The 71,201-nt window shown below is 48.5% G+C and overlaps 1 long non-coding RNA gene across 1 annotated transcript; it reads left to right on the top strand.

The window, feature by feature from the left end:
* The first annotated feature begins 33,838 nt into the window (after positions 1-33,838).
* On the top strand, positions 33,839-47,876 carry LOC140469998 (uncharacterized). The gene is made up of 3 exons (XR_011956291.1): positions 33,839-33,920; positions 37,740-37,851; positions 47,752-47,876. It is a non-coding gene; the product is annotated as an uncharacterized lncRNA (long non-coding RNA).
* Positions 47,877-71,201: the final 23,325 nt, after the last annotated feature.

The raw sequence follows: 71,201 nt of genomic DNA, 5'->3' as shown, positions 1-71,201 counted from the left end.
TGTGCGTGTGTGTGTGTGTGTGTGTGTGTGTCCCACCCTTGCTGTGTATGAAGGTGTCCCTCCCTCGCTGTGTGTGTGCATGTCCTTCCCTTGCTGTGTTTGCGTGCCCCTCCCACGCTGTGTGTGCATGTCGTTCCCTCCCTCTCTCTGTGTGTGCGTGTGTCTGTGTATGTGCGTGCGTGCGCGCTCCTCCCTCGGTGTGTGTGTGTGCGTGTGTCCCTCCCTCGCTCGCTGCGTGTGTGTGTGTGTGTCCCTCCCTTGCTGTGTGTCTGCGGGTAACCCCCTCACTCTGTGTAGTGTGCATATTCCTCCCTCGCTATGTGTGTGTGTGTCTCTCCCTCACTCTGTGTGTGTGTGTGTGTGTGTGTGTGTGTGTGTCCCTCCCTTGCTGTGTGTCTGCGGGTAACCCCCTCACTGTGTGTGTTTGCGTATTGCTCCCTCGCTGTGTGTGCACGTGTCCCTCCCTTGCTCTGTGTGTGTGTGTGTGTGTATATCTGTGCGTATCCGTCCCTTGTGTGTGTGTATCTGTGCATGTCCTTCACTCGCTTTGCGTGTGTGTCCGTCCCTTGTGTGTGAGTGTGTGCCCACCTTGCTGTGTGCGTGTGTCCCACTCTTGCCATGTCTGTGTGTCCCCTCTCAATTCCTGTGCACATGCCCCCCTCCGCCTCGACGTGTGTGCTTGTCCCTCCTTCGCGGTGTGCGTTTGTCCCTCCTTCACAGTGTATGTGCATGTCCCTCCCTCACTGTGTGTCTGCGTGTATTCCCCTCACCATAGGTGTGTGTGCGCGTCTCTCCCTTGCTCTGTGTTTGTGTTTGTGTTTGTGTGTGTGTGTGTGCGTGTCCCTCCTTCGCTTTATGTGTGCGTGTCCCCGTCCCTCGCTGTGTGTATGTGCGCGTCCCTCCCTCGCTGTGTGTGTGTGTCCCCATCCCTCGCAGTGTGTGTGTGTCCCTCCCTCGCCGTGTGTCTGTCTGTATTCCCCTCACTGTGTGTGTTTGCGTGTCCCTCCTGTGCTTTGCGTGTGTGTGTCCCTGTCCCTCTCTGTGTGTGTCCCTCCCTCGCCGTGTGTCTGCGTGTATCCCCCTCACTGTGTGTATGTGCGTGTCCCTCCATCGCTGTGTGTGTGTGTGTGTGTGTGTGTGTGTGTGTGTGTGTATGTTTGTGCGTGTCCCTCCCTCTCAATTTGTGTGCACATGCCCTCCCCCTCGCAGTGTGTGTGTGCTTGTTCCTCCTTTGCTGTGTGTCCCTCCCTCGCTGTGTGTGTGTGTGTGTGTTTGTCCCTTCGCTGCGTGTCTATGTGTGTCCCTCCCTCGCTGTGTGTGTTTGTCTGTCCCTCCGTGTGTGTGCGTGTCTCTTCCTCGTTGTGTTTGTGTGCGCGGCCCCCCTTGCTGTGTGTGTGTGTCCCTTCCTTGCTGTGTGTGTGCGTGTCCCTTCCTCGCTGTGTGTGTGCGTGCATGTCCCTTCCTCGCTGTGTGTGTGCGTGTCACCCTCGCTCTGTTTGCTTGTCCCTCCCTTGCTGTGTGCATGTGTCCCTCCCTTGCTGTGTGCATGTGTCCCTCCCTCGCTGTGTGCGTGTGTCCCTCCCTCACTGTGTGTGTGCATGTCCTCCCCTCACTGTGTGTGTATGTCCTTCCATCGCTGTGTCTGTGTGTGTGTGCGGATGCATGTCCTCCCCCTTCGCTGTGTGTGTCAGTGTCCCTCCCTCGCTGTGTGTGTGTGTGTGTGTGTGTGTCCAAAATTTGCACCATCAGTGGATTGGCCATCATAAATTGACTGTGGTATTCAGGAATGTGTGGTTTAAGTAAGTTCACCACGAGAAATGCAGGGTTTAATGTATAGGTAGAGGGGTGGGTCTGGGTAGGATGCTCTTCAGAGTTTTGGAATGGACTGGTTGGGCCGAATGACCTGGTTGCACACGATGGCGATTCTATTCAGGTTATTGTCCAGCCTTGTCAACCATCCCCGTCTCTTACACCTGGCCTGATCCCCAATATTCTCCTTAACACTGTAATCTCCTCCAACTCTAAAACACTCCTTGCCTATGTAACCTTCTCCAGTCCTTGCAAAGATCGATATGTCTGTCACCTCTTCCTGCTTTTACGACCCTCCCTATAACTCTTACCATTTGGTACAGCACTCCCAATCATTGTTCCCCCTTGAAACTCCCATAAACATTTGTATCTCTGAAAACTCATCTGGACTGTCTCAACTTCCCTTTGACAGTTACATGCTGAGACCTGCTCTATATCAGTGAAGTAATTAAGTCTTGGCAACACTCACTGTTATAATCTCCCTCCAGCCTTCCGGCACCGAGGATCTGTAGAAGGTCTTTTCAACCCGACAGCCATCTCTGTGTCTGTAACCTCCTCCACTCCCCATAATACATTCTCTCTGAGCTCCTCTGTAGTCCACTAAACACTCCCTAACACTGTCTGTATCAGTATAACCTTCTCCAAAAACACAACCTTCCCTATCCGTGTAAATCCCTACACCAGTCCCTATCCCTCTCAGCTCCGTCTAACAATACAACCCTCCATGTCTGTGTATTCACCATCAGTCCCTACCCACCTCCCTATCTGTGTAACCTTCTCCATGCATTTTTGCTTCAGTCTCATCAACTGTCCCTGTCGGTGTAACCTCTTCCAGACGTGAAAACTCTCCTCTTTTTGACTTACTCAGACCACACAACCCTCACTATCTATAACCTCCTCCAGTCTGAGAAACCTACCTCTGCAAATTGCTCCAACTCTTCCACTCTCCATAAGCTCCTGCAGCTCTTACATCCCTCCCTATCTACCAAATCTCTTCCATTCCCTAAACACCAACAGTCTGTGGAGACCCGACCACCATCCCTATCAGCATAATCCTCTCAGGTCTCTGCAGTAACCCTGATCTGTCGAACTCACTCCATGCCTGTGCCTCTCCCAATCCAGTCCCTACAAAACCCACTATCTATTGAACACCCTCCTGTCACTATCACCCCCATGTCAATGTAAGCTCCTCCTGTGTCTCCACCATCTACCCATCTCCATAACATTGTCCAGCTCTTACACCACTATCTGTTTAAACGTCACCTACCTCTACAACTTCCTCCTGTTTGTGCTATGCTCCCTTATCTGTGAAACTGTTTCTGACCAAAATTGTTATCCCAGTCTCTGAAAAGCAATCCACATTCCACAATCACTATAACCCCCAGAACCAAAGCCTTCCTATGTCTATAAACATCTTCAGTCACGACTACCCTGCATATCTCTGTTTGTTCTTCCAGTCGATACAAACCTCTTTATCTCTGTAATCTGCTCAGCTCCCTAAAACACTCTCTGTCTGTGATCCAGCCCTGGCCTACAAACATCCTTATCCCTGTAAACTTCTCCATCCCTCCCAACATTCCCATCTCCATGAACCCCTGTCAGCCCTACAGCTCTCCACATTTCTGTAACCTCCTGTGGGTCTCTGGTCCTCCCTCCCTTTGAAAGCACCTCCAGTCCCCACCTCCCTTCCAATCTGGGTCCGCTGCTCCAGATCAGACCATTGCTGTCTCTGTAAACACCTGCCCTCCTGCCAACTCGTCCCATTTGTGTAACCTCGTTCAGGCCCCATACTCTCCAGCTTCCTGAATTCTCTTCCTGCATTGCAACCAAAACCACATGTTTATGTAATATCCCCCAGTGCTTACACCCTCCCCAACTCAGTAACCACTTACAGTCCTAACAAACCACCTAAACTGTGAAACCTCTCATTTCCCTACAGTCCTCCCTCCCTCCCTCCTCAAATGCCTTCATCACCATGAAACCTCACAATTACTGAAGCCACCTTTTGGCACTGCAAACCTCCTAATGTCTGCAAAATCCTCCTGTCCTGATATTCCTCTGTCTCTCTGTAACCCCCACCACCCTCCAGTGCCCTTCTGGGGAACATGGCAGAGGAGGGAAGACTTGGAAAGTCCGATTCATGTTACGGAGGTAGAATTCTGGGAACTACAGATTTGGTCTAATGTCTGTGGTGTGCAGATTATTGGCGAGGACTCTAAAGACAGGATTTATGACGACTTGGAAAACCATAGTTAAATTAGTGACAGTCAGTATGGGTTTGTGAGGGGCAGGTCATACCTCACAAACCTTACTGAATTCTTTCAGGATATGGCAGAATACGTTGATGGCTCATTCAGAAAAGAAGGATGATTGGGATACAGGGAAATCTGTCTGTCTGGATACAGAATTGGATGGCCCAGTGAAGACAGAGTATGGCGGCAGATGGACAGTATTGAGCCTGGAGCTCAGTGACCAGTGGGGTTCTGTAACAATCAGCTCCGGGACTCTGCTCTCTGTGATTTTTGTAAATGACTTGGATGTGGATGTTGGAGAGTGGGTTAGTAAGTTTGCCAATAACGTGAAGGTCGGTGGAGTGGTGGGGAATGTGGAGGGCTGTTGTAGGTTGCAATGGGACTTTGACAGGACGCAGAGCTGGGCTGGAAGTGCCAGATGGAGTTCAATCTGGAAAAGTGTGAAGTGATTCATTCTGGAAGGTCGAATTTGAATATAGAATACAGGGTGAAAGGCAGAATATGTGGCAGTGTGGAGGAACAGAGAGACCATGGGGTCCGTGTCCATAGCTCTCTCAAAATCGCCACACACGTTGGTAGGGTTGTTAAAAAGGCATATGTTGTGTTGGCTCTCCGTAGAAGGGGATTGACTGTAAGAGCCGTGAGGTTTTACTACATCTTTATAGCGTCCTGGTGAGACTACACCTGGAATATTGTGTTCAGTTTTGGTGCCCTGTTTACAGGAAGGGTGTGCAAGTTTTAGAGAGCGTACACAGGAGATTTACCAAGTTGCTGCCTGTAATGGAGGGCAGTTCTTACGGAGAAAGGTTGAGGGAGGTAAGGCTTTTTTCATTGGAGTGAATAAGGGGACGGGGCAACTTTGTGGAGGTGAACAAGATGATGAGAGGCACAGAGTGAGTGAATAGTCAGAGACTTTTCCTCCTATGGCATAAATGACTATTACAAGGCGGCATAATTTTAAGGTGATTGGTGGATGGATAAGAGGATAGAGGTAGGAATGGTACGTGGTAGAGGTAGGTAAGAGGTACGTGGTAGGAATGCACTGCCAATGGTGGTAGTAAAATTAGATACTTTCGGAACATTTAATAGACTCTTGGACAGACACATGGATGACAGTAAAATGAAGGGTATGTAGTTTATTTTGATCTTACAGTTGGATAAAAGGTTGGCATGAAATCATGTCCGAAGGGTCTTGGGCTGAACTGTTCTGTGTTGTGTGTTCTGTCTGGTAAACTGGGTAATAAGCTCAGATCAGTGTAAAAATTATATGGCATTCAGGAGGAGCTAGTGAACTGGATACAAAATTTGCTTGATGGTTGTAGACAGAGGGTGGTGGGAGACATATTGTTTTTCTGACTGGAGGCATGTAACCAGCGGTGGAGTGGGCCCACTGTTGTTTGTCATTTGGATAAATGGTTTGGATGGGAAAATTGGTTTCCTGGAAAGTAATTGTTTTGGGTGACACTGAAGTTGGTGGTAAAGCGGTCAGTGGAGAAGGTTATCTATGATACAACAGGATGAACAGTACTGCTGGGATAGTGGGCTGAAGAATAGCGGATGGAGTTTAATTAGATAAATGTGAAGTGTTCCATTTTGGAGAAATAAGCCAGGGTGGGACTTAACTAAACTCCTCTTCCAATATCAATGCTGTCCGTGTGATTGTCCCAGATTATACAAATATTGAAGTTTTCCAAAATTATCACAATGCCTTTGTTAAAAAATTCCAGTGAGTTCCTGGTAAATGCAGTGATGAGCAATGAAATGCTGTTCGGTGACTAAAACTGTTCTGCTGCTCGTGTCCTTGACAAGTAGTAGCCAGAATTTACATTCAGACTGACTCTACTTCATGATCTCCAGCCAAATGCTTTCTCTGTAATGTCTTTGTTATACATTATTGTTAGCGTTGCCCATTTTGCCTGAGTTTGCACAAATTGTGAACCACTGAATATTTTTGTTCACCCTATATCCATGTCTCGCTGGTGTCTAAATCTCTCTTATCTCTGTGTCACCAATCCATCGACCTTATTGCAGCAACGTTTGTCCATTCAAAAAAAAACATAATACACTCTCTTCCATAATTTTCTGTCACAAATCTATTTGCTGATGTACCGTTTTAGTTAAACTCTGTCCCATCCTGATCCTTTCTGCTTGTCTTCAGCCACATTCCCATGCTGTTCCATTGCTTTACCTTTTCCCTTTGGATTTGGAAAGCTCCTTTCACCTGAACCCTGTCCCAACATCCTCTCTGTCAGTTTAAAGCCCTGTCCATAAACCTACCGACATGATTGGCCAGGACACTGCTCCCAGCACAGTTCCAGGGGGACCATCCTAATAGATTTTTTTAAAATCAGGTGTGGGGTGTGTGAGTCTCTGACTGACCAGCCTTTCTTGCCCACTCCCAGAAGCCCTTGAACTGAGTGACTTGCTCAGCCATTTCAGAGGATAATTGAGAGGCAAACACTTTGCTGTGGGGATGTCGTGCAGATCACGTGAGGATAGGCAGATGTCCTTCTCTAAAGGATAAGTGTTTGGATTTGTTGTACATCAGTAATGGTTTCATACTTATTTGTGGATTGTTAATTATTATTTTTAAAATTATTGATTTCAAATGTCTCCTTTTCAGATGGTGGGATTCAATCCTGCCTCCCTTGAACATTAGCTGAGGTTTTGGATGCATTCTCTCGCAATAATACCACTCGGCCATTACTTCACCTGCTCACTGGGTGCTCATCCCTGAGCACTGATACCAGGGCATCATGAAGCTAAACCCATTCTTCCAACATGACTGTGTGATCCTGACATCTTCCAGCAATCTGGGACTATTACTTAATATCACTCCATTTTCCCGATATCTGTGGGACTCAGTGCCATTCTCCATGTGTAATCCTCACTGCATCTGTTTAATTTCCCATTCTGTCTGTTCCTCTCTCTCCTGTAGGTATTCAGGAAAGTCCTGACTCAATAGCGTTCCCAGCTGCTGGGTGGATCGTCCATCACCTCATTGAATGCAGTTGGTCTGCCAGAGAGAGACAAAGGGAAAGGAGATCTGGAGCCTTCAATAAATCCTGTAGTGAAGTAAGGTTACCCACAGTGCACAGAGCAAAGAACAATGAGAGGGCTCCAACCATTTGTGAACACAACATGACATCGATACAGTGCTGGAGCACAGTACACACACACACCCCAGGCTCAATCCCCACCCCAATGTAAGTTCTGTTATATTAAAACTCACTACTCTACAACAGTGTATCTATGGCATGCCTTGTGGTCCAGTGTCTTCAATAATTTTTAATTCCTATAACAGATCCTATCGCTGTAACCTCCTCTCTTCCGATAGTCCCTCCACATATTTGAAATGTACTGCATTCCAGACTACCATCCCTAACCCTGTAACTTGCTTCAGTGTCTACAACATGCCTTATCTCGGTAGTCTCCTCCTCCAATAAGGTAAAAACAAGGACTGCAGATGCTGGAAACCAGAGTCTAGATTAGAGTGGTGCTGGAAAAGCACGGCAGGTAAGGCAACATCCGAGGAACAGGAAATCGACGTTTTGGGCAAAAGCCCTTCACCAGGAACAGAGGCCGGGAGCCTGCAGAGTGAGGAGATAAATGAGAGGGGGGTGGGGATGGGAGAAAGTAACATAGAGTACAATAGGTGAATGGGATGGGGAAGGAGGTGATAGGTCAGAGTGGAGGATGGGGGAAGGTAGCAAAGAGTACAATGAGTGAATGGGGGTGGGGAAGAAGGTGATAGGTCAGAGTGGAAGATGTGGGAAGGGAGCAAAGAGTACAATGGGTGAATGGGGGTGGGGATGGGGTTGATAGGTCAGAGAGGAGCGTGGAATGGATAGGTGGGAAGGAAGATAGGCCAGTAGGACAGGTCATGAGGGCGGTGCTGAGCTGGAAGGCTGGAGGTGGGTGAGATGGGGGAAGGGGAAATGAGGAAACTGGTGAAGTCCACATTGATGCCCTGGGGTTGAAGTGTTCCGAGGCGGTAGGTGAGGCTTTCTTCCTCCAGGCGTCGGGTGGTGAGGAAGTGGCGGTGGAGGAAGCCCAGGACCTGCATGTCCTCAGCAGAGTGGAAGGGGGAGTTGAAATGTTGCTTCACAGGGCGGTGGGGTTGATTGGTGTGGGTGTACCAGAGATGTTCCCTAAAGTACTCTGCTAGGAGGTGTCCAGTTTCCCCAATGTAGAGGAGACCACATCGGGAGCAACGAATACAATAAATGATATTGGTGGATGTGCAGGTAATACTTTTGATGTGGAAGGCTCCTTTGGGGCCTTGGATGGTGGTCAGGGGAGAGGTGTGGGCGCAGGTTTTGCAATTCCTGCAGTGGCAGGAGAAGGTGCCAGGAAGGGAGGGTGGGTTTTTGGGAGGCAGGGAATTGACTAGGTGGTCACGGAGGGAATGGTCTTTGCGGAAAGTGGAGAGGGGTGGGGAGGGAAATATATCCCTGGTGGTGGGGTCCGTTTGGAGGTGGCAGAAATGGCGGTGGATGATTTGGATTATGCAAAGGTTGGTCGGGTGGAGGGTGAGCACCAGAGGTGTTCTATCCTTGTTACAGTTGGAGGGGTGGGGTCTGAGGGCGGAGTGGCGGGATGTGGACGAGATGCGTTGGAGGGCATCTTTTACCACGTGGGAAGGGAAATTCCCATCTCGATAGAAGGAGGCTTTTTTTTGTGTTCTGTGGTGGAACTGGCCCTCCTGGGAGCAGGTACGGCGGAGGCGGAGGAATTGGGAGTAGGGGTTGGGAAGTTTGCAGGTGGTAGGGTGGGAAGATGTGTAATCTAGGTAGCTGTGGGAGTCGGTAGGTTTGTAAAAAATGTCGGTGTCAAGTTGGTAGTCATTAATGAGGATTGAGAGGTCCAGGAAGGGGAGGGAGGTGTCTGAGATGCTCCAGGTAAATTTAAGGTCAGGGTGGAATGTGTTGGTGAAGTTGATGAATTGCTCAAACTCCTCGAGGGAGCACGAGGTGGCGCCAATGCAGTCATCAATGTTGCGGAGGAAGACATGGGGAGTGGTGCCAGTGTAACTACGGAAGATGGACTGTTCTACGTAGCCAACAAAGAGACAGGCAGAGCTGGGGCCCATACGGGTGCCCATGGCTACCCCTTTGGTCTGGAGGAAGTAGGACGATTTGAAGGAAAAATTGTTAAGGGTGAGGACAAGTTCAGCCAAACGAATGAGAGTGTCGGTGGAAGAGTACTGTTGTGGACGTCGGGAGATGAAGAAACGGAGGGCTTGGAGGCCCTGGTCATGGTGGATGGAGGTGTAGAGTGATTGGATATCCATTGTGAAGATGAGGCGTTAGGGGCTGGGGAAACGGAAGTCTTGGAGGAGTGGAGGGTGTGAGTGGTGTCTCGAATGAATGTGGGGAGTTCCTGGACTAGGGGGGATAGGACAATGTCGAGGTAGGTAGACATGAGTTCAGTGGGGTAGGAGCATGCTGAGACAATGGGTCGGCCAGGGTGGTCAGGCTTGTGGATCTTGGGAAGGAGGTAGAACCGGGCAGTGGGGGATCCCAGACAATGAGGTTGGAAGCTGTGGGTGGGAGATCTCCTGAGGTGATGAGTTTCTGTCTGCTCTGGGAGATGACGGTTTGGTGATGGGAGGTGGATCATGGTAGAGGGAGTGGTAGGAGGAGGTGTCTTTGAGTTGGCATCATGGCTTCAGCAGTGTAGAGGTCAGTGCACCAGATTCCCACTGCACCCCCTTAATCTGCTGGTTTGATGTTGAGGTCAGTATTGGAGCAGAGGAAGTGGAGGGCTGCACGTTGTGAGGGTGAGAGGTTGGAGTGGGGAAGGGGGTAGATAGGTTGAGGCGGTTAATGTCTCGGTAGAAGTTGGAAATGAAGAAATCGAAGACAGGTAAAAGGCCAGCGCGGGGTGTCCAGGTGGATGGAGTGTATTGGAGGGCGGCAAAGGGGTCCTCAGAAAATAGGCGGGAGTTTTCATTGTAAAAGTAAGCTCTGAGGCAGAGGCAGTGGAAGAAGTGTTTGATGTCACGGCATGTATTAAATTCATTGATGTGTGGATGGAGGGGGATAAAGGTGAGTCCTTTGCTGAGGACTGATCATTCGTCCTCAGTGAGGGGGAGGTCAGGGGAAATGGTGAAAACTCAGCAGGACTGGGAGCTGGGACGTGGCGTAGTTGTGGAGCTGGGGGAGGTGACGCAGCCTGTAACTGGAGTGGGTGTGGTGTTAGGGGGAATGGGGATGGAGTCATGAGCAGGGGTGGTGTTCCCCTCAGGGTTCTGGGGGCAGGGATGGTGACGGTGGGACCTGGGGGTGGTGTCAGCAGAATGCTGGTGAGTGGCGTTGGTGGGGGCGGAAGTGGTGGCAAACATGGCAGTGGGGGGGGGGGCGTGGAAGTCACTGAGTGTGTGTCATCAGCGATGATGTGAGGGGCGGAAGTGATGTTGCTTGTGGTGTATGAGGAATTGTGAGGGGCGGAAATGGCATTTACTTTATTTTAACCAATAATTTCCTGTCATAGATCAGTTTGATAATGTCGTATTTTAATTAAACTCAGTCCCTTAGTGTTTCTTTCTTTTGGTCTTCATTCATATCTCCATGGTGTTCCAATATTTCAACCTTTCTCTTTGGACTTGGGAATTTCCATTCACCTCAGACCTGTCCCCCTCCTCATCTGTGTCCGTTTATAGCACACTGCATAATCCTGGTACCAGAGGAGCCTATCCCAATAAAATAGCTCAGTCTTCCGAGAACTGGTAGCAGTGCTCACTGGTCAGAACCACTTCTGATAATATCATTGTGTGATCCTGATACATTCCTGCACTCTGCTGATATCACTGTCTCTCTCCATGTGGTATCCCTCACTGTGTGGGTCTAATTGCTGTCTCTGTCAGTATCTCTCGCTCTTGCAGCTACTCCAGATACTGAACCAGCAGCATTCTCCACTCCAGAGGGAAGCTACTGCACATGCCATGGATGGAGACGAGGAATTTCCATATATCTGTGGGACTCAGTGCCATTCTCCATGTGTAACCTTCATTGCATTAGTCTAATTTCCCATTCTGTCTACTTCTCTGTCTCCTGTAGGTATTCCTGATGTCCTTGACTCAGCAGAATTCCCAATTCCTGAATCGTCCATCACCACATTGAAGACAGTTGGTCAGCCAGAGAGAGATGGAGAGTGAGATCTGGAGCCTTCAGTAAATCCTGCAGCCGGTAAGGTCACTCACAGTAAACAGCACAGGGAGGAGTTAGTGGACTTTAATTCAGATCCTGAGAGTATGATGTAGGAACAATGCTGGGCAAGGAACATGAGAAAATTCTCAGACTTCATTATCACCATCTTGTCTGTAAATTCATCTGTTCCACAGAACCCTCCCTATGTCTGTCAGTTTCTCCATTGTCTGTTTCATTGATACCACTTCCCCTATCTCTATCAGCCCCTACAATCCTGCTTATCCCTGTAAGCTCCTCATATCAGTACAACTCTCCAAGTTTCTGCCTTTGCCTTTAATCCCGGGTTCTGTCACATCTCTCCTTAACTGAAGAAAAAACAACTCTTCAGTTCCTTAAGCCATCCTGGTCAGTGTAGTCCTTTCCAGACCTGAAACACCTCCCTGTCTTTGTGACTTTTTTGAACTCCTACTACCTTCATGATCTCTGTAACCTTCCCGTCACAACAACAAAAAATCTCTGTACCTTAGTAACCTCCTCCAGCTGTGAGACTCCTCCTTGTCTCTGGGCACAGTGCAGAGTGACCCTGCTTCTCTCATAAATTAGTTTCTGCATTTCTAATGATGACTATGAACTCTTCCTGTCTCTAAAACGCACTCAGTCTCTGTAAACTCTGCTGGTCCCGATTGATGTAATTTCCTTCGGTAATTAAAAGCCTTTATACCTTTATTTTCCTCCAGACGCGACCACACAGTTTATTTCTATAACCTCTATGAGTGATAGTGTCATAGAGATGTACAGCATGGAAACAGACCCTTCGGTCCAACCCCTCTCATGCCAACCAGATATCCCAACCCAATCTAGTCCCACCTGCCAGCACCCGGCCCATATCCCTTCCCATTCATATACCCATCCAAATGCCTCTTAACTGTTGCAATTGTACCATCCTCCACCACATCCTCTGGCAGCTCATTCCATACACGTACCACCCTCTGCATGAAAACGTTGCCCTTAGGTCTCTTTTATATATTTCCCCTCTCACCCTAAACCTATGCCCTTGAGTTCTGGACTCCCTGACCCCAGGGAAAAGACTTTGTCTGTTTATTCTATCCTATCCATGCCCCACATAATTTTATAAACCTCTATAAGGTCACCCCTCAGCCTCCGAAGTTCCAGGGAAAACCGCCCCAGCCTGTTCAGCATCTCCCTGTAGCTCAAATCCTCCAATCCTGGAAACATTCTTGTAAATCTTTTCTGAACCCTTTCAAGTTTCACAACAATTCTTCCGATAGGAAGGAGACCGGAATTGCATAAAATATTCCAACAGTGGCCAAACCAATGTCCTGTACAGCTGCAACATGACCTCCCATCTCCTGTACTGAATACTCTGACCAATAAAGGAAAGCATACCAAATGCCGCCTTCACTATCCTATCTACCTGCGACTCTACTTTCAAGGAGCTATGAACTTGCACTCCAATGTCTCTTTGGTCAGCAACGCTCCCTCGGACCTTACCATTACGTGTATAAGTCCTGCTAAGATTTGCTTTCCGAAAATGCAGCACATCGCATTTATCTGAATTAAACTCCATCTGCCAGTTAGTCCATTGGCCCATCTGGTCCAGATCCTGTTGTAACCCTCTTTGCTGTCCACTACACCTCCAATTTTGGTGTCATCTGTAAATTGACAATCCATACCGCTTATGCTCTCATCCAAATCATTTATGTAAATGACAAAAAGTAGAGGGCCCAGCACTGATCCCCGTGGCACTGCACTGGTCACAGGCCTCCAGTCTGAAAAACAGCCCTCCACCACCACTCTATCTTTTACCGTTGAGCCAGTTCTGTATCCAAATGGCTAGTTCTCCCTGTATTCCATGAGTTTTAACCTTGCTAATCAGTCTCCCACGGGGAACCTTGTCGAATGCCTCACTGAAATCCATATAGATCACATCTATCACTCTGCCCTCCTCAATCTTCTTTGTTACTTCCTTAAAAAACTCGATCAAGTTTGTGAGACATGATTTCCCACGCACAAAGCCATGTCGACTATTCCTAATCAGTCCTTGCCTTTCCAAATACATGTGCATCTTGTCCCTCAGGATTCGCTCCAACAACTTACCCACCGCCGAGGTCAGGCTCACCGGTCTATAGTTCCCTGGCTTGTCTTTACCACCCTTCTTAAACAGTGGCACCACGTTGGCCAACCTCCAGTCTTCAGCATCTCACCAGAGGGCACCTGTGACTATCGATAACACAAATATCTCAGCAAGAGACCCAGCAATCACTTCTCTAGCTTCCCACAGAGTTCTAGGGTACACCTGATCAGTTCCTGGGGGTTTGTCCACCTTTAACCGTTTCAAGACATCCAGCACTTACTCCTCTGTAATCTGGATGTTTTGCAAGATCTCGCCATCTATTTCCCTACAGTCTTTATCTTCCATATGCTTTTCTACAGTAAATACTGATGCAAAATATTCATTTAGTATCTCTACCACTTTCTGCGGCTCCACACAAAGGCTGCTTTGCTGATCTTTGTGGGGCCCTATTCTCTCCCTAGTTACCCTTTTTTCCTTAATATATTTGTAAAAACCCTTTGCATTCTCCTTAATTCTAGTTGTCAGACCTATCTCATGTCCGCGTTTTGCCCTCCTGATTTCCCTCTTAAGTGTACTCCTACATCCTTTATAATCTTCTAAGGATTCACTCGATCTATCCCGTCTATACCTGACATATGCTTCCTTCTTTTTCTGAGCCAAACACTCAATTTCTTTAGTCATCCAGAATTCCCAATACTTACCAGCCTTCCCTTTCACCCTGACAGGAATATACTTTCACTGGACTCTTGTTATCTCATTTATGAACGCTTGCCATTTTCCAGCCGTCCCTTTAGCTGTGAACATCTGCCTCCAATCAACATTCAAAAGTTCTTGCCTAATACCGTCAAAATTGGCCTTTCTCCAATTTAGGACTTCATATTTGGTCTATCCTTTTCCATCACTATTTTAAAACAAATAGAATTATGGTCGCTGGCCCCAAAGTGCTCCCCACTGACTCTCACTCACCTGCCCTGCCTTATTTCCTAAGAGTAGGTCAAGGTTTGCACCTTCTCTAGTAGGTACATCCACATAATGAATAAGAAATTTGTCTTGTACACACTTAAGAAATTCCTCTCCATCTAAACCTTTAACAATATGGCAGTCCCAGTCAATGTTTGGAAAATTAAAATCCCCTACCATACCTACACTATTATTCTTACAGATAGCTGAAATCTCCTTACAAGTTTGGTTCTCAATTTCCCTCTGACTATTGGGGGGTCTATAATACAATCCCAATAAGGTGATCATCCCGTTCTTATTTCTCAGTTCTACCCAAATAACCTCCCTGGATGTATTTCCAGAAATATCCTCCCTCAGCACAGCTGTAAACGCTATCCCTTATCAAAAATGTCACTCCCTCTCCTCTCTTGCCTCCCTTTGTACCCTTCCTGTAGCAGTTGTATCCTGGAACATTCAGCTGCCAGTCCTGCCCATCCCTGAGCCATGTTTCCGTAATTGCTACGAGATCCCAGTCCCATGTTCCTAACCATGCCCTGAGTTCTTCTGCCTTCCCTGTTAGACTCTTTGCATTGAAATAAATGCAGTTTAATTTATTAGTCCTACCTTGTCCCTGCCTGCCCTGACTGACTCACTTCTGTTCTCAGCTCAGATCGAGCTCCCAAAATCCTTCCTGTGATTGTTACCACATCCCATCCCTGCATTCCTCCAAAACCCCTGTAAAGTCCTCCCCTTCCTAAAACCCACCCAGGATCTGTGAACTGCCCCAGCTTCCACAACCCTCCCTATCTCTGTAAGACAGCCCCCACCCACTCCCGTCTGAGTTACTACAACCCGCTGTATCACTAAATGCCAGTAGTCACTATAATATCAGAGTAAAGTGTGAAAACAGGAATACTGTACTGGGTTAAATGATCAGTCGTGATCATTTTGAATGGTGGGACAGACTCTGTGGTCAAATTTTTGATACCTGCTCTTCTTTCCTGCGCTTCTCTATAAACTTACTATCCATATAACCTCCTTCAGTCCCCACAGCCCTCCCTATCTCCATAAACTCCTTCAGTCCCCACGACTCTTGCTATCCATATAACCTGAATCATTCCCCACAAACCTCCCTAACTCCATAACATCCAAAAGGCCCCACGACCCTCCCTATCTCCATAATCTCATCCAGACCCAACGACCCTCCCGTTCAGAGTAACCTCCTTCAATCCCCATGATCCTCCTGATCTGTGCAACCTCCTTCAGGCCCAACAGCCCTGCAGATCTTTTTGGCCCCTTTCAGGCCCCACATCACTCCCTGTCTCCATAATGTCCTTCAGTCCCCACGACCCTCCCTAATTCCAACACCTCTATTACCTGCTGACCCTGTGAGCCACCTTTTTCAGATTGATAAACACGAACTCCCACAACCCTTTCTGTTGCCAGTCTGAAACCAAACCGTGTTAGCCTGATAGTTGGTCGGGAGCTGAAATATGTTTGAAAGGATATGTCAATGAACAATAACTGGACCGTTACAAATGCTTTCAATAAAAGGACAATGTGTTTTTGAGCCTGTTGGATTTTCTTTTTGTTGATGAGAATATAAATGGCAGAGTAGATACGGGTGTAGGGGTGGTTGTACCGAGGATACGGTTTATTTGAATTTTCAGAAACCTTTACACAAGTTTCAATAAGGGCTAAGGAGTAACTTGGTAGAGAATAGGGCACCTTAACTGTCAGGAGATGGGTGAGATATTAGACAAAATAGCGTTGTCAGAATTTACTGTGGCGAAAGACATGGAAGCTCGGGAACTTGGGGAAATAAATAGTGATGTCTTGGAAAGATTCCTCACCAGAGAAGAGAAAGTGCTGGAATCTTAAAACAAATAAAGTTCGATCAATCCTTAGCAGCTCGTTAGGTCTATCCTTGAATATTATGGGAAGCTAGGGAAGAGATTGCAGTGTCCCTAACAGAGATATTTATTTTATCAATACACACAATGAGTTCCCGGAAGACTGGAGGGCGGCTAGTGCTATTTCATCACTTATGGCCTGCAGTGAGAAGCCAGGAAATCACAGCCCCGTGAGCCCAATGCTGGGTAAGTTGTTGGAGGAGATTCTGAGAGAATGGAGCTACATATATTTGGAAAGGCAAGGGCTAATTAGAGATAGTCAGCATGGCTTTGTGAGTGGTAAACCGTGTTTCACAAACCGGATTGACTCTTCGAGGAGTTGACCAAGAGATAGATGAAGGCAGTGCACTCAGCGTTGTCTACATGAACTTCAGCAAAGCATTTGATAAGGTTCCAAGGGATGTAGAACATCTAGTCAAGAGGAAGAAAGAAGCAAACTTAAGTTTGAGGAACCAAGGATCAGAAGCAGGGCTCTAGAGAGTTACATGGGGCAGCACGGTGGCTCAATGGTTAGCACTGCTGCCTCACAGCGATTTCAATTCCAGCCCCAGGCGACTGTCTGTGTGGAGTTTGCACATTCTCTCCAGGTCTGCGTGGGTTTCCGACAGGTGCGCCAGTTTCCACCCACAGCCCAAAGATGTGCAGGTTAGATGAATCAGCCATGCGTTGTTCAAGAAAGGGAATAGAGATAATCCTGGGAATCACAGACCCATCAGTCTTCTGTCTGTGATGTGCAGATTATTGGAGACTCTGAGATACAGGATTTATGATTCCTTGGAAACCCATAGTTTGATTAGAGGAAGTCATCATGACTTTGTAAGGGACAGGTCATGCCTCACAAATCTTATTGAATCCTTTGAGAATGTGACAAAACATATTTATGGCTCATTGAGAAAGTACAGAGCATGGGATACAGGGAAACCTGCCTGTTTGGATAGAGAATTCCTGGCCCATAGAAGACAGAGGATGATGACCGATGGAAATCATTCAGCCTGGAGCTCAGTGACCAGTGGTTTTCTGCAGGGGGAGGTAAAAAATCTCTGCTTTTTGTGATTTTATGAATGACTTGGATGTGTGAGTGGAAGAGTGCATAAGTAAGTTTGATCATGACACGAAGGTTGGTGGAATGGTGAATATTGTGGATGCCTGCTGGAGGTTGCAATGGGACATTGACAGGATGTAGAGCTGGGCTGAGAAGTGGCAGATCTGGAAAAGTGTGAAGTGATGCATTTTGGAAAGTGAGACTTGAATGCAGAATACAGGGGTAAAGGCAGAATACTGAATAGTGTGGAGGAACAGATGAATTTTAGATTTCATGACCAGAGTTCCATCAAATTTGCCACCAAGCCGATAGTGTTATTAAGAAAGAATATGTTGTATTGGCTTTCATTAGCTGGGGGATTGAGTTTTAAAGCCATGAGGTTATGCTGCAGCTCTATACAGTCCTGTTTAGATCCCAATCAGATTATTGTGTTCAGTTTTGATCCCTTCATTACAGGAAGGATGTGGAAGCTTTAGAGAGGGTAAAGAGGAGATTTACCAGGATGCCACCTGGACTGGAGAGCATGTCGTATGAAGAAAGGTTGAGGGAGCTAAGGCTTTTCTCATTGGAGTGAAGAAGAGTGTGGTGTGATATGGTAGAGGTGAACAAGATGGTATGAGGCAAAGATAGAATGAACAGTGAATGAACCTCTTTATCCCATGGCATACATGGTACAAGGGGGCATAATTGTAAGGTGATTGGAGGATGGGTAAGGGGATATTTCAGATGTAGGTTCTTTACACAGAGAGTGGTGGGTGATTGGAACGGGACACTTTAACAGACTCTTGGATAGGCAAAATTAAGGGTATGTAAATTAGTTTGATCTTACAGTCGGGTAAAAGATGGGCATGGCATCATGGCCGAAGGGTCTTGTGCTGTACTGTTCTGTGTTCTATGTTCTGTATGGTAAACTGGGTAATAAGCTCAGATCAATGTAAAAGGATATGTCATTCAGGAGGAGCTAGTCAACTGGTTACAAAATTGGGCTTGATGGTGGAGACAGAGGGTGATGGGAGACATGTTGACTTACTGACGGGAGACATGTGACCAGCGGTGAAGTGGGTCCCCTGTTGTTTGTCATTTGGATAAATGGTTTGGATGGGAATATTGGTTTTGTGGTAAGTTTTTTGAGTGATACTGAAATTGGTGGTAAAGTAGACAGTGAAGAGAGTTATCTATGATACAACAGGATGAACAGTACTGCTGGGATAGTGGGCTGAAGAATAGCAGATGGAATTTAATTAGATAAATGTGAGGTGTTCCATTTTGGTGAAACAAACCAGGGTGGGACTTGTACAGTTAATGTTTGGACCCTGGGTAGTGTTGTCAGTCAGAGACCTAGGGATGCAGGTAGACAGTTCTTTGTAAGTAGTGTCACAGGTAGACAGGTTGGTGAAGCAGGCGTTTGGGGTGGTTACCTTCTTTGGGCAGAGCATTGAGAGTAGAAGTTGGGATGTCATGTTGTGGCTGTACAGGACATTGGTGAGGCCACCATAAAAGCATTGTTGACCAGTAGGAAGTACTCATCTGGTTCACTTACGTCCTTTAGAGAAGAACATCTGACATTCTAACCTGGTCTGGCCTGCACGTGACACCAGACCCACAGCAATATGGCTGATTCTGTGCTATACTCTGGGTAATTAGCAGTGGGGTAAAGAATGTTGGTCCAATCAGCGACATCCTCATCCCATGAATGAATAAATAAATATATATATATATATCCCTCCCTACCTCTGCAAACCCCTCCAGTTGCAACAATCTGTACTGGCTTTGTAACAGCGTTCAGACCCTGACCCCTCTCTGTAACACTCTCCCCACCTCCAGCACCTTCAGCTCTCCCAGTTCCTTTTGTGACATAAAACCTTGACAATTTTTTCCTCTTCCATCTGACCACCTGCTGCGAGCAGACCCTTTGCAATCCCTTTAAAACTTACTCCTAAAACATTCTCTCTCTTCAGGATTTTAAGTACTTTTTGGTGATCCTCTAAGCCCGATAATCTAATATGATCTTTTTTACTTGAGTGAGGGACCGATGGGGATTTCTTGCTGAGGATTTGTCTGTTTCAATGGAATGTCCTTTTGTTGAGTGTTTTACACTGCTCCTTCTAATGTTCTCCACTGTTCATTTACAGGCACATATTTCAGTCTGTTTAGCCTGTTTACCTTGGTCAGTTCTCCTCTCAAACTCATGTCATTGGTTATTTTTGTTTCTAGTTGTAGCTTGTCCTTTCTGTGATTCACTTTAAAACTTTATATTTCTTTAAATTACACTTTATCACAATTTTGCAGAGGATCTCTCCAGGTGATATTACTCATTTACTAAGTTTCATCACACAATGGTCGCTCTGAGATAGTTATGTCCCTCGCCAGTTGCACAATTTGTTATTCAAAGAAACACTGAAAACTAATTTTCTGAACTCCTCTTCCAATATCACTCTTGTCAGTGTGACTGTCCCACATTTTGTGAATATTGATGTTTCCCAAAATTATCACAATGTGTTTGTTAAAAAATTTCCAATGAGTTCCTGTGGCTAAAACTGTTCTGCTGCTTATGTCCTTGGCAAGCAGTAGCCAGAATTTACATTCAGACTGATTCTACTTCATGATCTGAGACCAAATGCTTTCTCTGTGATGCCTTTGTTATCCATTATTGTTAGTGTTACCCATTTTGCCTGAGTTTCCGCAAGGTTGTGATCCATTGAATATTTATGTCCACCATTTGTTCACCCTGTAACCATGTCTCTCTGTTGTCTAAACCTCTTTTATCTCAGTGTCACAAATCCATCTACCTTATTGATAAGACTTCGTCCATTGAAAAAAAACATAATTTACTCTTTCCCACAATTTCCTGTCACAAACCTATTCACTGAAGTACAGTTTTAGTTAATCGCTGTCCCCATCCTGTTCCTTTTTGATTACCTTCAGCCACATCCACATACTGTTCCGATGCTTCACCTTTTCTCTTTGAATTTGGAAAGCTCCTTTCAGCTGAACCCTGTCCCTGCATCCTCTCTGTCAGTTTAAAGCCCTGTCCATAAACCTACTGTCATGATTGGCCAGGACACTGCTCCCAGCACAGTTCCAGTGGGACCATCCTATTGGATTTTTTTATAAATCAGGTATGGGATGTGGGTGTCTCTGTCTGACCAGCCTTTATTGCCCAGCCCTAGCTGCCCATGAGCTGAGTAGCTTGCTTGGCCATTTCAGAGGACCATTGAGAGGCAAACACTTTGCTGTGGGTATGTCGTGCAGACCACGTGAGGATGATCAGATCTCGTTGTTGAAGGGGCAAGTGGGCGGCAAGGTGGCTCAGTGATTAGCACTCCTGCCTCACATATCCAGGGTCCCAGGTTCGATTCCAGCCGCGGTCGACTGTGTGGAGTTTGCACCTTCTCCACTTGTCTGCGTGAATTGCCTCTGGATGCTCCGGTTTCCTCCCACAGTCCAAGGACGCGCAGGTCAGGCGAATTGGCCGTGCTAAATTGCCCATAATGTTAGGTGTATTAGGTCGAGGGAGATGGGTCTGAGTGGGTTACTCTTTGGAGGGATGGTGTGGACTAGTTGGGTCAAAAGGCCTGTTTCCACACTGTAGGGAATCAAATCTAAGGGATTGTGATTTTTGTACATCAGCAATGGTTTCATATTTGTTTATGGATTGTTAATTGCTATTCTTAAAATTATTTATTTTTAAATTCCACCATATCTTATGATGGGATTCAAACCTGCCTCTCCTGAACATTAGCTGAGGTTTTGGACAAATGCCCTAACAATAATGTTATTAGGCCATCACTTCACCTGCTCACTGGTTGCTCATCCCTGAGCACTGATACATGAAGCTAAACACATTCTTCCAACATGACTGTGTGATCCTGAAGTTTCCAGCACTCCAGTGATATCACTTAGTCTCTCTCCATGTGGTATCGCTCCCTGTGTGGGTCTAATTGCTGCCTCTGTCAGCGTCTCTCACTCTTGCAGCTACTCCAAATCCTGAGCTAACAGAATTCTCCACTCCAGAGAGACGCAACAGCACAGGCCAGGGATGGAGTTTGGGATTTTCCAGATATCTCTTTGGGCTCATTTCCATTCTCCTTGTGTAACCCACACTGCATCAGTCTAATTTCCCATTCTGTCTATCTCTGTCTCCTGTAGGTACTCAAGAGGTTGCTGACTCAGTAGACTTCCCAACTGCTGTGTGTCTCATCCATCACCTCATTGAAGATAGTTGGTCAGCCAGAGAGACGAAGGGAAGGGAGATCTGAAGCCTTCAATAAATCCTGCAGTGAGGTAAGATCACTCACAGTACACAGAGCAGGGAGCAATGAGAGGGCTCCAAACATTGGCTAACCAGACATGACATAGATACAGTGCTGGATGGGGAGCACAGTATAGACACACCCCATGCTCAATCACCACCTCTACTTTAACTTATGTCGCACTGAGACAGCATCGGGAGTTCATAGTTATCAATCCAGTCCTGTGCTGTCTTAGTGAGCATCAGTACAACAGAGGGGAGAGTAGGTCTCCGTCGAGAGGTTGTGAATGTTGCCTGGGATCTTTCTGTTCTGTGTTCTCCCTCCAACACTGTACTAAGACTCACTACTCTGCAACACTGTATCTGCGGCATGGCTTGTGCACCAGTGTCTTCAGTCATTTTTAACTCCGAAAATCGTCCCTGTCCGTGTAACCTCCTCCCTTCCCGATACTCCCTCCACATATTTGAAATGTACTGCATTACAGACTACCATCCCCATGGCTGTAACTTGCTTCAGTGTCTCCAACATGCCTTATTTTGGTACACTAATCCTCTTTAACTGGATACAGAGTAATACAGCACGGAAACAGAAACTGTGGTCCAACTCCTCAATACTGCCCATGTTACCTAAACTGAATGAGTCTCATTTGCCTGCATTTGGCCCTTATCTCTTCAAACCTTCTCCTCTCCATGTACCTGCCCAAATGTCTTTTCCATGCTGTAATTGTTCTTGTTTCTCCCATGTGCCTAAGGCAGTCTGTTCCGATATGCACCATCCTCTGTGGATAATGTTCCCCCTCAGTTCCCTCTTTAAATCCTTGCTCTCTCACCTCCCGTTTATACCCTCTAGTTTTGGACTCACCTACCCTTGTTTATTCACCATTCTTAGGGTCACCCCGTGGCCTCCTCTGCCCAAGTGAACTATTTAGGACAATGTTACAAATATCTCCAACGTATGAAACAAAGTGCTGGCCAATGTCGGCAAATGTGCCAAATATCGCTTTCCCCACCCTGTCCACGTGTGATGCCACTTCCGAGGAACAATGTAACTTGCACCCCCTGGTCTCTCTCTCTCTCTCTCTCTCTGTTTGACAACCCTGGCCAAAGCCCTTCCATTAACTGTGTTAGTCCTCCCTGGTTTGTCTTAACAAAATCTAACACCTGAATTAAACCCCATCTTTCATTCCTTGGCCCACTGGCCCAGTTGGTCAGTATCCCCTTTGATAACCGTATTTACTGCCCACTACACCATTCATTTGATCATCAACAAACTTTCGCATAATCACTCCTATATTTTCAACCAAATCCTTTATGTCGATGATGCCCATCAGTGGACCCAGCCCTGATCCTTTCTTCAATAATGGAATCAAACCATATTCTTGTCACAGACCCATACAGAATGGAAACTGATCCTTCAGTTGATACCCACCATCATCTCAAACTAAACTCTTCCCAGCTGCCTGCTGCTGGCCCATATCACTCCAACCCTTCCCTATTCACCTGTTTATCCAAATATCTTTTAAACATTGTAATTGTACCCGCACCAACCCCTTTCTCAGGAAGTTCATTCCACACTCAAACCACCCCCTGTGTAGCAAATTGCCCCATACCTTTTTTTGAACATCTCTCTGCTCTAACCTTAAAAATGTGGCCCCTCCTCTTGAGACTCCCCCATCCTGAGGAAAAGGCAACTACCATTAAATTGATCTATAAATCATTTTTTTTTTCATAAACCTTTATAGCATCATGTCCCAACCTCCAGGCTCCAGTGAAAAAAGACTCAGCCTATCCAGCCATTTTTCAGAACTCAAGCCTTCCATACCCAGCAATATCCTGGTAAATCTCTTCTGAATGTCCTGCAGATTAATAATATCCTCCCTGTTAACTGGGCGACCAGAACTGGACAGAGTATTGCAGAACAGGCCTCACAAATGTCTACGCAATCTCAACATGACGTCCCAAATCCTCCACTCAATGGACTGAGCAATAGTCAGGCATGCAAAGCACTGTCTTATCCATCCTGTGATGCAAACGTCAAGAATTATGTACCTGAACCCAGAGGTCCCTCTGCTCTAAAACACTAACAGAGGCCCTAACATTAATTGGATAAGCTATATCCTTGTTTGTTTTACAAAAAACATAACCTTGTATTTATTCCGATTGAATTCCATCTCTAGTTTTCCAGCCCATTCACTCCCTCCATCAAGATCCCTTTGTAATCTCAGAAAACCTCCTTCACTGTCCATGATGCCACCCTCCAGCCTGCCAGCCCATCACACATGGCTGTCTGTAGTACACATACCTTTGCTAGGGGCTCCACAATTTCTTCCCTAGCATCCCACAGTGTCCTGTGATACACTTAATCAGGTTCTGGGACTTGCAATAGCTTTGTGTTTTGAAACCTCCAGCACCACCTCTTTTATAACATGCACTCTTTTCAAGTCATAGAGATATACAGCACAGAAATAGAACCTTCGGTCCTCAACTCGTCCAGGCTTACCAGAAGATCTAAATAAATCCATTCCCTTTTCCAGCATTTGGCCCATATACGTCTACACCCTTACTATTCAGATGCCCATCCAGATACCTTTTAAATGTTGTCATTGTATCAGTCTCCATTACTTTCTTTCTCAGCTCATTCCATACACACATCACCATATGTGTGAAGAAGCTGTCCCTTCAGTCCCTCTGTAAACCATTCACCTATAACCTTAAACTTATGCCCTCTAGTTTTGGACTTCCCAACTTCTGGGAAAAGGCCTTGAATGCTTACCCTATCCATGCCGCTCATATTCATATAAACCTCTGTAAGGTCATCCCTCAGTCTCCGATTCTCCAGTGACAGTAACCCCAGCTTATTCAGCAACAACCCGGGCAATATCTTGGTAATCTTTTCTGAGCCCTTTCAAGTTTCACAACATCCTTCCTGTAGCAGAGAGACTGGAATTGCACAGAACTCCAATGGTGGTCTAACGTATTACTCTCATTCCCTGAGTTGCCCAGTCTTTCTCCACAATAAGTTCTGGAGTGAAAAAATTGTTTAGGATCTTCGCAAATATCCTGCAGTTCCACACATTGATGGCCTCATTGATCTTTAATGGACACTATTTTGTCCTGAGTTACTTATGCACTCTTAATATACTGATACAATCACTTTTGGATTCCCCTTTCCTTCTCTGCTGAGGCTATTTCGTTTAGCCTTTCTCCATTCCTGTTTTCTACTCAAAGTGTATTCCAACAGCCCCTGTATATCCTCAGTGATTCCCTTGATCCAGTTGGCTGTACATGACATATGCCCCCTTTTCCTTGGCCAGACCCTTAATAGACAGTCAGTGTTTCCGAATGCTGTCAGCATTGACCTGCACACAAACAGGAAAATGCTGGCGCTGATCACTTAATTTATCTCACTTTTAAAATATTCTCACTTGCCAAACTTCCCTTTCCCTGTAAATAATTCCCTTCCCCAATCACATTTTGAAAGTTCCTGCCTAATATGATCAAGATTGGTCAGGCTCCATTTTATAACTTGCACTTTTTCTGGAGCACAATTACCAAATTCCTCCCTTGCAAACACTGAACACTGGCAGTCCCAGTCTAGGTTTGGAAAGTTCAAAAACCCTACCATAACAGCCCTATTATTATGGTTGATATTTAAGATGTCCCGACATATTTGTTCCTCAGTCTGCCACAGATTATTCGGGGTCAGCAGTCCGATCGTATCAAAGTGATGACCCATTCTTATTTCTCAGTTCCACGAACATAGCTTCACTGGGCGATCCCACAGGAATATCCTCTCTAAGTACTGCTGTGATATTTCATGCAATCAAAACCCACTACCACACGTCGTCTCTTGCCTCCCCTTCCTGTAGCATCTCCACCTTGAAACAATGAACTGCCAGTCCTGCCCCTCCCTCAGCTGTGTTTCTGTAATAACTATAATATCCCAGTCCCATGTTCTAATCCATGCCTTGAGTTCATCTTCCTTAGCTGTCTGGCCCCTTGCATTGAAATAAATGCAGTTTACTCATCGGTTTTCCCCCATTCCCTGCTATGTTCTTGCCTGCCTTCTCTGCTGAAATTGCTGTCTTTTACTTGTGTACCAGCCTCAATCTTCTTACTGGCCTTACGTTTATTTAAGGTCCAACACCCTGCCAGACGAGGTTATATCCTCTCAAGCAGCTCGAGCAATTCGCCCCACCAGGATATTTGTCCCTCTCCCGCTCCCAGTTGAGGTGTCTTTCCCACCCTGTCTCCCTGTGCTGACACCTTCAGGGATCTATGGACTTGTCCACCAAGGTCCGTGTATTCCTCAGTACTCCGCAAGGACCTACCGTTTATTACGTCTGTACTTCGCTAATCGTACCTCCCACAGAATATTACCTCACTTCAATCAGAACTAAACTCTGCTTAGATTATCATCCGATCGACATCGGACTGCAGACAGAGACCATCCTCCTCACTGTGAACAACACCCTTATCTTTCATGTCATCTGCAAACCGACTAATGATACCTTCTGCTTTCACATCCGAGTTATTAATGTTCAATGGTTCCTGCACAGATCCCTGTGGTACACCCGCTGGTGAAAATATTCTATCCACCAATTTTGCATCCAATTTGCCAACTTGCCTTGGAACCCAGTCCTTTTGGACCAGCCTTCCATGTTGGATCTTGTTTAAGGACTTAGTCAATTCCATGTAAACCACATCATCTGCACAGCCCTCATCAATATACTTAAGCACCATTTCAAAAAAACTGAACTGAATTCCTCAGACAGTATCTCCCTCTGCCAAATCCATGATGACTAAACCGAGTTGATCCTTACCTTTGCAAGTGTTGATTCATCCTCACAGTAGTTCCCAATAATTTCCCTCCCCCTGCTGTCAGACTATCTGCTCTGTAATTACCTGGCCTATCCCTGCTGCCCTTCTTGAACAAAGGAACCACATTAGCGATCCTCCAGTCATTCAGCACTTCACCTGTGGCCAGCAAAGTATTATATTTATCCACCAGGGCCCCAACAATCTCTGGGTAATTAGCATGGGGTCAAAGAATGCTGGTCCAGGCAGTGACACTCTCATCCCATGAATGAATAAATAAAAATACATATGTCCCTCCCTACCTCTGCAAACCCCTCCAGCTGCAGCAATTCGTACTGGCTTTGTAACACCGTTCAGACCCTGACCACTCTCTGTAACACTCTCACCACCTCCAGCACCTTCACCTCTCCATGTTCGTATCGTGTCAATAAACCTTGACAACGATTCCCCTTCCCATTGCCCTCCTCCTGCTAGCAGACCCATTGCAATCCCTTTAAATCTTACTCTAAAACTCTCTCTCACTTCAGGTTTTTAAGTACTTTGTGGTGATCTTCTCAGCCTCATAATCTAATATGATCCATTTTGTCCTGAGTGAGGGACCGGTGGGGATTTCTTGCTGAGTTTTTGTGTGTTTCAGTGGAATGTCCTTTTGTTGAGTATTTTATACTGTTCCTTCAAATGTTTTCCACTGTTCATTTACAGACACATATTTCAGTCTGTTTAGCCTGTTTACCTTGGTCAGTTCTCCTCTCAATCTCATGTCATTGGCTATTTTTGTTTCTAGCTGTAGCTTGTCCTTTCTGTGATTCACTTTAAAACTTTATATTTCTTTAAACTGCACTTTCTCACAATTTCCCAGAGGATCTCTCCAGGTGACATTACTCATTCACTAAGTTTTATCACACAACAGTCTCTCTGAGACAGTTCCGTCCCTCGCCAGTTGCACAATGTGTTATTCTAAGAAACACTGAAAAAAATTCTCTGAACTCCTCTTCCAATATCACTGTTGTCAGTGTGATTGTCCCAGACTTTGCGAATATTGACGTTTCACTAAATGTTCACCATGCCTGTATTAAAAATTCCAATGAATTCCTATTTATTGCAGTGACGATCCATGAAATGCTGTTCGGTGGGTGGTCTAAAACTGTTCTGCTGTTTCTGTCCTTGGCAAGTAGTAGGCAGAATTTACATTCAGACTGACTCTACTTCATGATCTGATGCCAAATGCTTTCTCTGTAATGCCTTTCTTACCCATTATTATTAGCGCCGTCCATTTTGCCTGAATTTGCACAAGGTTGTGAACCATTGAATATTTCTGTTCCCCCTTTTGTTCACCCTGTAACCACGTCTCTCTGATGTCTAAATCTCTTTTATCTCTGTGTCACAAATCCATCTACCTTGTTGCAGAGACTTTGTCCATTAATAAAAAACATAATTTACTCGTTCCCACAATTTCCTGTCAAAAATGGATTTGCTGATCTACAGTTTTAGTTAAACTTTGTCCCACCCTGTTCCTTTCTGTTGTCTTCAGTCACATTCCCACGCTGCTCTGATGCTTCACCTTTTCTCTTTGGATTTGGAAAGCTCCTTTCACCTGAAGCCTGTCCCTGCATCCTCTCTGTCACTTTAAAGCCCTGTCCATAAATCTACCAACGTGATTAGCCAGGACATTGTTCCACTGGAACTGTGCTGGGACCAATCTGAATGGATCTTTTTAAAAAATCAGGTATGGGATGTGGGTGTATCTGGCTGAATAGCCTTTATTGCCCATCCCTTGCTGCCCTTGAGCTAAACAGCTGGCTCGCCCATTTCACAGGGTCATTGAGAGGCAAACACTTTGCTGTGGGTATGTCGTGCAGACCACGTGAGAGTGAACTGTTGTCTTTCTCTGAAGGTCAAGTGCTTGGATTTTTATCAATACTTATTTATGGATTGTTAATTCTAATTTTTAAAACATATATTCATTTAAAATTCCACATGGTTAGATGTTAGAAAGAAGAAGGGGGTGGTCACTTTATTGGAACTGTATTGTAGGCTGTTGTAGATACCAGAGGAGCAGCTGTGTAGAGAGATTGAGATAACTATAGGAATAATAGAGGAGTGCAGGCTGGAGAATTTAATATTCCCTGTACTGACTGGGTCACCTCGAGTATAAAAAGACCTGGACGGAGTGCAATTTTTCAAATGTGTCCAAGGAAGGTTCCTCAATCAATATGCAGAGGGGCCTACTCTACTCAGGCAGGTGCAACAGTGGACCTCCCCTCAGAAGACTAGGTCGGGCAAGTGACTGAAGTGTCATTCAGAGAGCACTTTGGGTCCAGTGCCCACAACTGTCTTCGTTTTAACATAGTTATGGAAAAAGATCAGCAGGTCCACAGATTGAAGAGGAAAACTGGAACAGGGCCAGGTTTGGGGCCATTCTGCAGGATCTGGCCAGCGTCAATGCTGTGAATTTAAAATTGCACAACGTCCAGTTATAATCCAACTCGCTTTGGAATCGCTTGTGATCACTGTAACAGATGAAAGGCTTAAACTAAATTTGTTTGATATTATATTCCATGACACTGCCATCCTGTTGCTATAAATTCTGCACCTTAGGATTGTGCTCCCCAACCACCTGATGAAGAAGCAGTGCTCTGAAAGCTTGTGCTTTCAAATAAACCGGTTGGACTGGAACCGAGTGTCGGGTGATTTTTAACTTAGTACACCCCCAGTCCGACACCAGCACCTCCACATTATGATTCTAATCGATTGGGTGAGTCTGTTTGAAGGAAAAGGAACAACTGGCAAATGGGAGGCTTTTCAAAGTGTGATCTCAAGAATCCAGGACCAGTATGACCCATTGGGGTAAAGGGAAAAGCTGGCAGGGTTAGGGATCCTTGGCTGATGAGGGATAATAAGGCTCTGGTCTTGAAATGAAGACTGCATACATTGGGTTTAAGATTTCCGTATCTACATGTTCTTAAAGACACGATCAATCTGTGGAGACCCTACAATCCTCTCAGTCCCTGTAACACTCCCAATCTGCAGAAGTCATTCCAATGTCTGTGACTCTTTCAATACAGTTCCTACAAGACCCACTATCGATGTGATATCTTTTCATTGCCAGCACCCACCCTGTCAATGTAAGCTCCTCCAGTGTCTCCATCCATCTGCTCATTTCCACAATCTTCTCCAGCTCTTACATGTGTAAGCATCACCCTCAAGGAGAAAGTGAGGACTGCAAATGCTGGAGATCAGAGCTGAAAATGTGTTGCTGGAAAAACGCAGCAGGTCAGGCAGCATCCAAGGAACAGGAGAACCAACTTTTCGGGCATGAGCCCTTCTTCAGGAATGAGGAAAGTGTGTCCAGCAGGCTAAGATAAAAGGTAGGGAGGAGGGACTTGGGGGAGGGGGTGATGGAAATCCGATGGGTGGAAGGAGGTCAAGGTGAGTGTGATAGGCCAGAGTGGGGTGGGGGCAGAGAGGTCAGGAAAAAGATTGCAGGTTAGGAAGGTAGAGCTGAGTTCGAGGGATTTGACTGAGACAAGGTGGGGGGAGGGGAAATGAGGAAAGTGGAGAAATCTGAGTTCATCCCTTGTGGTTGGAGGGTTCCTAGGTGGAAGATGAGGTGCTCTTCCTCCAACCGTCGTGTTGCTATGGTCTGGCGAAGGAGGAGTCCAAGGACCTGCATGTCCTTGGTGGAGTGGGAGGGGGAGTTGAAGTGTTGAGCCACAGGGTGGTTGGGTTGGTTGGTCTGGGTGTCCCAGAGGTGTTCTCTGAAACGTTCCACAAGTAGGCGGCCTGTCTCCCCAATATAGAGGAGACCACATCGTGTGCAGCGGATGCAATAAATGATGTGTGTGGAGGTGCAGGTGAATTTGTGGTGGATATGGAAGGATCCCTTGGGGCCTTGGATAGAAGTGAGGGGGGAGGTGTGGGCGCAAGTTTTGCATTTCTTGCGGTTCCAGAGGAAGGTGCCGGGAGTGGAGGTTGGGTTGGTGGGGGGGGGTGTGGACCTGACGAGGGAGTCCCGGAGGGAGTGGTCTTTTTGGAATGCTCTGATATCCTTCTGATATCGAAGCTAAACCTTCCGCCAATTACCTTAAACTTATGTCTCCTTGTGATAGCCATTTCACCGTGGGATGTAATCTCTGGTTATCCACTCTATCTATGCCTCTCATTCCCTTGTAAACCTCTATCATGTCACCATTCTTCCTCCTTCGCTTTGATCAGAAAAGCCCTAGCTTCCACAACCTACCTTCTATGGGCATGCCCTCCAGTCCAGGCAGCATCCTGCTAAATCTCCTCTGCACTGTCATTAAAGCTTCCACGTCCTCCCTATAATGAAGCAAACAGAACTGTTCACAATATTCGAAGTGTCTTCTAATTGGGGTTCAGTAGAGCTTCAGCAAAATCTCACACCTCTTAAATTCAATCCCCCTGCTAATGAAAGCCAACACACCATCCGCCGCCTTAACAGCCTGTCAACTTGGGTGGGAACCTGAGGGACACAGGATCCCTTTGTTCCTGCACGCTGCTAAGAATCCTGCCTTTAACCACGTAAAGGTTTTCTGCAGAATCCTCCAATCTAAAATTATCCCTATATTTGTAAGTTCCTCCAGTCCCTACAACACTCAGAAACTGTGAAACCTCCTCAAGTCCATATATTCCTAATGTCCGCAAAATCCTCCCGTCCTGATGTCCCTCCATATCTCTGTAACTCCCGGCATCCTCCAGTGCCCTTCTGGGGAACATTGCAGAGGAAGGAGGAGTTGGAGAGTCTGGGCCATGTTACGAGGTATGAAGGGCTACAGAACCTGGAGGATGGTACAAATGTCGGAAGGGACGTGGGACTTACAGAAGGTTAGAGGTTCCGGGATTCATTGAACCTGCAGGATGGGACAGGGGATGGCTTGTGTAAACTGGAGGATATTATGATTTGAACCACAGGTAATTTTTGATTGGACCATTCAGCCAATCTTCCAGTCATAGAGATGTACAGCATAGAAACAGACCCTTCATTCCAACCCAGCCATTCTGAGAGGATATTCCAACCCAATCTAGTCCCACCTGCCAGTACCTGGCCTATCTCCCTCCAAACCCTTTCTATTCATATATCCATCCAAATGCTTCTTAAATGTTGCAATTGTACCATCTGTAAGATTGGCTGAAAGATCCAATCAAACATTACCTGTGGTTCAAATCATAACATCCTCCAGGTTCCACAACCCATTCATGGTCCCATCCTGCAGATCAGATATCCCAACCCAATGTAGTCCCCCCTGCTAGCACCCAGCCCATCTCCCTCTAAACCCTTCCTATTCAGATACCCATCCAGATGCCTTTTAACTGTTGCAATTGTACAAGCTTCCACAACTTCCTCTGGCAGCTCATTCCATATATGTAGTATCCTCTGCGTGAAAAAGTTGCCCCTTAGTTCTCTTTTATATCTTTCTACTCTTCCCCTAAACCTTGCCCTATAATTCTGGACTCGCACACCCCAGGAGAAAGCCTTTGTCTATTTACCCTATCCATGCCCCTCTTGATTTTATAAACCTCTATAAGGTCACCCTCAGCCTCCGACTCTCCAGGAAAAACAACCATCACCTGTTCAAACTCTCCCTCTAGCTCATCCCTGGCAACGTTGTTGTAAACCTTTTCTGGACCCTTTCAAGTTTCACAACATCCTTCCGATATGAAGTAGAACAGAGTTGCATGCAGCATTCCAAAAGTGGCCTAACCACTGTCCTGTACAGCCACAACATGACCTCCCAACTCCTGGACTCAATACTCTGACCAATAAAGGAATGCATACCAAGCGCCTTCTTCTCTATCCTATCTACCTGTGACTCTACTGTCAAGGAACTCTGTATTTCATTTGAAAGATTACATAGACGGGTAGAGTGGCCCGAGGTCTTCTGGGTGATGCTAGTTCAGTCTAAGCTGGTAGGCGGAGCCAGTGAAATATTTGCAGCGCTGTCTGATGAATGGTCGAGAGATAATGCACATGTCAAACAGGCTATTTTAAGTGCTTATGAATTGCTTATGAAAGGGAAGCCACTACAATTCCCTTTACCATTCCATCGCTATCTGTCAAAGCTCTTTCAGGTCTATATCCTCCGAATTGTTGAAACCTGCTCTTACCTTTGCAACTCCCATTATATCCTAACATTGTTGAGTCTCTAAAACCATCCCTATCAGTTTAATCCCCTCCACTGCATACAACACGCCTAGTCTGTCTAATCTTTTCACATCCTTCAGTTCCTATATACCTACGTATTGGTGTGACTGCTTTGTGGCCATTGTATCCTCATTTATATCTGCAAAAGACTCCGCTCACTGCAACACATCCTAAGTTCATAAGTAAATCTGGTTTCTCACAAGCCTCTCTACAAGCTTCCCTATCCCTGTCGTATCTTGCAGCATGCACACCACTCTCTCTCTGACATACCTTCCAGTGCATAAAATCATCTCTCCTTCTAACTGTATCCAGTCTACAACTTCATCCCTGTCTGTGCAGCATTCTCCAGCTTATATCATCTTCCATGTGCTTACAACATTCTCCAGTCCATACCACCCTCCCTATCGCTGTGATATTCTCCAGATCCCACAACTGTTGTTAAATGTACGACATCCTGGAATCCTGTAAATGTTTCTGCACCCTGATCAACATAGACCATGTAACGATCCACAACCCTACACACATCCTACACACATTGGTGGGCAGCACGGTGCCACAGTGGTGAGCACTGCTGCCTCACAGCGCCAGAGACCCGGGTTCCATTCCCGCCTCAGGCGACTGACTGTGTGGAGTTTGCGCATTCTCCTCGTGTCTGCGTGGGTTTCCTCCGGGTGCTCCGGTTTCCACCCACAGTACAAAGATGTGCAGGTCAGGTGAATTGGCCATGCTAAATTGCCCGTAGTGTTAGGTAAGGGGTAAATGTAGGAGTATGGGTGAGTTACGCTTTGGCGGGGCGGTGTGGACTTGTTGGGCCGAAGGGCCTGTTTCCACACTGTAAGTAATCTAATCTAATCAATTACATCCCTATCTCTGAAGTCTAATCAAAGACACTTTATCTCTCTAACTTTCTCCAAACAATAAAAACTTTTCTCCTGCGGACATTCTGTAGCAACTGTAACTATGTACAACCCTGCAACATTGTCGCGCCCCCAAACATCTCTCCCACTCTATGACCTCTAACCATCCCTCAAAGGCCCTCTCTCGGTGACACATGCCATGCATTTTCAACAAGGCAGATGGAATGACAGCATTAACTGAAGATAACAGATATGATTGAACTGTTATTGAGGAGGTGTGGCTGCAGAATGATCATGACAGCAATGTGATTATTGAGGGATTGTAGGGATTTAGGCAGGATTAGCAGAAAACCAAACAAGGTCCTGTTTTGTTGTGAAGAAAGGACGCAGTCAGCGCATTAGTGAGACAGCCAATTTAATCTGTATTTAATCAAAATATAGAATCATTTTGAATGGACAGCTTCCAAATAGCAAGGGGGATCTGGATGATCAAATCACAATCCATGCTCGTTGTTAAGTTGGATGCAATATTTTCTTGGTGATAGTAGACAGAGGCATGTGGAGTGGTGAATTTCTGATTGGACGTCTGTGGCCAATGCTGTTTCACAAGGATCAGTGCTGCGATGTCTGTGAGTAATTTATATCTGTGATTCAGATGATAGGTGAGCAGTTTGATTAGTAATTTTGCAGACGACATTTGGAAAGGCACGTAATGATTAGAGATAGTTAGGGGAATTGTGGATAGTGAGGAAGAGTGTTAAAGGTTGCAGCAGTGTGTAGATCAGCTGGAACGCTGGGCAGAGATGTGGCAAATTGAATTTCATCGGGGCAGGTGTGAAGTGATGCATTTATGAAGTCAAATGGAAGAGAGAAGTACACTAATTGACTACTTGGAAACATTGGTAAACAGATGACCTTGGATGCAAATCCATAGCTCCCTCAAAATAACAACACAACAGGATGTGGTGGTAAAGGAGGAGTATGGTAGGTTTCCCTTCATTGGTCACAGTATTGAGTACAGACGTTTGCATGTCATGTTGTGACTGAATGAAACTTCATTCGGCCATGTTTGGAAGGTTGCGTGTCGTTCTCATCGACACACCACAGGAAGGATGTGGAGGTTTTGGGGAGCGTGCAACAGAGGGTTGGCAGAATGTTGCCTGGATGAGAATGTGTTTACTGTAAGGAGGTTGGACGCAGTTGGATTGTTTTGCGAGAGTATCGGACACTGAGGGGTGACCTGGTACATATAGCATTAGAAGAGGCGTGAATAGTGTGGATAGTTGGAATCCTCCTTCCAATGTAGAAATATCAAATACTAGGGTACCTCGGTTTAAGGGAGAGTGAGAAGTTTTAAGTGAGATGAATGAGACCAGTTGTCTTTACCGAGAGGGTAGAAGCTGCTCAGGAGGTGGGAGAGGTGGCAACGAGAGTAAAGTTTTGAAGGGCATTTAGACAGAAACATGAACAGGCCGAGAATAGAGGGATATCGCCCATGTGCAGGCAGATGGGATTAGTTTAGTATAGCACAATGGTCAGCACAGTCATGGTGGGCCGAAGGGCCTATTACTGTGCTGTACTGTTCTAGTTTCTAACTTCATGGCATCCACCCTGTCAAAGCCCCTCACAATCCTGGATGTTTCATTCAATTTCTCTCCCATTCTTCAAAATCCCAATAGGTTCAAGGTCAATCTACTCCACCTCTTCTCATTGGAAAATCCTGCCATCTCCAGGCTCAGCCGAGCGAACCTTCCCTGGCCTGCCTCTAATACAAGAATGTCTTTCCTTAGGGCACGCATACTGTTCAATATAATCTAGGTGTGGTCTGACTTGTACTTTGCATCGTTTTAGCAAGCCCTCCCTATATTTCAACTCCATTCCCTTTGCCTTCTCGATTACCTGCTGATCCTGTAAGCTCCCTTTTTCAGATTGATTCACAAGGATTCCCAAAATCCTTTGTGCAGTCAGTCTGAAACCAAACGGTGTTAGTTTGACAGTAAGTTGGGAACGTGCTGGAATGTGTTATAAAGGATATGACAATAAATGATAACTGGATGTTTAGAAACAATAGGAGATGTATGATTTTATAAAAGGGGAATATTTTTAAATCTGTTGTATTCTATATTTTGGTGTGACCATAAATGCAGAATAGATAAGGGTGGGGGAGGCTAGTTGCGGTGGAGGGATATTTGAAATTTCAGAAGCATTTTGACAAGTTTCAACAAGGGCTAAAACTTAGCTCGTGAGAGAATAGGGCCCCTGAAAGATCAATGAAGCTGTCTGTGTGGAATCACTGCTGATGGGTGAGATACTGAACAAATATTTTGCATTCGGATTTACTGTGGATAAAGACATGGAAGCTCGGGAACTTGGGAAATACATAGTGATGTCTTGGAAAGAGTGCACATCGGAGAACAGGAGGTGCTGGATGTCTTAAAATGCTAAAAGTTAGATAAAACCTTGGGACATGATCAGATGTATCCCAGCGCCTTGTGAGAAGCGAGGAAGGAAATTAGAGGGCCCCTCCCAGAGATATTTGCATCATCAACAGCCACTACAGACCAGTGAGACTGATGGCAAGGGTGGTAAGTTGTTGGAGGAGATTCTGAGAGAAACGATCATCGTGCATTTGGAAAGGTAAGGACAGATTAACGAACATCAGCATGGCTTTGTGCATGGGGAATCATGTTTCAAACCTGAGTGTGGAGGTAGACAAGTGAGAGGTCAAAGCAGAGCAGTTCATGATGTCCACATGAATTTTAGCAAGGCCTTTGACAAGTTTCTGCATGGCAGACTGGTTAGTAAGTTTAGATCAGACATAACCAGGGAGTGCTCACCAACTGGATACAAAACAGGATTGACGGTAGGAGACAGAACATGCTCATAGAGGGTTTCTGCTCAAACTGCAGGCTTTTGACCAACGGTGTGCGATAGGGTTCGGTGCTGGGTCACTGTTGTGCATCATTTATATAAACAATTTGGATGATAATATAGGAGTCATGGTTAGCAAGTTTGTGAGTGAGACTGAAATTGGTGATAAAGTGGACAGTGAAGAGGATTATCGAAGAGTACAATGGATCAAGAGTACTGTTGGACCAGTGAGGTTAGGAATAACAGGTGGAGAAATGCAAGATGTTGTAGTGTGGTAAAGCAGATCAGGCTGGACTTGTACAATTAATGTTCGGGCCCTGGGTACCATTGTCAATCAGTGACCCAGGGATGCAGGTACACAGTTTTTTGAAAGTAGCATCACGAGTAGACAGGCTGGTGAAGCAGGCGTTTGGGAGGGTTACCCTTCATTGGGCAGAGCATTGAGAGTAGGAGTTGGGATGTCATGGTGTATCTGTACAGGACATTAGTGAGGCCTCTGTATAAACATTGTGGATTATCTGGAAAAAATCAACTTGTTCACGTATGTCCTTTAGGGAGGGATATCTGACATTCTTACCTGGTCTGGCTCACATGTGACTCCAGTCCCACAGCAATATGGCTGACTCTGAGCTGCCTCTGGGCAATTAGCAGTAGTGTAATGTATGCTGGACCAACCGGTGACATCCTTAGGCCGTGAATGAATCAATGAAAAATACATATGTCTATCCCTACCTTTGCAAACAGCTCTGGCTGCAGCAATCCGTACTGGCTTTGTAACGTTGTTCAGGCCTTTGCCCCTCTCTGTAACACTCTCACCACCTCCAGCACCTTCAATTCTCCCTGTTCCGCTACTCTAATTAAACACTGACAATGTTTTCTCTTCCTCCTGCACTCCTCCACATTTCTAAATGTTGGTTACTTCAGAATTGATCGGTTCTTTTTCATCTCTTAATCAAATCGGCCAAGACCGTCTGAAGGGGGAAGGAGCATTGGGAAGGTGTCGAGCACCTCGAGACTTACTGTGGGGAAAACGGGAATCCAGGAGAAAACAGCACAAGGAGCGCGCTGTCATATCAACGCCTCACCAACCCCCTTTCAATGTCCACCTTCTGCCTCAAGTGTAACAGAGTCTGTGGAAGGCCACATCGGTCTGTACAGCCAACTCCAGACTCCCCCACCCCCACTGAGAGTGGGAGAGAGTCAGCCTCATCTGTTAACCACTGCCAAAGAGATGATGAGATAGGAAGGTTGAATCCCCTCACAATTATCCCAGTGTCTTTGTTACAAATTCAATCAATTCCCTGTTAATACAAAATCTAATCATGTGCTGTCACTCAGTACGTCTCCATGTGGTGCCCCTCGCTGTGTCGGTCTATTTACTGCCTCTGTCAGCATTTCTCCCTCTTAAAGATGGTCTGAGATCCTGAGTCAACAGAATTGTCCATTCCAGAGAGATGCAGCAGCACAGGCAAGGGATGGGATTATCGAGATCTCTGCTGGACTCAGCGCCATTCTGCATGTGTTATCCTCATTGCATCAGTCTACTTTCCCATTCTGTCTATTTCTGTCACATGCAGGTCCTCAAGATGTTCCTAACTCCTGTCTCATCCATCACCTCATTGAAACTGGTTGGTCAGCCAGACAGAGATGGAGAGGGAGATCTGGATCCTTCAGTAATTCCTGCAGCCGGTAAGATCGCTCACAGTAAACAGCACAGGGTGGAGGTAGTAGACTTCTATATTCAGACTTGGAAGACCGGACATAGATACAGAGCTGGTCAAGGAACAGCAACATTCTAGGCCTCATTTCCACCATCTTGTGAGGATCCTGCTTTCACCTCTGCTGTACTGCTCCTCAATGCGACAGCATAGCGGATTGCAGGCATCAAACCTGGCCCATGCTGTTTTAGTGATCTCTGTAATATTCTCCAGTCCCGATAATCCTTCCTCTGTTTGAAATCTCCTCTAGTCCACATCATTCTCTGTGTCTCTGTCTCTGTCTCTGTCTCTGTCAGGTTCTCCAGTCCCTAACACCCTAATCCCTAACCTTCTGCAGTAGATACTAAATTCCTTCATCCCTGTAAACCCTGACAGCCTTGTCTATCCCTCTGAGCTTTTCCCACCAATACCACCCTCCATGTCAATGTATTTGTCTTTAACCTCTCCATCCGTCCCTACCTATGTATTCTTCTCCTGCTCCTACAACCCTTCCTTAGCTGTGAAAAATTTGTAATCTCCTAATCCTTCTCCAATTCTTTGACCTTTATCTTGTTAAATTTCACCCTCATTCCCGACAGCATACCCCTCCCGACCACAGGGACCTCTTTCAGTTTGTGCAACCCTCCCCATCTGTGTAACTGTCTCCAACCAAGTAACCTGGCATTCTCCATTGCCTTCTGATCTCTGTAACCTTCAGAACCGAGAAGCCTTCTTATAACTGTAAACTTCTTCAGTCACGACAATCTTCCATATCTCTGTTAGTATTCACAATACACTTCTCCCGGAAACACTCCCCGTCTGTGCCTCTCAAACTGCCTGCCTCTCCCTACATCCACCCTTATCTCTATCTCCAGAATCTAATCCAGCTACATTATCTCTGTAAATGCCTCCAATCCTCAAACCCCTTTGTCCCATGAACATTCTTGACCAGATGTAACTTTGTTTAACTCTTAACATCCTCGAGCCCCTGTAAGCCTTCCTATCTCTGTAATCTCTACCCATCTGTTCAACCCCCCACTACTGAGGAATGACTCCCTGTATTCGCCATAAGGGAGAAGGAATGACAGTGATCAGATATGATGGAACTGTCATTTCGGAGATTTAGCTGCAGAATGACCATCACTGGGAAGTGAAAACTGAAGGGTTGTTGGGACAGAGTTATAGAGTCAGAGAGATGTGCAGCATGGAAACCGACCCTTAGGTCCAACCCATCCATGCTGACCAGCTATCCCAACCCAATCTAGTCCCAATAGGCAGACTAGGAAAAACGCCAACAACTTGTGAAGGAATGATGAGTTTAATGCATTGATGAGAAAGTAATGTGGATCTGAATATCAAAAGTGGAGCTGAGAATAAGCAAACAGCAGCAACCGTTAGCAGGAATTCTTTTGTAAGCACCAACCAGTGATGGGAATGTCAATATGGTTACAGTCAGGACACTGAATGTACTTATGGCAAGGGCAGTACAGTAACTGTGTGTGACAGTGGTCTCCATGCCGACTGATACAGCACTGACTATCAGTGCTGTGATGGATAGAATCCTGGATTGTATGTAAGATGGTTTTCTATAACATCATATCATATTTGTAGATCAAATGCTGTGTACTAATAAATATCCAATAATCCCATTATAACGGAGTTTTGTGAGCAGAGACCCATAATATTATGCAGGATATATTGAGTTTGTGCTCAGACCATGACATGTAAGAGGGGAATGAGGCCATTTGGCCCATTGAGTATGCTCTGTCCTTCAATCAGATCATGGCTGATCTGATACTGTTCAACTCTACTTTCCTGCCTTTTCCACAAAACCTTTGTTTCGCTGATTCATTAACATCCGCAGGAGGTAACAGAACAGTTGGAGAGATAGACAGAAATGGCAAATTGAGTTAATCTGGACAAGTGTGAGATGATGTCAAATTCAAAAAGATCATTAGTATACTGAGGGATATTGATACACAGAAGAATTTTGGTGCAAGTCAGTAACTCCCAGAAAATGGCAACAGAAGTGTTTCGGATGGGAAAGAAAGCAAATGGAGTACTAGCCTTCATCAGTCACAATGTTGAGTATAGTGGTTTGCATCTGATGCTGTATTTCTATAAAACATTTGTTTGGCCACAGTTGGAGTACTGTGTGCAGGTCTCATCTCCACATAATAGGGAGGATGGGGAGGCTTTGGAGAGGGTGCAAAAGGGTTTTATCAGCATGTTGCCAGTATTAGGGTTTTTAAGGGTGTGTTTGGTGTAAGAGCAAATTAAACAAAGTTGGATTGTTTTGTGAGACTATCAGAGGCTGACAGGTGACCAGGTACAGGAATATAACATTTGGAACAGGGATAAATAATGTAGACAGTCAGAATCTCTTTTCCAATGTGTAAGTTTCAAATACTGGAGCGCATATGTTAAAGGTGAGAAAGAGGAAGTTTAAATGAGATGTGTGAGACAAGTTTTTTTCACGTAGAGTGGATGTTACCGAGGGAGGTCGTAGAAGCAGAAATGTGAGTAAAGGTTTGAAGTGGGATTTAGACAGAAACATGAACAGGCAGAGAATAGAGGGATCTAGATCCATGTGCAAGCAGATGGTATGAGTTAGAATAGTACATTGGACAGCATTGACGTGGTGGGCCGAAGGGCCTGTTGCTGTGCTCTACTGTTCTATTTACTAACTTCCCAGCATCTGCCCGATCAGACTCCCTCAGAATCTTGGATGTTTCATTCCATTTCTCTCTCATTATCTAAACTTCAATGGGTTCAACCTCAACATACTCCACCTCTTCTCATTAGAAAATCCCTCCATTCCCAGGATCAGCCGAGTGAACCTTCTCTGGACTGCCTCCAATGCAACAATATCTTTCCTCCGGGCACTCACACTGTTCATAATATTCGAGGTGTGGTCTGACTTGTACCTTGCATAGTTTTAGCTAGACCTGCCTATTTTTAGACTCCATTCCCTCTGTAATAAATGTCAGCATTTGATTTGCCTTCTTTATTACCTGCTGACCCTGTGAGCTACCTTTTTCAGATTGATAAACAAGAACTCCCTCAACCCTTTCTGCTGTCAGTCTGAAACCAAATAGTGTTAGCCTAACAATAAGTCAGGAGCAAACTGAAATTGTTAGAAATGATATGTCAATATACAATAACTGGCCACTTAGAAAGCCAATTGATTTAAAGAGAATTTGTTTTTGAGCCTGTTGAATTTAATTTGTTGGTGTGAATTTGTGGCAGAATTGTAATGGCGTAGCAAGGTGTCGTGGTACGGGGGATATGATGTATTTCAATTCTCAGAAGCCTTTACGCAAGTTTCAATAAGGGCTAAAGAGTAACTTGGTAGAGAATAGAGCCTCTTAAAGATCCATAAGGTCGCCCATGTGTGGAACCAGAGGAGATGGGTGAGATATTAGACAAAATAATCTTTGTCAGTGTTTACTGTGGCGAAAGACATGGAAGCTCGGGAACTTGAGGAAGTAAATAGTGATGTCTTGGAAAGAATCCTCACCAGAGAAGAGAAAGTGCTGGAATCTTAAAACAAATAAAGGTAGATCAATCCTCAGCAGCTCATTAGGTCGATCCTAGAATATTGTGGGAAGCTAGGGAAGAGATTGCAGTGTCTCTAACAGAGATATTTATATGATCCACAGACACAATGAGGTGTTGGAAGACTGGAGGGCGGTGAATGCTGTTCCATCACTTAAGGGCTGCAGGGAAAAGCCAGGAAATTACATCCCAGTGAGCCCAGTGATGGGGAAGTTGTTGGAGGAGATTCTGAGAGAAAGGAGCTCCTTACATTTACAAAGGCAAGGGCTGATTTGAGATGGTCAGCAGGGCTTTGTGATTGGAAAATTACGTTTCACAAACCGGATTGACTCTTCGAGGAGGTGGCCAAAGATAGATGAAGGCAGAGCAGTCAACGTTGTCCACATGGACTTTAGCATCTAGTCAAGAGGAAGGAGAAAGTTTACTTAAGGTCGTGGAAGCAAGGATCAGACAGGGCTCCAGAGAGTTACAATGGGTGGCACGGTGTCTCAGTGGTTAGCACTGCGACCTCATAACACCACTGACTCCATTTCGATTCCAGCCTCAGGCGACTGTCTGTGGGGAGTTTGCACATTCTTCCCGTGTCTGCATGGTTTTTCCCCCAGGTGCTGTGGTTTCCCCCAACAGCCCAAAGATATGCAGATTATGTGACTCAGCCATGCTAAATTACCCATAGTGTTCACGGATGTGCAGGTGTGGCGCAGTAGTTAGGGCAAATGGAGAGTAATAGGGTGGGGGAATGGGGCTGGGTTGGATACTGTTTGGAAGGTTGGTATGGAGGTGTTGGGCCAAATGGCCCATTTCCACACAGTAGGGATTCTCTGAAGGTACCAAGAAGAAACCGTGGATTGGACTTAGGGCAACTAGAAGGGGACGTGATAAAGCATTGTTGGGAAGGATTAAGGAAAACCGTAAGGTATTCTCCACTTATGGGAGGAACAAGAGCAAGGCCAGAGTGAGGATAGGGCCGGTCAGGGACAGTGGAAGGAACTTGTGCCTGGAGTCACAGGAGGTAAGCAAGGTCCTTAATGAATACTATGCCTCAGTATTCACTGCTGAGAGGGACCTTGTCATTTGTTAGGACAGTGTGAAACAGGCTGATGTACGTGAACAGGTGGATGTTAAGGAGGATGTGCTGAGAATTTTGTAAAAGATAAGTCACTGAGCCAGACTGGATGCATCCAAAGTTACTATCCGAAGCGAGGGAATGGATTGCTGCGCACCTGGGTGATGACCTTTGCACCCTCACTGTCCACTGGAGTTGGACCAGACGATTGGAGGCAGGAAAATATTATTCCCTTGTTCAGGAAAGGGAATAGGGATAATCCTGGGAATTGCACACGTGTCAGTCTTATGTCTATGGTGTGCAGATTATTGGAGAAGACTCTGAGAGACAGGAAACCATAGATTGATCAGAGATAGTCAGCATGGTTTTGTAAGGGGCAGGTCATGCCTGACAATTCTTAATCAATCTTTTGAGAATGTGACGAAACACCTTTATGGCTCATTCAGAAAGTATGGAGGCATGGGATACAGGGAAACCTGTCTGTCTGGGTACAGGATTACTGGCCCACAGAAAACAGACGGTGATGATAAATGGACAGCATTCATCCTGGAGCTCAGTGCCCAGTGGTTTCCTGCAGGGAGAGGTTACAGGACCTCTGCTCTCTGTGATTTTATGAATAAGTTGGATGTGTGAGTGGAAGAGTTGGTTAGTAAGTTTCCCAATGACACAAAGGTTGGTGGAGTGGTTGATAGTGTGGGGGGCTGTTGTCGGTTGCAACGGGCCATTGACAAGATGCTGAGAAGTAGCAGATGGAGTTCAATCTGGAAAAGTGTGAAGTCATTCATTTTAGAAGATTGAATTTGAATGCAGAATTCCTGGTTGATGGTAGGATCCTTGGCAGTGTGGAGGAACAGATCCATAGATCCCTCAACGTTGCCACCCAAGCTGATCGGCTTGTTAAGAAGGAATATATTGTGTGGGATTTCATTAGTTTGGGAATTGAGTTTTAAAGCCGTGAGGTTATGTTGCAGTTCTATAGAGCCCTGCTTAGACCCCAGTTGGAATATTGTGTTCAGTTCTGGTCCCTTCATTACAGGAAGGATGTGGAAGTTTTAGAGAGGGTGAAGAGGAGATTTACCAGGATGCTGTCTGTACTGGAGAACATGTCTTATGAAGAAAGGTTGAGGGAGCTAAGGCTTTTCTCATTGGAGTGAAGAAGGGTGAGGGGTGACATGGCAGAGGTGAACAAGGTGATGAGAGTCATAGATGGTGAATAGAGAGAGATTTTTTTACCCTGTCATAAGTAGTTATTACAAGGGGTTATAATTTTCTGGCGATTAGCAGATGCTTAAGGGGAGATCTCAGAGGTAGGTTTGTTACATATAGAGTGGTGTATGTGGAGTGCACTGCCAGCGGTGGCAGTAAAATTAGATGCATTAGGGACATTTAATATACTTCTGGATAGGCACATGGATGATAATAAAATGAAGGGAATGGAAGTTAGAGTAATAGAGACGTACAGCATGGAAACAGACCCTTCGGTCCAACCCGTCCATGCTGATCAGATATCCCAACCCAATCTAGTCCCACCTGCCAGCACCTGGTCCATATCCTTCCAAACCCTTCATATTCATATACCCATCCAAATACCTCTTAAATGTTGCAATTGTACCAGCCTCCATTTCTTCTTCTGGCAGCTCATTCCATACACATACCACCCTCTATGTGAAAAAGTTGCCCCTTAGGTCTCTTTTATATCTTTCCCCTCTTATCCTAAACCTATGGACTTCCCAACCCCAGGGAAAAGACTTTGTCTATTTATCCTATCCATGCCCTTCATAATTTTGTAAACCTCTATAAGGTCACCCCTCAGCCTCCAACACTCCAATGAAAAAAGCCCCAGCCAGTTCAGCCTCTCCCTATAGCTCAAATCCTCCAACCCTGCCAACATACTTATAAATCTTTTCTGAACGCTTTCAAGTTTCCCAACATCTTTCCAATAGTAAGGAGACCAGAATTGCACGCAATATTCCAACAGTGGCCTAACTAATGTGCTGTACAGTCGCAACATGACCTCCCAACTCCTGTACTCAATAATCTGACCCATAAAGGAAAGCATACCAAACGCCTTCTTCACTATCCTATCTACCTGCGACTTCACTTTCAAGGAGCCATGAACCTGAACCTCAAGGTCTCTTGGTTCAGAAACACTCCCTCAAAACTTACCATTAAGTGTATAAGTCCTGCTAAGATTTGCTTTCCCAAAATGCAGCACCTCGCATTTATCTGAACTCAACTCTGTCTGCCACTTTTTTCTTATCTTACGGTCGGATAAAAGATTGGCATATCATCATGGCCGAAGGGTCTTGTTCTGTACTGTTCTGTGTTCTACGTGTCATATGGTAAACTGGGTAATAAGGTCAGATCAGTGTGAAAGGATATGGCATTCAGGAGGAGCTAGTCAACTGGACAGAAAATTGGTCTTGATGGTAGGAGACAGAGGGTGATGGGAGACATGTTGTTTTTCTGACTGGAGACATGTGAACAGCGGTGGAGTGGGCCCACTGTTGTTTGTCATTTGGATAAATGGTTTGGATGGGAATATTGGTAAGTAAATTAAATAAGTTTTTTGGGTGACACTGAAATTGGTGGTAAACTGGACAGGTCATCTGTGATACAACAGGATGAACAGTACTGCTGGGATAGTGGGCTGAAGTATAGCAGATAGAGTTTAATTAGATAAATGTGAATTGTGTCATTTTGGTGAAACACACCTGGGTGTTACTTTTCCAGTTAATGTTAGAGCCCTGGGTCGTGTTGTCAATCAGTGACCCAGGTACACAGTTCTTTAAAAGTGGTGGCACAGATAGACAGGCTGGTGAAGAAGGTGTTTGGGGTGGTTTCCTTCACTGGGCAGAGCATTAACAGTAGGAGTTGGGACGCCATGTTGTATCTGTACAAGACATTGGTCAGGCCACCATAAAACCATTGTTGATCAGTGGGAAGAACTCATCTGGTTCGCTGACCTCCTTTTGTGTAGAATATCTGACATTCTAACTTGGTCTGGCTAACATGTGACTCCAGACCCACGACAATATGGCTGACTCTGAGCTGTCCTCTGTGTAATTAGCAGTAACACCGACATCCCATGAATGAATAAAAATACATATGTCCCTCCCTACCTCTGCAAACCCCTCCAGCTGCAGAAATGCAGACTGGCTTTGTAACACCGTTCAGGTCCTGACCACTCTCTGTAACACTCTCACTATCTCCAGCACCTTCACCCCTCACTGTTCCTTTTGTGACATTAAACCCTTACACTGATTCCTCTTCCCACTGCCCAACCTTTGCGAGCAGACCCTTTGCAATCCCTTTAACACTTACTCCTAGAACATTCTCTCACTTCAGGATTTTAAGTACTTTTTGGTGATCTTCTAAGCCTCATAATGTAATATGATCCATTTTGTCCTGAATGAGGGGCTGGTGGGAATTTCTTGCTGAGATTTTGTCTGTTTCAATGGAATGGTCTTTTGTTGAGTGATTTACACTGTTCCTTCAAACTGTTCTTGTACAGGCACATATTTCAGTCTGTTTAGCCTGTTTACCTTGGTCGGTTCTCATCTCGAACCCATGTCATTGGCTGTTTTTGTTTCTAGTTGTAGCTTATCCTTTCTGTGGTTCACTTTAAAACTTTATATTTCTTTAAACTGCACTTTATTACAATTTCTCTGAGGATCTCTCCAGGTGACATTACTCATTCACTAAGTTTGATCACGCAACGGTCGCTCTGAGATAGTTATGTCCCTAGCCAGTTGCACAATTTGTTATTCAAAAAAAACACCGAAAAAAGTTTTTTCTGAACTCCTCTTCCAATATCACTGTTGTCAGTGTGACTGTCCCAGATTATGTGAATATTGAAGTTTCCCAAAATTATCACAATGTGTTTGTTAAAAAATTCCAATGAGTTCCTGTTTAATGCAGTGATGTGCAATGGAATGCAGTTCGGTGGCCAAAACTGTTCTGCTGCTTGTGTCCTTTGCAAGTAGTAACCCGAATTTACATTCAGACTGACTCTACTTCATGATCTGAGGTCAAATGCTTTCTCTGTAATGCCTTTGTTACCCATTATTGTTAGCGTTACCCATTTTGCCTGAGTTTGCACAAGGTTGTGAACCATTGAATATTTATGTCCACCTTTTGTTCGCCCTGTAACCACGTCTCTCTGGTGTCTAAATCTCTTTTATCTCTGTGTCACAAATCCATCTACCTTGTTGAAGAGACATTATCCCATTCCAAAAAAACATAATTTACTCTTTCCTAATATTTCCTGTCACAGACCTATTCCCTGATGTACATTCCCTGATGTAGTTAAACTCTGTCCCATCCTGTTCCTTTCTGTTTGTCTTCAGTCACATTCCCATGCAGCTCCCATACTTCACCTTTTCTCTTTGCATTTGGAAAGCTCGTTTCACCTGAACCCTGTCCAAGCATCCTCTGTGTCAGTTTAAAACCCTGTCACAGAAACCTACCGACATGATTGGCCAGGACACTGGTTCCGGTGCAGTTCCAGTGGGACCATCCTAATGGATTATTTATTAAATCGGGTATGGGATGTGGGTGTCTCTGGCTGGCCAGCCTTTCTTGCCCAGCCCTAGCTGCCTTCGAGCTAAGTAACTTGCTCGGCCATTTCAGCGGGTAATTGAGAGGCAAACACTTTGCTGTGGGTATGTCGTGTAGATCACGTGATGATGAGCAGATGTCCTTCTCGAAAGGAGAAGTATTTGGTATTTTTGTACATCAGCAATGGTTTCATATTTATTTATGGATTGTTAATTACTATTTTTAAAATTATTAATTTCAAACTCCACCATTTCTCATGGTGGGATTCAAACCCTCTTCCCCTGAACATTAGCTGAGGTTTTGGATACATACTCTAGCAATAATACCACTCGGCCATCACTTCGCCTGCTCACTGGCTGCTCATCCCTGAGCACTGATACCAGGGCATCATGAAGCTAAACCCGTTCTTCCAACATGATTGTGTGATCCTGAAGTCTTGCAGCACTCTGGTGATATCACTCAGTCTCTCTCCATGTGGTATCCCTGACTGTGTGAGTCTAATTGCTGCCGCTGTCAGCGCCTCCCACTCTTCCAGTTACTCCAGATCCTGAGCCAACAGAATTCTCCACTCCAGAGAAATGCAACAGCACAACCCAGGGATGGAGTGGGATTTTCCAGATATCTGTGGGGCTCATTTCCATTCTCTATGTGTAACCCTCACTGCATCAGTCTAATTTTCTATTCTGTCTATTTCTCTGTCTCCTTTAGGTATTTAGGAAGTTCCTGACTCAATAGACCTCCCAATTGCTGGGGGTCTCGTCCAATACCTCATTGAAGATGTTTGGTCAGCCAGAGAGACAAAGGGAAGGGAGATGTGGAGTCTTCAATAAATCCTGCCGTGAGGTAAAATCACTCAGAGTGCACAGAGCAGGGAGCAATGAGAGGGCTCCAAACATCGCTAACAGGACATGACACAGATACAGTGCTGGATGGGGAGCACAGTACAGTACAGACACACCCCAGACTCAATCACCACCTCTACTTTAATTTATGTTGCACTGAGACAGCATGGCGAGTTCAGAGTTATCAATCCAGGCCTGCGCTGTCTTAGTGAGCATCAGGACAACAAAGGGGAGAGTAGGCCTCCGTCGAGAGGTTGGAAATGCTGGCTGGGATCTTTCTGTTCTGTGTTCTCCCTCCATCACTGTGCTAAGACTCACTACTCTGCAACTTTGTGTCTATAGCATGGCTTGTGCACGGGTGTCTTCAGTCATTTTTAACTCCTATAATAGTTCCTGTCCCTGTAACTACCTCCCTTCCCGATAGTCCTCCACATATTTGAAATGTACTGCATTCCAGACTACCATCCTTATCACTGTAAATTGCTTCAGTGTCTACAACATGCTTTATTTTGGTACTGCAATCTTCTTTAACTGGATACAGAGTGATACAGCACGAAACAGAACCTGTGGTACAACTCATCAATGCTCTCCCTGTTTCCTATAATGAATGAGTCTCATTTGCTTGCGTTCGGCCCTTACCTCTTCAAATCTTCTCCTCTCCATGTATCTGCCCAAATGTCTTTTCCATGTTGTCATTGTTCTTGTTTCTCCCATGTTCCCCTGGCAGTCTGTGCACCATCCTCTGTGGATAATGTTGCCCCTCAGCTCCCTCTTCAATTCTTTGCTGTCTTACGTCCCATTTGTACTCTTGAGTTTTGGACTCCCTTATCCTTGGCTATTCACCATTCTTAGGCCCAATCCTTGTGGCACTCCACTTCCAGTCTGATAAGCAAACCTCCACCACCACCCTCTGTCTTCTACCTTTGAGCCAGTTCTGTATCCAAATTGCTAGTTCTCCCTGTATTCCGTGAAATCAAATCTTGCTCATCGGTCTCCCATGGGGATCCTTGTCGAACGCTTTACTGAAGTCCATATAGATCACATCCACCGCTGAGCCCTCTTCAATCTTCTTTGATACTTCTTCAAAATACTCATTCAAGTTTGTGAGACATGATCTCCCACACACAAATCTCTATCTCTAATCAGTCCTTGCTATTTCAAATACACGTACATCCTGTCCCTCAGGATTCCCTCCAACAACTTGCCCACCACCGACGTCAGGCTCACTGCTCCATAATTCCCTGGCTTGTCCTTACCACTCTTCTTAAACAGTGGCACCACGTTAGCCGACCTCCAGTCTTCCGGCACCTCACGTGTGACTATCAATGATACAAATATCTCAGCAAGAGGCCCAGCAATCACTTCTCTAGCTTCCCACAGAGTTCGAGGGTAGACCTGATCAGATCCTGGGAATTTATCCATCTTTATGCATTTCAAGACATCCAGCACTTGCTCCTCTGTAATATGGACATTTTGCAAGGTGTCACCATTTATTTCCCTACATTCTATATCTTCCATATCCTTTTCCACAGTAAAAACTGATGCAAAATATTCGTTTAGTATCTCTGTCTTTTAAACGTTGTAATTGTAACCACGTCCACCCTTCCTTAGGAAGTTCATTCCACAATCAAAACACCCTTTGTGTAACAATTTGCCCCCATGCCTTTTTTTTTGAACAAATCTCTCTTCTAACCTTAAAAATGTGGTCTCTCCTCTTGAGACTCCCCCATCCTACGGAAAAGGCAACTACCATTAAATCGATCTATATCTCATTTTTAAAAAATAAACTTTTATAACATGACATCTCAAACTCCAGGCTCCAGTGAAAAAAGACTCAGCCGATCCAGCCATTTTACAGAATTCAAGCCTTCCAGATCAAGCAATGTCCTGGTAAATCTCTGCTGGACACCCTGCAGCTTAATAATATCCTCCCTATAACTGGGCGACCAGAACTGGACAGAGGAGTGCAGAAGAGGCCTCCTAAATGTCTGCACAATCTCAACATGACGTCGCAAATCCACCACTCAATGGACTGAGCAATAGTCAGGCATGCCAAGCACTGTCTTATCCATCCTGTGATGCAAGCTTCAAGGATTATGTACCTGAACCCGGAGGTCCCTCTGCTCTAAAATACTAACCGAGGCCCGAACATTAATTGTACAAGCTCTACCCTTGTTTGTTTTACCAAGTGCACTACCTCGCATTTATTCAGATTGAATACCATCTACAGTTTTTCAGCCCATTCACCCATTTCATCAAGATCCCTTTGCAATCTCAAAAAACCTCCTTCACTGCCCACTATGCCACCCTCCAGCCTTTCCAGCCCATCACACATGGCTGTCAATTGTAGAAATATCTTTGCTCGCGGCTCTATAATTTCTTCCCTAGCATCGCACAATGTCCTGTGATACACTCAGGTCCTGGGTCTTTCCATTCCTTTGTGTTGTAAAATCTCCAGCACCAACTCTTCCATAACTTTTTAAGTCATAGAGAGGTACAGCATGGAAACAGACCCTTTGGTCCAACTCATCTATGCTGACCAGAAGATCTAAATAAATCCATCCCATTTACCAGCATTTGGCCCATGTACCTCTAAACCCTTATTATTCATATCCCCATCCAGATACCTTTTAAATGTTGTCATAGTATCAGTATCGTCTACATTCTCTCTCAGCTCATTCCATACATACATCACAATGTGCATAAGTGCCATTTAAACCTTTCTCCTTCAACCTTAAACCTATGCTCTCGAGGTTTGGACTCTCGAACCCCTGGGAAAAGACCTTGACTGTTTACCCAATCCATATCCCTCATGTTTATATAAACCTCTGTCAGGTCACCCCTCAATTTCCGATGCTCCAGGGAACATAACCCCAGCTTATTCAGCAACAATCCTGGCAACATCTTGTTAATCTTTTCTAAACACTTTCAACTTTCTCAACATCCTTCCTATAGCGGGGATACTGGAATTGCAGAGAACTGCGAATGTGGTCTAACGTATTACTCTTGTTCCCTGAGTTCCCCAGTCTTTGTCCACAGTAAGTTCTGGAGTAAAAAATGTGTTTACGTTCTGAGCCATATCCTGCGGTTCCACACACCAATGGTCTCATTGATCTTTAAGGGACACTATTTTGTCTCAAGTTACTCTTTTACTCTTAATATATTTCTACAATCACTTTTGGATTCTACTTATCATCCTCTGCTGAGGCCATTTCATGTACCCTTTCTGCATTCCTGATTTCTACTCAAAGTGTATTCCTTAAGTCCCTGTGATCCTCGGGGATTCCCTTGATCCAGCTGGCTATACCTGACATGTGCCCCCTTTTCCTTGACGAGACCCTCAATAGACAGCCAGTGTTTCCGAATGCTGTCAGCATTGACCTGCACACAAACAGGAACATGCTGGCGCTGATCGATCAGTTTATCTCACTTTTAAAATATTCTCACTTGCCAGACTTCCCTTTCCCTGCAAATAGACTCCCCAGTCACCTTTTGAGACTTCCTGGCTAATATTATCAAGATTAGTCTGGCCCCATTTTATAACTTGAACCTGTGGACCAGCCCTGTCCTTTTCCATCGCTATTTTCAAGCTAATAGACTTGAGTCACTTTGGCAAAATGCTTTCCCACTCACACCTCAGTCCCTTTTCCAACCTTGTTTCCCAAGGGGAGGTCAGGTTTTGCCCCTTTCTCTTTTCAGGCCATTTACATATTGATTGGGAGTCTTCTGGAACACAATTACCAAATTCCTCCCTTGCAAACATTGAACACTGGCAGTCCCAGTCTCGCTTTGGAAAGTTTAAAAACCCCAACCATAACAGCCCTATTATTCTGATTGATATTTGAGATCTCCTGATATGTTTGTTCCTCAGTCTGCCATTGATTATTCGGGGTCAGTAGGACAATCGTGTCAGAGTGATGACCCATTCTTATTTCTGTGTTCCACGAACATAGCGTCACTGGGTGATCCCACAGGAATATCCTCTCTAGGTACTGATGTAATGTTTCATGCAATCAAAACCCACCACCACGCGTCCTCTCTTGCCTCCCCTTCCTGTAGCATCTCCACCTTGAAACAATGAGCTGTCAGTCCTGTCCCTCCCTCAGCTTTGTTTCTGTTTTAACTATAATATCCCAGTCCCATGTTCCAATCCATGCCCTGAGTTCATCTTCCTTAGCTGTCAGGCCCCTTGCATTGAAATAAATGCAGTTTAATCATCAGTTCCCCCTCCCCCATTTCCTGCTATGGTCTTGCCTGCCTTGTCTGCTGAAATTGCTGTCTTTAACTTGTGCACCAACCTCAATCTTCTTTCTGGTCTTATGACTGTTTAAGGTGCAACACCCTGCCAGATTCGATTATATCCTCTCAAGCAGCTCTAACAATTCGCCCCATCAGGATGTGGGTCCCCCTCCTGCTCCCAGTTCAGGTGCCTTCCCCACCCTGTCAACCTGTGCTGCCACCTTCAGACATCCAGGGCCTTGCCCACCAAGGTCCCGGTGTTACTCAGTTCTCCAGGAGGACCTACCCTTCATGATGTATATCCTTCACTTATGAGACTTCCCACAGTGCATTACCTCACAGTGATCAGAAGTAAACTCCATCTGCCCTTACGCAGAGTGTGTACAACTCTGAGTATGACTAACTTCATCCAGTCTCCCCAACCGTCCCTACCTCTAATTGTCGAGAGAATGCACAACCCTCCCTATTGCGTTAACCTCCTCCAGTCCCTCTCATGGACACCATCTATCTAAGCTTCTCCTGTTCCTGACTATATTTTCCTCCTCTTCCAATAAACCCTTGTGAACTTTGTGACCTAGTCCAATCTCTGCAGTGCTCTGTATAATCAGCCTCACTGTGACTGGAATCTGGCTTCAATTCCAGCCTTGGCCGACTCTCTGTGTGGACTTTACATGTTCTCCCCCCGACTGTGTGGGTTTCTTCCGGGTGCTCTGGTTTCCTGCCATAGTCCAACATTTGCACGATACGTGATTGGCCATCATAAATTGACGGTAGTATTCAGGCAAGTGTTGTTTAGGTGAGTTCACCACGAGGTCTGCAGGGTTTATTGGACAGGGAGAGGGATGGGTCTGGTTAGGATGGTCTTTAGAGGGGTTGGTGTGGACTTGTTGGGCGGAATGGCCTGTTTCCACACTGTGGAGATTCCATTCAGGTTATTGTCCAGTCCTGTCAACTATCCCTGTCTCTTGAACCTTGCCTCATCTCCAATACTCTCCTTATATGTAATCTCCAACAGTCTCTAAAACACTCCTTGGCGATGTAAGCTTCTCCAGTCCTTAGCACGATCAATATGACTGTCACCTCTTCCGGCTTTTAGAACCCTCCCGATAACTGTTGACATTTGTTACAGCACTCCCAATCACTGTTCCATCCTGAAACCCCCAAAAACATTTATATCTCTGTAAACTCATCTGGACTGTCTATACTTCCATTTGACAATCCCGTTCTGAGACTTTCTCTATATCAAAAAAGTCCTGAAGTGTAGGTAACCCTTATTAATGTAACGTCCCTTCAGCCTTACAGCACTGAGAAGGTCTTTTCAACCCGACAGCCATCTCTGTGTCTGTAATCTCCGCCACTCACCAGAATTCATTCTCTCTGAGCTCTTCTGTAGCCCATTAAACGCTCCCTAACAATGTCTGTATCAGTGTAACCTTCTCCAAAAACACAACCTTCCCTATCTGTGTAAATCCCTACACCAGTCCCGATCCCTCTCAGCTCCGTCTAACAATACAACCCTCCATGTCTGTGTATTCACCTTCAGTCCCTACTCACCTCCCTATCTGTGTAACCTTCTCCATGCATTTTTGCTTCAGTCTCTTCAACTGTTCCTGTCAGTGTAATCTCTTCCGGACACGAAAGCTCTCCCTCTCTTTAACATTCTCAGGCTACACAGCCCTCACTATCTGTGACCTACTCCTGTTGGAGAACACTTCCTCTGTGAACTGCTCCAAATCTTCAACTCTCCATAATCTCCGGCAGTCTTACAGCCCTCCCTCTCTACATAACCTCTTCCAGTCCCTAAAACGCCATCAGTCTGTGGAGACCCTAACACCATCCCTATCTGTGTTATCCTCTCAGGTCCCTGCAACACTCCTGATCTGTCGATCCCACTCCAATGCCTGTGCCCCTCCCGATCCTGTTCCTACAAGACTCATTAAATATGTAACATCCTCCCGTCACTATCACCCACACTGTCAATTTAAGCTCCTTCTGTATCTTCATCCACCTCCCCATCTATATAACCTCCAGCTCTTCCCCCCCCATCTGTGTAAACATCACTCTCCACTTGAACCCTCCCGACCGCAGGAACTTCCTTCTGTTTGTGCTATGCTCCCTTATCTGTGAAACTGTCTCCAACCAAACTTGCTACCTCAATCTCTCAAAAACGAATCCAGATTTCACACCCTCCATGTCTAAATAACCCCCAGAACCTAAGCCTTCCTATATCTGTAAACATCTTCAGTCACGATGATCCTCCATATCTCTGTTTGTTCCGCCAGATGATACAAACCTCTTTATCTCTGTAATCTGCTCAGCTCCCTGAAACAGTCCCTGTCTGTGTAATCCAGCCCTGTCCTACAAACATCCTTATCCCTGTAAACCTCTCTATCCCTCCCAGCATTCCCAACTCCATGAACCTTCCTTTCCTCCTCTCCTTCCCTTCTCTCCTTCTCCCCTCTCACCTTCCCCCTCTCCTTCTCGCATCTTTCCTTCTCCCCTATCTCCTTCCCTCTTCCATTCCCTCTTTCCTTCTCCACTCTCTCCTTCCCCCTTCCTTCCCCTCTCTCCTTCTCCCTCTCCTCCCCCTCTTCTCCCCACTCTCCTTCTCCACTCTCTCCTTCCCCCTTCCTCCCCCACTCTCTCCTTCCCCCATCCTTCCCCTCTCCTTCCCCCTTCCTTCTCCCCTCTCCTTCTCCCCTCTCTCCTTCCCCCCTCTCTCCTTCCCCCTCTCTCCTTCTCCCCTCTTTCCTTCCCCCTTCCTTCCCCCCTCTCTCCTTCCCCCTTCCTTCTCCCCCCTCTCCTTCTCTCCTCTCTCCTTCCCCAGTTCTTCCCCTCTTTCCTTCCCCTCTCACTCCTTCCCCCCTCTCTTTTTCCTCACCTCTCCTTCCCCCTTCCTTCCCCTCTCTCCTTAACCCATCTCTCTTTCCCCCTGTCTCCTTCTCCTCTACCTCCTTCCCTTCGTTCTCCTCTCTCCTTCTCCCCTCTCTTTGACCCCCTTCCTTCCTCTCTCTCCTGCCCTCCTCTCTCCTTCACCCCTCTCTCCTTCCCCAGTTGTTCCCGTTTCCTTCCCCTCTCTCTCCTTCCCCCCTCTTTCTCCACCTCTCCTTCCCCCTTCCTTCCCCTCTCTCCTTCCCCCTTCTCCTTTTCCCCTCTCTCCTTCCCCCTTCCTTCCCCTCTCTCCTTCCCGCCTCTCTCCTTCCCCCTCTCTTTGTCCCCTCTCTTTCTCCTCCTTCCTTCCTCTCTCACTCCTTCCCTCCTCTCTCCTTCCCCCTCTCCTTCTCCCCTCTCTCCTTCTCCCTTCCTTTCCCCCTCTCCTTCTCCCCTCTCTCCTTCTCCCCGCTCACCTTCCCCCTCTCCTTCCCTCCTCTCCTTCTCGCCTCTTTCCTTCTCCCCTCTCTCCTTCTCCCCTCTGTCCTTCTCCCCTCTCTCCTTCCCCTCATTCCTCCTCCCCTCTCTCCTTCCGCTATCCTTCCCCTCTTTCCTACCCCCCTCTCTCTCCTTCTCCACATCTCCTTCCCCCTTCCATCCCCTCTCTCCTTCCCCATCTCTCCTTCCTCCCTCTCTCCCTGTCCACTCTTTCCTTCCCCCTCTCCGCCTCCCGTCTCTCCTTCTCCCCTTTCTCCTTCCCCCTTCCTTCCCCTCCCCTTCCTTCTCCAATCTCCTTCTCCCCTCTCTCTTTGCCCATTCCTTCCCCTCTCTCCTTCCCCCTTTTCTCCTTCCCCCCTGCCTTCCCCTCTCTCCTTGCCCCCCTCTCTCCTTCCTGCTCTCTTTATCCCCTCTCTCCTTCCCCCTTCCATCCCCTCTCTCCTACCCATGTCTCTGCTTCTCCCCCTCTCCTTTTCTCTTCCTTCCTCTCTCTCCTTCCCCCCTCTCTCCTACCCCCTTCCTTTCCCTCTCTCCTTCCCCCCTCTCTCCTTCCCCCTTCCTTTGCACCCCTCCTTCTCCCCTCTCTCCTTCTCCCTCTCCTTCCCCTCTCCTTCTACCCACTCTCCTTCTCCACTCTCTCCTTCCCCCCTCTCTCCTTCTCCCCTTTCTCCTTCCCTCTTTACTTCACCACTCTCTCCTTCTCCTCCTTTCCTTCTCCCTTCCTTCCCCCCTCTCCTTCTCCCCTCCCTCCACCCCCCTTCCTTCCCCTCTCTTCCTCTCCCCTTCTTTCCCCCTCTCCTTCCCCCTCTCCTCTCCCCTCTCCTTCTCCCCACTCTCCTTCTCCACTCTCTACTTCCCCCTTCCTTCCCCTCTCGCCTCCACCCTTCCTTCTCCTCTCTCCTTCTCCACTCTCTCCTTTCCCCTTCCTTCCCCTCTCTCCTTCTCCCTTCACTCCTTCTTCCCTCTCACCTTCCCCCTATCCTTCCCTCCTCTCCTTCTCGCCTCTCTCCTTCTCCCCTCTCTCCTTCCGTCTTCCACTCCCTCTTTCCTTCTCCCCCTCCCCTTCCGTCTTCCATTCCCTCTCTCCTTCTCCCTCTCTCCTTCCCCCTTCCTTCCCCACTCTCCTTCTCCCCTCTCCTTCCCCCTTCCTTCCCCTCTCTCCTTCTCTCTCTCCTTCCCCCTTCCTTCCCCTCTCTCCTTCCCCCTCTCTCCTTCTCCTTGTCTTCTTCCCCTCTCTCCTTTCCACTCCTCCTTCTCCCCTCTCTCCTTCCCCCTCTCGTTCTCCCCTCTCCTTCTCCACTCACTCCTTCCCCTTTCCTTCCACTCTCTCCTTCTCCCCTCTCTCCTTCTCCCACCTCCTGCCCCTCTCCTTCTCCCGTCTCTTCTTCTTCCCTCTCAATTTCCCCCTCTCCTTCCCTCCTCTCCTTCTCGCCTCTCTCCTTCTCCCCTCTCTCCTTCACACTTCCTTCCCCCTTCCTTTCCACTCCTCCTTCTCCCCCTCTCCTTCCTGCTCTCCCCCCCTCTCCTTCTCCCCCTCTCCTCACCCCTTCCTTCCCCTCTCTCATTCTCCCCTCCCTCATTCACCCTTCCTTCCCCTCTCTACTTCCCCCCCTCTCCTTCTGCCCGTCTCCTTCCCCCTTCCTTTCCAATCCTCCTTCTCCCCTCTCTCCTTCCCGCTCTCCTCCCCCTCTCTTCTTCTCCCCTTTCTTCTCCCCCCTTCCTCCTCCGCCTTCCTTCCCCTCTCTCCTTCTCCCCTCTCTCCTTCTCCCCCCTCTTTTTCTCCACTCTCTTCTTCTCCCCTCTCTTCTTCTTCCCCCTCGCCTTCCCCCTCTCCTTCCCTCCTCTCCTTCTCGCCTCTCTCCTACTCCCCTCTCTCCTTCGGTCTTCCATTCCCTCTCTCCTTCTCCCCTCTCTCCTTCCCCCTTCCTTCCCCTCTCTCCTTCTCCCCTCTCCTTTTCCCCTCTCTCCTACCCCCTTCCTTCCACTCTCTCCTTCCCCCTTCCTTCCCCTCTCTCTTTCTCCTCTCTCTCCTTCTCCCTTCCTTCCCCCTCTCCTTTTCCCTCTCCTTCCCCCTTCTTCCTTCTCCCCTCTCTCCTTCCCCCTTCCTTCCCCTCTCTCCTTCCCCCTTCCTTTCCCCCTCTCTTTTTCCACTGTCTTCTTCCCCCTTCCTTACCCTCCCTCCTTCTCACCTCACTCGTTTCCCCTAACTTCATCTCTCTCCTTCTCCCCTCTCCTTCCCCTCTCTCCTTCTCCCATCTCTACTCCCCCCTTCCTTTCCCTCTCTTCTCCCCTCTCTCCTTCCCCCTTCCTTCCCCTCTCTCCATTCCCCCTGTCTCCTACCCCCGTCTCCAACTCGCCTCTCTCCTTCCCCCTTCCTTCCCCCTTCCTTCCCCTCTCTCCATTCCCCGTCTCCTACCCCCGTCTCCTACTCGCCTCTCTCCTTCCCCCTTCCTTCCCCTCTCTCCATTCCCCGTCTCCTACCCCCGTCTCCTACTCGCCTCTCTCCTTCCCCCTTCCTTCCCCCTTCCTTCCCCTCTCTCCATTCCCCGTCTCCTACCCCCGTCTCCTACTCGCCTCTCTCCTTCCCCCTTCCTTCCCCCTCTCTCCTTCCCCCTTCCTTCCCTCCTCTCCTTCACCCCTCTCTCCTTCCCCCTTCCTTCCCCCTCTCTCCTTCCCCCTTCCTCCCATCTCTCCTTCCCCCCATCTCTCCTTCCCTTCTCTCCGTCTCCCCTCTCTCCTTCCCCCTTCCTCCCCCCTTCTCCTTCTCCCTTCTCTCCTTCCCCGGTCCTTCCCCTCATTCCTTCCCCTCTCTCTCCTCCCCCTCTCTCTTTCTCCACCTGTCTGCTCTTTCCCCCTGTCTGCTTCTCCTCTCCCTCCTTCCCACTTCCTTACCCCCTTCCCCCTTCCTTCCCCTCTCTCTTTCTCCCCTCTCTCCTCTTCCCCCTTCCTACCCTTCTGACCTTCTCCCCTCTCTCCTTCGCCCTTCGTTCCCCTTTCACCGTGCCCCCCTCTCCTTCACCCCTCTCTCCTCCTCCCATCTCTCCTTCCCCCTTCCTTCCCCTCTCTCCTTCTCCCCTGACTCCTTCCCCCTCTCTTTTTCACCAGTCTCCTCCTTCCCCCTTCCTTTCCCTCTCTCCTTCCCCTCTCTCTCCTTCCCCCTTCCTTCCCTCCTCTCCATCACCTCTCCATCCTCCCCCCTCTCCTTCCTTCCCTCTCTCTCCTTCCCCACATCTCCTTCTCCCTTCCTTCCGCTCTCTCCTTAACCTATCTCTCTTTCCCCCTCTCTCCTTCTCCTCTCTCTCCTTTCCCTTCCTTCCCTTCTCTCCTTCTCCCCTTCTCCCCTCTCTCCGTTGCCCTTCGTCCCCCTCTCTCCATGCTCCCCTCTCTCCCTCCCCCTCGTCCCCCTTCCTTTCCTCTATTCTTCTCCCCCTCTCTCCTTTGTCTACCTCTCTACTTCCCGCCTCTCTCCTTCTCCCCTCTCTTCTTCCCCCTTCCTTTCCCCTCTCTCCTTCCCCCCTCTCTCCTTCCCCCTCTCCTTCCTCCCGTCTCTCCTTCCCCCTTCCTTCCTTTCTCTCCTTCCCTTCTCTCCTTCTCCCCTCTCTCCTTCCCCCTTCTTTCCCCCTTCTCCTTCTCCCCCCTCCTCCCCCTCTCCTTCTTCCCTCTCTCCTTCTCCCCTCTCTCCTTCCCCAGCCCTTCCCCTCTCTCGCTCCTTCTCCCCTCTCTCTTTCTCCACCTCTCCTCCCGCCTTCCTTCACCTCTCTCCTTCCCCCTCTCTCTCTCTCCCTTCTCCTTCTCCCCTCTCTCCTTCTCTCCCCTCTCTCCTTCTCCCCACACCTCCCTCTCTCCTTCTTCCCTCTCTCCTGTCCCCAGCATTCCCCTCTATTCTTCTCCCCTCTCTCCTTCCCCCTTCCTTCCCCCTCTCTCCTTCCCCTTTCCTTCCCTCCTCTCCTTAACCCCTCTCTGCTTCCCCCTCACATTACCCCTCTCCTTCCTCCCATCTCCCCTTCCCCTTCCTTCCCTCCTCTCCTTCCATTCTCTCCTCCTCTCTCTCCTTTCACCTTCCTTCCACCTTCTCCTTCTCCCCTCTCTGCTTCTCCCCTCTCTCCTTCCCCAGTCCTTCCCCTCTTTCCTTCCCCTCTCTCTCCTTCCCCCTTCTCTCTTTCTCCACCTCTCCTTCCCCTCTCTCCTTAACCCATCTCTCTTTCCCCCTATCTCCTTCTCCTCTCCCTCCTTCCCCCTTCCTTCCCCCTTCTCCTTCCCCTTCCCCCTTCATTCTCCTCTCTCCTTCTCCCCTCTCTCCCCTTCACCCTTCCTACCCCCTCCTTCTCCCCCTCTTCTTCTCCCCTCTCACCTTTCCTCCTCTTTCCTTTCCCCTCTCCTTCTCACTCCCTCTTTCTCCCTCTCTCCTTCCCCTTCCTTCCCCTCTCTCATTCCCCTCTCTCCTTTTCCCCTCCTACCCGCTTCCGTCCACTCTCTCCTTCCCCCCTCCTTCTCCCCTCTCTCCTACCCCCTTCTTTTTCCTCTCTCCTCCCCCCTCTCCTTCTCCCCACTCTCCTTCTCCCCTCCCTCCTTATCCCTCTCCTATCCCCGCTCCTTCTCCCCTCTCTCTTTTCCCCTTCTTTCCCATCTCTCGTTATTCCTTCCTTCCCCCCCTCTCCTTCTCCACTCTTCTCCTTCCCCGTCTCTACACCCCACTTCTCCCCTCTCTCCTTCCCACTTCCATCCACCTTTCTTCCCCCCTCTCCTTCTCCCATCTCTCCTTCCCCCTTACTTCCCCTCTTTACATCACCACTCTCTCTTCCCCCTCTCTCTTTTCCACCTCTCCTTCCCCCTTCCTTCCCCTCCTTACCCCATCACTCTTCCCCCCGTTCTCCTCTCTCTCTCCTTCCCCCATCCTTCCCCTCTCTCCTTCTCCCCCCTCTCCTTCCCCCATCTCCTCCCCCCCTTCCTTCCCCTCTCTCCTTCTCGCCTCTCTCCTTCTCCCTTCCTTCCACTCTCTCCTTCTCCCCTCTCTCCTTCCCCGACTTTCCTTCTCTCCCTCCTTCCCCCCTCACCTTCATCACTCTCTCCTTCTCCCCTTTCTCCTTCCCCCTTCCTTACCCTCACTCCTTCCCCCACTCTCTCTCCTTCCCCCCTCTCCTTCCCTCTTCCTTCCCCCCTTCTCCCCTCTCTCCTTCTCCCCCTCTCCTTTCCCCTTCCTTCCCGTCTCTCATTATTCCTTCCTTCCCCCCGTCCTTCTCCACTCTCTCCTTCCCTCTCTCTTCCCCCCTCCCCTCTCTCCTTCCCACTTCCTACCCTCTTCCTTCCCCTCTCTCCTTCTCCCCTCTCTCCTTGCCCCTTATGTCCCCTCTTTACTTCACCACTCTCTCCTTCCCCCCTCTCTTTCTCCACCTCTCCTTCCCCCTTCCTTACCTCTCTCCTTACCCCATCTCTCTTTCCACCCCTTCTTCTCCTCTCTCTCCTTCCCCCTTCCTTCCCCTCTCTCCTTCTTCCCTCTCCTTCCCCGCTCTCCTTCTCGCCTTTCTTTCTCCCCTCTCTCCTTCCCTCTTCCTTCCCCTCTCTCCTCCTCTTTCCTTCCCCCTCTCTATTTCTCCCCTCTCTCCTTCACCCACTCCTTATCGCCTCTTTCCTTCTCCTCTCTCTCCTTCCCTCTCTCCTTCCCCCTTCCTTCCTTCCCCTCTCTCTTTCTCCCCTGTCTCCTTCCCTCTTCCACTCCCTCTCTCCTTCTCCCCTCTCTCCTTCCCCCTTCCTTCCCCCTCTCCTTCTCCTCTTTCCTTCCCCCTCTCTATTTCTCCCCTCTTTCCTTCCCCCCTCCTTCCCCAGTTCTTCCCCTCTTTCCTTCCCCTCGCTCTCCTTCCCATGACTTTTTTTCTCCACCTCTCCTTCCCCCTTCCTTCCCCTCTCTCCTTACCCCATCTCTCTTTTCCCCTCTCTCCTTCTCCCCCTTTCCTTCTCCCCTCTGTCCTTCCCTCTTCCATTCCCTCTCTCCTTCCCCCCTCTCTCCTTCCCCTTCCTACTCCCCTCTCCTTCTCCACTCTCTCCTTCCCCCTCTTCCCCCTTCTCTCCTCCCCCCTTCCTTCCTCTTTCTCCTTCCCTTCTCTCTCCTTTCCCCCTCTCTCCTTCTCCCCTCTCTCCTTCCACCTCTCATTACCCCTCTCCTTCCTCCCATCTCTCATTCCCCCTTCCTTCCCCCTTCTCCTTCTCCCCTCTCTCCTTCTCCCCCCTCCACCCCCTCTCTTTCTTCCCTCTCTCCTTTCCCGGTCCTTCCCCGCTTTCCTTCCCCTCTCTCTCCTTCCCCCTCACTCTTTCTCCATCTCTCCTTGACCCACCTCTCTTTCCCACGTCTCCTTCTCCTCTCCCTCCTTCCACTTCCTTCCCCCTTCCCCCTTCCTTCCCCTCTCTCTTTCTCCCCTCTCTCCTCTTTCCCCTTCCTACCTCTCTGTCCTTCTCCCCTCTCTCCTTTACCCTTCGTTCCCCTTTCACCGTGCCCCCCTCTCTCCTTCACCCCTCTCTCCTTCTCCCATCTCTCCTTCCCCCCTTCCTTCCCCTCTCTCCTTCTCCCCTCTCTCCTTCCCCTCCCTTCTTCACCCCTCTCTCCTTCCCCCTTCCTTCCCCTCTATCCTTCCCCTCTCTCTCCTTCCCCCTTCCTTCCCTCCTCTCCATCACCTCTCTATCCTCCCCTCTCTCCTTCCCCCCTCTCTCTTTCTCCACCTCTCCTCCCCTTCCTTCTGCGCTCTCCTTACCCTATCTCTCTTTCCTCCTCTCTCCTTCTCCTCTCTCTCCTTTCACCTTCCTTCCCTTCTCTCCTTCTCCCCTCTCTCATTTCTCCCCTCTCTCCTTTGCCCTTCGTTCCCCTCTCTCCATGCCCCCTCTCTCCTTCCCCCTCCCTCTCCCATCTCTCCTTCCCCCTTCCTTTCCCTCTCTTCTTCTCCCCCTCTCCTTTGTCTGCCGACCTACTTACCCCCTCTCTCCTTCTCCCCTCTCTCCTTCCCCCTTTCTTCCCCCTCTCTCCGACCCCCTCTCCTTCCTCCCGTCTCTCCTTCCCCCTTCCTTCCCTCCTCTCCTTCCCTTCTCTCCTTCTCCCCTCTCTCCTTCCCCCTTCTTTCCCCCTTCTCCTTCTCCCCTCTCTCCTTGTCCCCTCTCTCCTTCCCCCTTCTCCTTCTCCCCTCTCTCCTTCTCCCCCCTTCTCCCCCTCTCCTTCATCCCTCTCTCCTTCTCCCCCCTCTCCTTCCCCGGTCCTTCCCCTCTTTCCTTCCCCTCTCTCTCTCTCCTTCCCCCCTCTCTCTTTCTCCACCTCTCCTTCCCCCTTCCTTCCCCTCTCTCCTTAACCCATCTCTCTTTCTCCCTCTCTCCTTCCCCCTTCATTCCCCTTCTCCCCTCTCTCATTCCCCTTCTCCTTCTGCCCTCTCACCTTCCCCCTCTCCTTCTCGCCTCTTTCCCTCTCCCCTATGTCCGTCCCACTTCCATTCCCTCTTTCCTTCTCCCTTCTCGCCTTCCCCCTTCCTTCTCCTCTCTCTCCTTCCCGCTTCCTTTCACCCTCTCCTTTTCCACCGTCTCCTCCCCGCTTCCTTCACCTCTCTCCTTCCCCCTCTCTCCTTCTCCCTCTCCTATCCCCGCTCCTTCTCCCCTCTCTTTTCCCTTTCTTTCCCATCTCTCGTTATTCCTTCCTTCCCCCCCTCTCCTTCTCCACTCTCTCCTTCCCCCTCTCTACACCCCACTTCTCCCCTCTCTCCACCCCACTTCTCCCCTCTCTCCTTCCCACTTCCTTCCCCCTTCCTTCCCCCCTCTCCTTCTCCACTCTCTCCTTCCCCCTTCCTTCCCCTCTCTCCTTCTCCCCTCTCTCCTTCTCCCCTCTCCTTCTCCCCTCTCTCCTTCCCCCTTCCGTCCCCTCTCTCCATCCCCCCCTCTGCTTCCCCCTTCTTACCCCTCTCTCCTTCTCCCCTCTCTCCGTTCCCCTTCCTTCCCGTCTCTCGTTATTCCTTCCTTCCCCTCTCCTTCTCCCCCTCTCCTTCTCACTTCCTTCCACTTCTCCTTGACCCCTCTCTCCTTCCCACTTCCTCCCCCTCTCCTTCTCCCATCTCGCCTTCCTCCTTACTTCCCCTCTTTACTTCACCACTCTCTCTTTCCCCCTCCCTCTTTTCCACCTCTCCTTCCCCCTTCCTTCCCCTCTCACCTTTTCCCCTCTCTCCTTCCCCCATCCTTCCCCTCTCTCCTTCTCCCCCCTCTCCTTCCCCCATCTCCTCCACCCTTCCTTCCCCTCTCTCCTTCTCGCCTCTCTCCTTCTCCCTTCCTTCCACTCTCTCCTTCTCCCCGCTCTCCTTCCCTGTCTTTCCTTCTCTCCCTCCTTCCCCCCTCACCTTCATCACACTCTCCTTCTCCCCTCTCTCCTTCCCCCTTCCTTCCCCTCACTCATTCCCCCACTCTCTCTCCTTCCCCCCCCTTCCCTCTTCCTTCCCCCTTCCTTCCCCCCTTCTCCCGTCTCTCCTTCTCCCCCTCTCTCCTTCTCCCCCTCTCTCCTTCTCCCCTCTCTCCTTTCCCCTTTCTTCCCGTCTCTCATTATTCCTTCCTTGCCCCCGTCCTTCTCCACTCTCTCCTTCCCCCTCTCTTCCCCCCCTCCCCTCTCTCCTTCCCACTTCCTACCCTCTTCCTTCCCCTCTCCTTCTCCCCTCTCTCCTTGCCCCTTACGTCCCCTCTTTACTTCACCACTCTCTCCTTCCCCCCTCTCTCTTTCTCCACCTCTCCTTCCCCCTTCCTAACCCTCTCTCCTTACCCCATCTCTCTTTCCACCCCTTCTTCTCCTCTCTCTCCTCCCCCCTTCCTTCCCCTCTCTCCTTCTCCCCTCTCCTTCCCCCCTCTCCTTCTCGCCTCTTTCCTTCTCCCCTCTCTCCTTCCCTCTTCCTTTCCCTCTATCCTTCTCCCCTCTCTCTTTCCCTCTTCCATTCCCTCTCTCCTTCCCCCTTCCTTCCCGTCTCTCCTTCTCCTCTTTCCTTCCCCCTCTCTATGTCTCCCCTCTCTCCTTCACCCTCTCCTTATCGCCTCTTTCCTTCTCCTCTCTCTCCTTCCCTCTCTCCATCCCCCTTCCTTCCGCTCTCTTTCTCCCCTTTCTCCTTCCCTCTTCAATTCCCTCTCTCCTTCTCCCCTCTCTCCTTCCCTCATCCATTCCCTCTCTCCTTCCCCCTTCCTTCCCCTCTCTCTTTCCTTCCCTCTCTCTATTTCTCCCCTCTCTCTTTCTCCCCTCTTTCCTTCCCCCCTCTCTCCTACCCCAGTTCTTCCCCTCTTTCCTTCCCCTCGCTCTCCTTCCCCCGACTGTTTTTCTCCACCTCTCCTTCCCCCTTCCTTCCCCTCTCTCCTTACCCCATCTCTCTTTCTCCATCTCCTTCTCCCCTTTTTCCTTCTCCCCTCTCTCTTTCCCTCTTCCATTCCCTCTCTCCTTCTCCCCTCTCTCCATCCCCACTCTCTCCATCCCCATTCCTCCCCTCTCTCATTCTCCCATCTCTCCTTCCTCCTCTCCTTCCCCCCTCTCTCCTTCCCCCTTCCTACCCCCCTCTCCTTCTGCACTCACTCCTTCCCCCTTCCTTCGTCTTTCTCCTTCCCTCCTCTCTCCTTCCACCCCTCTCCTTCTCCCCTCTCTCCTTCCCCCTTCCTTCCCCTCTCTCCTTCCCCCTTCCTTTCCCCCTCTCTTTTTCCACTGTCTTCTTCACCCTTCCTTCCCCTCTCTCCTTCACCCCTCTCTCCTTCCCCCTTCCTTCCCCTCTCTCTTTCTCCTCTCTCTCCTTCTCCCTTCCTTCCCCCTCTCCTTTTCCCTCTCCTTCCCCCTTCTTCCTTCTCCCCTCTCTCCTTCCCCCTTCCTTCCCCTCTCTCCTTCCCCCTTCCTACCCCCCTCTCCTTCTGCACTCACTCCTTCCCCCTTCCTTCGTCTTTCTCCTTCCCTCCTCTCTCCTTCCACCCCTCTCCTTCTCCCCTCTGTCCTTCCCCCTTCCTTCCCCTCTCTCCTTCCCCCTTCCTTTCCCCCTCTCTTTTTCCACTGTCTTCTTCCCCCTTCCTTACCCTCCCTCCTTCTCACCTCACTCCTTTCCCCTAACTTCATCTCTCTCCTTCTCCCGTCTCCTTCCCCTCTCTCCTTCTCCCATCTCTACTCCCCCCTTCCTTTCCCTCTCTTCTCCTCTCTCTCCTTCCCCCTTCCTTCCCCTCTCTCCATTCCCCCTGTCTCCTACCCCCGTCTCCTACTCGCCTCTCTCCTTCCCCCTCTCTCCTTCCCCCTTCCTTCCCCTCTCTCCATTCCCCGTCTCCTACCCCCGTCTCCTACTCGCCTCTCTCCTTCCCCCTTCCTTCCCCCTCTCTCCTTCCCCCTTCCTTCCCTCCTCTCCTTCACCCCTCACTCCTTCCCCCTCTCATTACCCCTCTCCTTCCTCCCGTCTCTCCTTCCCTTCTCTCCTTCTCCCCTCTCTCCTTCCCCCTTCCTTCCCCCTTCTCCTTCTCCCCTCTCTCCTTCTCCCCCCTCCTCCCCCCTCTTTCTCCCCTCTCTCCTTCCCCAGTCCTTCCCCTCTTTCCTTCCCCTCTCTCTCCTTCCCCCTCTCTCTTTCTCCACCTCTCCTTGACCCATCTCTCTTTCCCCCTGTCTCCTTCTTCTTTGCCTCCTTCCCACTTCCTTACCCCCTTCCCCCTTCCTTCCCCTCTCTCTTTCTCCCCTCTCTCCTCTTCCCCCTTCCTACCCTTCTGACCTTCTTCCCTCTCTCCTTCGCCCTTCGTTCCCCTTTCACCGTGCCCCCCTCTCTCCTTCACCCCTCTCTCTTCCTCCCATCTCTCCTTCCCCCCTTCCTTCCCCTCTCTCCTTCTCCCCTGACTCTTTCCCCCTCTCTTTATCACCCCTCGCCGCCTTTCCCCTTCCTTCCCTCTCTCTCCTTCCCCACATCTCCTTCCCCCTTCCTTCCGCTCCTCCTTAACTTATCTCTCTTTCCCCCTCTCTCCTTCTCCTCTCTCTCCTTTCCCTTCCTTCCCTTCTCTCGTTCTCCCCTCTCTCCGTTGCCCTTCGTTCCCCTCTCTCCATGCTCCCCTCTCTCCCTCCCCCTCGTTCTCCCATCTCTCCTTCTCCCTTCCTTTCCTCTATTCTTCTCCCCCTCTCTCCTTTGTCTACCTCTCTACTTCCCGCCTCTCTCCTTCTCCCCTCTCTTCTTCCCCCTTCATTTCCCCTATCTCCTTCCCCCCTCTCTCCTTCCCCCTCTCCTTCCTCCCGTCTCTCCTTCCCCTTTCCTTCCTTCCTCTCCTTTCCTTCTCTCCTTCTCCCCTCTCTCCTTCCCCCTTCTTTCCCCCTTCTCCTTCTCCCCTCTCTCCTTCTCTCCCCTGTCTCCTTCTCCTCCCTCCTCCCCCTCTCCTTCTTCCCTCTCTCCTTCTCCCCTCTCTCCTTCCCCGGTCCTTCCCCTCTCTCTCTCCTTCTCCCCTCTCTGTTTCTCCACCTCTCCTCCCGCCTTCCTTCACCTCTCTCCTTCCCCCTCTCTCTTTCCCCCTTCTTTCCCCTCTCTCCTTCTCTCCCCTCTCTCCTTCTCCCCCTCTCCTTCTTCCCTCTCTCCTTCCCCGGTCCTTCCCCTCTCTCGCTCCTTCTCCCCTCTCTCTTTCTCCACCTCTTCTCCCGCCTTCCTTCACCTCTCTCCTTCCCCCTCTCTCCTTCACCCCTCTCTCCTACCCCTCTCTCTCCTTCTCCCCTCTCTCCTGTCCCCAGCATTCCCCTCTATCCTTCTCCCCTCTCTCCTTCTCCCCTCTCTCCTTCTCCCCTCTCTCCTTCCCCTCTCCTTCTCCCCTCTCTCCTTCCCCCTTCTTCCCCCTCTCTCCTTCCCCTTCCTTCCCTCCTCTCCTTAACCCCTCTCTCCTTCCCCCTCTCATTACCCCTCTCCTTCCTCCCGTCTCCCCTTCCCCCTTCCTTCCCTCCTCTCCTTCCATTCTCTCCTTCTCCTCTCTCTCCTTCCACCTTCCTTCCACCTTCTCCTTCTCCCCTCTCTGCTTCTCCCCTCTCTCCTTCCCCGGTCTATCCCCTCTTTCCTTCCCCTGTCTCTCCTTCCCCCTTCTCTCTTTCTCCACCTCTCCTTCCCCACTCTCCTTAACCCATCTCTCTTTCCCCCATCTCCTTCTCCTCTCCCTCCTTCCCCCTTCTCCTTCCCCCTTCTTTCTCCTCTCTCCTTCTCCCCTCTCTCCCCTTCCCCCTTCCTACCCCCCTTCTTCTCCCCCCTCCTTCTCCACTCTTTCCTCCTCTCTCCTTTCCCCTCTCCTTCCCACTCTCTCCTCCTCCCTCTCTCCTTCCCCTTCCTTCCCCTCTCTCAGTCCCCTCTTTCCTTTTCCCCTCCTACCCGCTTCCGTCCACTCTCTCCTTCCCCCTCCTTCTCCCCTTTTCTCCTTCCCCCTTCCTTTCAACCCCTCCTTCTCCCCTCTCTCCCTCCCCCTCTCCTCCCCCTCTCCTTCTCCCCACTCTCCTTCTCCCCTCCCTCCTTCTCCCTCTCCTATCCCCGCTCCTTCTCCCCTCTCTCTTTTCCCCTTCTTTCCCATCTCTCGTTATTCCTTCCTTCCCCCTCCTCTCCTTCTCCACTCTCTCCTTCCCCGTCTCTACACCCCACTTCTCCCCTCTCTCCTTCCCACTTCCTTCCACCTTTCTTACCCTCTCTTCTTCTCCCTTCCTTCTCCCCTCTCCTTCTCCCCCTCTCCTTCCCCCTTCCTTCCCCTCTCTCCATCCCCCCTCTCTGCTTCCCCCTTCTTACCCCTCTCTCCTTCTCCCCCTCTCCTTTCTCTTCCTTCCCGTCTCTCGTTATTCCTTCCTTTCCCCCCTCCTTCTCCCCCTCTCCATATCACTTCCTTCCCCTCTCCTTCTCCCCTCTCTCCTTGCCCCTTACGTCCCCTCTTTACTTCACCACTCCCTCCTTCCCCCCTCTCTCTTTCTCCACCTCTCCTTCCCCCTTCCTTACCCTCTTTCCTTACCCCCTCTCTCTTTCTCCACTTCTCCTTCCCCCTTCCTTACCCTCTCTCCTTATCCTATCTCTCTTTCCACCCCTTCTTCTCCTCTCTCTCCTTCCCCCTTCCTTCCCCTCTCTCCTTCTCCCCTCTCCTTCCCCCCTCTCCTTCTCGCCTCTTTCCTTCTCCCCTTTCTCCTTCCCTCTTCCAGTCCCTCTCTCCTTCTCCCCTCTCTCCTTCCCTCTTCCATTCCCTCTCTCCTTCCCCTCTCTCCTTCTCCTCTTTCCTTCCCTCTCTCTATTTCTCCCCTCTCTCCTTCCCCCCTCTCTTTCTCCCCTCTTTCCTTCCCCAGTTCTTCCCCTCTTTCCTTCCCCTCGCTCTCCTTCCCCTGACTGTTTTTCTCCATCTCTCCTTCACCCATCCTTCCCCTCTCTCATTCACCCTTCCTTTCCCTCTCTCCTTCTCCTCTCTCACCTTCTCCCTTCCTTCCACCCCTCCTTCTCCCCTCTCACCTTACCTCATTCCTCCCCTCTCTCCATCTCCCTTCTCTCCTTCCTCCTTCCTCCCCTGCTCTCTTTCTCCCCTCCGTCCTTCCCCTTCCGTCCCACTCATTCTCTCCTCTCTCATTTCCCCACTCCTTCGCCCCTCTCCTTCTCCCCTCTCTCCTTTCCTCTTCCTTTCCCCCCTCCTTCTCCCCTCTCTCCTACCCACTTACTTCCCCCTCTCCTTCTCCCCTCTCTCCTTCTCCCTGTCTCCTTCTCCCCTCTCTTCTTTCCCCTCTCTCCTTCCCCTTCCCTCCTCCTCCCTCTCTCCTTCCACACCACCTTCCCCCCTCTCCGTCTCCCCTCTCTCCTTCCCCTCTATCCTTCCCCACTCTCTCCTTCCCCCTCTCTCCTTCCTCATCTCTCCTTTCCCCATCTCTCCTTCTCCCCTCACTCCTTCCCCCCTTCCCCCCTCTCTCGTTCCCCCCTCCTTCCCCACTCTCTCCTTCCCCCCTCTATCTGTCCCCCCTCTCCTTCCCCCCTCTCTTTCTCCCCTCTCTCCTTGTCCCCTCTCTCCTTCCTCCCCTCTCTCCTTCATCCCTCTCGCCTTCTCCCCTCTCTCCTTCCACCTTCCTTCCGCTCTCTCCTTCCCCCCTCCTTACCTCCTCTCTCCTCCTCCACTCTCTTTCCCCATTCCTTCTCCTCGCTCCTTCCCCCCCTCTCCTTCCCCTTCTCCCCTCTCTCCTTCCCCCTTCTTTCCCCTCTCTCCTTCTCCCCTCTCTCCTTCCCCCTTCCTTCCCTCTCTACTTCCCACTCTCTCCTTCTCCCCTCTCTCCTCCCCCTTCCTTCCCCTCTCTCCTTCTCCCCTCCCTCCATCCCCCTCCTTCTCCCCTCTTTCCTTCCCCCTTCCTTCCCCCCTCCCTCTCCCCTCTCTCCTTTCCCCTTCCTTCCCTCTCTACTTCCCACTCTCTCCTTCTCCCCTCTCTCCTCCCCCCTTCCTTCCCCTCTCCCCTTCTCCCCTCCCTCCATCCCCTCTCTCCTTCTCCCCTCTTTACTTCCCCCTTCCTTCCCCTCGCTACTTCTCCTCCCCTCCTTCTCCCCTCTCCCCGTCCCCTTCCTTCCCCTCTCTCATTCTCCCCCTCTCCTTCTCCATTCCTTACCCTCTCTCTTTCACCCCTCTTTCCTTCCCCCCTCTCTCGTTCTACCCTCTCTCCTCTCCTCTCTCCCCTTCCTTCTCCCTCCTCTCCGTCTCCCCTCTCTCCTTCCCCTCTATCCTTGAAGGGCGGCACGGTGGCACAGTGGTTAGCACTGCTGCCTCACAGTGCTGGAGACCCGGGTTCCATTCCCGCCTCAGGCGACTGACTGTGTGGAGTTTGCACATTCTCCCCGTGTCTGCGTGGGTTTCCTCCGGGTGCTCCGGTTTCCTCCCACAGTCCAAAGATGTGCAGGTCAGGTGAATTGGCCATGCTAAATTGCCCGTAGTGTTAGGCAAGGGGTAAATGTAGGGGTATGGGTGGGTTACGCTTTGGCGGGGCGGTGTGGACTTGTTGGGCCGAAGGGCCTGTTTCCACACTGTAAGTAATCTAATCTAATCTTTCCTTCCCTGTTTCTTCCCTCTCTCCTTCTCCACTCTCTCCTTCCCCCTCCCTCCTTGTCCCTCTCTCCTTCCCCCGTCTCCTTTCCCCATCTCTCCTTCTCCCCCCTCTCTTGTTCCCCCCTACTTCCCCACACTCTGCTTCCCCCCTCTATCCGTCCCCCTCTCCTTCCCCCCTCTCTTTCTCCTCTCTCCTTCTCCCCTCTCTCCTTCTCCCCTCTTTCCTTCCCCCTCTTTCCTCCTCCCCTCTATCCTTCTCCCTCTGCTTCCCCCTCCTTATCCCCTCTCTCCTTCCCTCCTCCTTCCCCTCTCTCCTTCTCCAACTCTCCTTCCCCTGTCCTTACCCTCTTTCCTTCTCCCCTCTCTCCTACCCCCTTCCTTCCCCCTCTCATTCTCCCCCTCTCCCCTTCCACCATCCTTCCCCTCTCTCATTCACCCTTCCTTCCCCCTCTCCTTCTCCCCTCTCTTCTTCCCCCTTCCTTCCACCCCTCCTTCTCTCCTCTCACCTTACCTCACTCCTCCCCTCTCTCCTTCTCCCTTCTCTCCTTCCTCCTTCCTTCCCTACTCTGTTTCTCCCCTCCCTCCTTCCCCTTGCTTCCCTCTCCTTCTCCCCTCTCTCCTTCCCCCACTCCTTTGCCCCTCTCCTTCTCCCCTCTCTCCTTCCCCCCTCCTTCTCTCCTCTCTCCTACCCCCTTCCTT

The sequence above is a fragment of the Chiloscyllium punctatum genome, chromosome 50 (genome assembly GCF_047496795.1).
Source record: "Chiloscyllium punctatum isolate Juve2018m chromosome 50, sChiPun1.3, whole genome shotgun sequence".
In the NCBI taxonomy this organism is placed as follows: Eukaryota; Metazoa; Chordata; class Chondrichthyes; order Orectolobiformes; family Hemiscylliidae; genus Chiloscyllium; species Chiloscyllium punctatum.
The sequence above is the reverse complement of the archived record's forward strand: the minus strand, read 5'-3'. Positions and strand labels throughout refer to the sequence as shown.